This window comes from Symsagittifera roscoffensis, chromosome 3 (assembly GCF_963678635.1).
Source record: "Symsagittifera roscoffensis chromosome 3, txSymRosc1.1, whole genome shotgun sequence".
Lineage (NCBI taxonomy): Eukaryota > Metazoa > Xenacoelomorpha > Acoela > Convolutidae > Symsagittifera > Symsagittifera roscoffensis.
Window position 1 is genome coordinate 60,614,265 of NC_087064.1, and position 72,089 is coordinate 60,686,353.

The 72,089-nt window shown below is 36.5% G+C and overlaps 1 protein-coding gene across 10 annotated transcripts; it reads left to right on the forward strand.

The window, feature by feature from the left end:
- Positions 1-13,333: 13,333 nt before the first annotated feature.
- Positions 13,334-54,353, forward strand: LOC134842232 (serine/threonine-protein kinase MARK2-like). 10 transcript variants are annotated; one of them, XM_063858475.1, is made up of 18 exons: positions 13,334-13,860; positions 27,154-27,207; positions 27,533-27,775; positions 28,187-28,321; positions 29,035-29,136; positions 31,884-32,234; positions 32,772-33,051; positions 35,174-35,357; positions 38,508-38,718; positions 38,829-38,989; positions 39,372-39,533; positions 40,884-41,138; positions 41,402-41,446; positions 46,166-46,477; positions 46,660-46,947; positions 47,480-47,860; positions 52,448-52,643; positions 52,877-54,353. In XM_063858475.1, the coding sequence occupies exons 1-18, from the start codon at positions 13,606-13,608 to the stop codon at positions 53,090-53,092; spliced, it is 3,831 nt and encodes a 1,276-aa protein (XP_063714545.1). In that variant the 5' UTR covers positions 13,334-13,605; the 3' UTR covers positions 53,093-54,353. The 10 variants fall into 10 exon arrangements, with proteins under 10 accessions (XP_063714545.1, XP_063714546.1, XP_063714551.1 ...); XM_063858476.1 differs by having other exon boundaries at positions 52,463-52,643; XM_063858481.1 differs by lacking the exon at positions 47,480-47,860 and adding an exon at positions 49,234-49,368.
- The last annotated feature ends 17,736 nt before the right edge of the window (positions 54,354-72,089 follow it).

Consider the following 72,089-nt stretch of genomic DNA (forward strand, 5'->3'; position numbering starts at 1 on the left):
TGTTTCCATTATTGTATTACTTTGAATTACATGATCTGTTAATGCTATTATCAATGTTGAAAAGCAGCTACAATATCAAGCTACCGATAAAGTCGAATACGAAACCCAAAAACGATCTTTTAACAATAACAAAAAATTCTAACATTGACAAAAAAACTCGAACAAGCAAGGCTGACAAAAAGTTTCGGAAAAAAACAGTTAATTATTGAAAATAATACAAAAAATAAAAAAATATATTGACCTCGAACAAATTGACCGACCATATCTCACAAAATTAAACTGAAATGACTACAAAGAAAGTCAAGTTTGTTCCTGAGCTTTTCTATGCACTTGTGGACGTGGCAACCCGGTGCAGAAAGTCAGCTCAGCCGTCAAGTGATGGGTGAAAACCCTTGTTTAAACATAGAAGCCTGAACAGTCTCTTTCTCACTCTGTCGTTTTGTTTACTGCTTCGTTGGTAATATTTTGATGCTGACATGCTCAATTTCCTGAGAACTCAAACTACACAAGCAGTTACTTAACACCTCTAACAACCGCCTACTTAAGTCACATATGAGGTTAAAGAAAAATAGGCCTTATAACCATTGGCTCAAGAGTCAGGGACACTATCTCTTGTGTTTTTCTACCTCAAGCTGTCGGAGCCAATTCGGTTCACTTGCGACATGAGACTAAAACCCGCGTTACATCCTAAAGGCCACTAACAAGATACCCCCCTCACTCTAAAAAATAAGAAAACCCCCATATTCAGGTCTCAAAATACCCAAAAAACGCGAACGCCTTTAAACATAGGGTCAGAACCTTGTGTGTAGTTACTTTTTATAAAACAGTGGATCTTTGATCCATTTCAGATGGATCAACCTAAGAACTCTCCCTACCTCAACATAACAATAAAAAACACACTCAAGAAAATTAAGTTAGGTACTCACATACCGACACGACCTCTAGAATTGAGTAAATAAACTATAAAGCAACTCTAGAATTGATTGGGTAATTGAGTTTATCTCGAGAAGTTTGAAATAAGTAAGTTTTAACTCAAGAAACAAGTTTTTGGTCTAGACCATTGTGCAGCTTCAGCTGTCCATTTTTCCATCGAAGGTTCATTCTGGTCCACTCTAATTTGCTTCTTCTCCACTCGCGATCGCCTTCTGCCTTATGCCAAGGATAAGACAGCTCTACTCTCGTTCGAATTATGTTTTGGAAATTGCAAATTTTGACTATTTTACCGCAATTAAAGTTTGATTCGTCTGATCTTATTTTTCTGGTATTTTCAGTTGTCGCGAGAAAGTTGAGCATGACATGCTCAATTTGATTTTTTGAAAAATTGCACTTCACCCCAAAATCAAGACTAAACGTTTTCTCAAGGTCAAACTTCCAAATATGACCGACTGGCACATACTTCCCGGACTCAAGATCGATGTCCTCATTGCGTGTCGTCGTCCGTCAAAGAGCCCCAGACTGTTGAGTGCGTCTCACTATACAGTGCCAGTGGTCATTTACAGAAGTTTGCAGCAGATTTAACTTTATGTACACCCCAAAATTCACAACCAAGCAAAATTGTCACATTATCGCTAAACAGCAATCAAAATCTGCATACACCAGCACCCTGATTTTCCGCTTTGTCAGCTAATGATTAAAATTTCTTTTGTTTTACCCATTCAGAAAATTGTCATGCAGCATTTTGATTTATATAGTAGATATAATATACTAGTAACAACATTTTTTTAATTAAAATTAGTTTTGGGTGCCCTCAGATTTCATCTGAGTTGACACTCAAGCTTCTTTTTCTTTCATCCGCTCACGACTCAAGAAGGTGCTTAACTCGGATATTCGCAGTTCGGTGAAGGGTCACTACAGTGCAGCACTGTCGAGTCCCCCACAGATTACTATCTTACTTTTTGTACCAAAAGGGATACAAAACTTGTTAACGATACCCAACAGTCGATTGTTGTTGTCGTTGAGCGCCTTCTTGTTGCTCCCTGTACTGCTTGCCGGATCAGTCTTCTCCCAAGACCCTTCCGAATTGAGCGCAAATCAGCTGACCCTTCCTGATTGAGCGCAATTTATCATTAACGTGCTTAAATGCTCAAATAACCCTACAGTACAAGCCTCACAAACAGGCTACAAAATTGATCGTAACAATCCTGACTGATATAAATGCCTGTAACAACAATATATCTATCAACAACAACGGAGGGGTCGGATCACATCTTGTCTGGGGGGATGATTTCTACTGATTTTTCTACTTCTTTTACTGTTTTTGGTTTTTTGGTTATTTTTTATGTTTTTTGTCTTTCTTGGGTACTATACTACTTTTTGTTTGGTTTTGTATATATCTTTAAGTGTTTTTGGTCACAAACCTCTCAGGGAACGAGGGAATGGCCGATCCCCCCACCCTTCCTGGTTCGTGAATTTTCGGTCTTAACTAAGTTAAAAAGCTATTCACGGTAATCCGGAGGGCCTCCGCGCTCGGAACCACCCCTCCGCCCCGGCGGTTTAGGCCTAATAAGGGCGTTAATGTGAGCATCCGCTCGGCGCGGAGTGCTCGTTAACGGTTCTGCCGGTCATGATATTAAAAAGAATAACACCCAGGAGCGCCATAAAAACATGTATGTAACATTCGCCCGGAAGATACATATCGACGGAAAACAAAACTAAGTCTTAAGACGACTGGCTAACGTCTAAACAGAGCTTTGCATGCTTTTCACCGTCTCTACCAAGCCAGTACTTTTCGGTGGTCTTTTCTAACATCGGGTCGACAAAACGTTACTGCTTTCGGCTTCGGTCAAAACACTCAAATTAACTTAATTACATGCAGAAATAGTGAGCTCATGGCTGGGTCTCAGTATCCCCAGACCACGAGGTCACTCCTAAAAACAGGGCTACTACTTATTATATTACTATTGTTTTTGTTCAGTAGATAAAAATCATCATCTCCATCGAAGATGGATCAACCCTTTCCCCCAACTCCTAGCTTCTCATCCTTATCAAAATGAATCCAGTTGTTAACTAAATTCAAATCAGGACATGACAAGAAGCTAAAAATCTATAAAAAAGAATAAAAGTCCCAGTTCCGAAACCCTTCCGGATTCTTGAATCCACTGAATCAAGCTCGTTAATCTTGATTTCTTCTTAATCCGGAAGGCTGTCCTCCACCCTTCACCGTTGTCTGCAACAGCCTTGCAAATATTGTAGCGACACAATAGTTGCAACTCGGAGTGTTCACTGCTATTCCTGCAATCTGCTATTGTTTTTTCTCACAATTTTCGTACTTATCGTCCGCGCAACTAATGTTGTTCTGTTTTTCTTAGTTCTTTTTGCTAAAATGGCCGTTTCTGACGTTTCTCAGAAATGTTACGTAACCACTTCGAAAAATTAAAAATTAGCAATTCCCGAATCCTTTAACCTTCAAGTTTTGTCCCATCGTTCAAATAACGTCGTTAATTCTTAATAATCACCAATCCGGAAGGCTCGCTGCTAAAATTCGAATTCTGCAGAGATTGCATTTTGGCCATTCTGGTCGAATGTCACAAATCCACACCAATGAATCACGCTCTTTTTAATATAGACTTAGTGTCGCGAATATCCGAGTTCGGACTTGTTTTGTTTTGATATGGTTCTTATTGAAAGGCAAGTTACCAGTGCAGTCACTGATACCTAGCCTGTGTGCTAATAACCTAATACCTCTCACTTTAGTCTTTTTTTCGCCTACCTAAGTCCTTTAATAAAAAAATACCCCTCCAGATTGGCACAAATAGGACCCTTCCGGACTAACAAAATCTAGACCCCTCCGGATTTGGACCCCTCCGAATTAGCAACTATAAGACCCCTCCGGATTCGGACCCCTCCTAACTTGAAAAAAAAAAAATTTTGACCCCTCCGGATTGGTAAAAGTAGCTTTTCGGAGATTTCCTTCTTTCAACCTATGCCCCTCCGGATACGTTCTCCGATGCAATTTTGCTTTTTCAATTAACTAGGAAGGGTATGTACTACTTTCCTAGACCCTTCCGGATTGAAGTTAAGCCTCTTATTTTACAATTCACACTAACGGTGAAGGGTTTTGTCGCTTGCCTAACTTCGGCTCGATTAAGGTTTTGCTGTGCCTTTAGCCTTCACTTTTCGTCTAGAACAGCCTAAAGTTACTTTATTCAACCGCTATTACCTTTTGGTAGGGGTATAAGGGCTTTTCTAAAAAAATTTTATAAAACGTGAAGGGTGTACCCTTCCAAATTGAGGAATTTGCTAAAAACAATCTCAAAAAATTTTCACGCTTACTTTTTTGCAAAAATTTTGTCCCTATCAGTAAGCACAGCTAATTTCTGATCTATTGGTACCAAGGTCAACTCGATATGCCTAGTAGTTCCAAAGTTATTAACCAAAACGTCTTTTTTCTAAAGTCAAAAAATTTCTCTCTTATAGGTTCCGCCTAACTTTTTCCGCAAATCTGGTCCTTTCGACCTAAAAATTATTGATCCGAGCTCAGAAGGCCTATACTTTTCTAGTTCAATGCAAAAGACCCGATCTAAAACGCTTTAGTTGAAAAAATTTGCAAAAAACTATGCTACCTGTACCCCTCCGGATTGATGAATCCACCAAATCAAAAACGTTAAGTTCGATTTCTCTGCAACCGGGAAAGATTTCGGGTAGCGGGTTTTAAAACTTGTAGATTCACTAGTGGACGTTGTCCGAACAACTATTTTTACTGTTCTAACTCAAAAATTTCAAAAAATTTTCTGATTGAGCGCAATTTATCATTAACGTGCTTAAATGCTCAAATAACCCTACAGTACAAGCCTCACAAACAGGCTACAAAATTGATCGTAACAATCCTGACTGATATAAATGCCTGTAACAACAATATGTCTATCAACAACAACGGGGGGGTCGGATCACATCTTGTCTGGGGGGATGATTTCTACTGATTTTTTACTTCTTTTTTTGTTTTTGGTTTTTTCGGTTATTTTTTATGTTTTTTGTCTTTCTTGGGTACTATACTACTTTTTTTTTGGTTTTGTATATATCTTTAAGTGTTTTTGGTCACAAACCTCTCAGGGAACGAGTGAATGGCCGATCCCCCCACCCTTCCTGGTTCGTGAATTTTCGGTCTTAACTAAGTTAAAAAGCTATTCACGGTAATCCGGAGGGCTTCCGCGCTCCGAACCACCCCTCTGCCCCGGCGGTTTAGGCCTAATAAGGGCGTTAATGTGAGCATCCGCTCGGCGCGGAGTGCTCGTTAACGGTTCTGCCGGTCATGATGTTAAAAAGAATAACACCCAGGAGCGCCATAAAAACATGTATGTAACATTCGCCCGGAAGATACATATCAACGGAAAACAAAACTAAGTCTTAAGACGACTGGCTAACGTCTAAACAGAGCTTTGCATGCTTTTCACCGTCTCTACCAAGCCAGTACTTTTCGGTGGTCTTTTCTAACATCGGGTCGACAAAACGTTACTGCTTTCGGCTTCGGTCAAAACACTCAAATTAACTTAATTACATGCAGAAATAGTGAGCTCATGGCTGGGTCTCAGTATCCCCAGACCACGAGGTCACTCCTAAAAACAGGGCTACTACTTATTATATTACTATTGTTTTTGTTCAGTAGATAAAAATCATCATCTCCATCGAAGATGGATCAACCCTTTCCCCCAACTCCTAGCTTCTCATCCTTATCAAAATGAATCCAGTTGTTAACTAAATTCAAATCAGGACATGACAAGAAGCTAAAAGTCTATATAAAAGAATAAAAGTCTCAGTTCCGAAACCCTTCCGGATTCTTGAATCCACTGAATCAAGCTCGTTAATCTTGATTTCTTCTTAATCCGGAAGGCTGTCCTCCACCCTTCACCGTTGTCTGCAACAGCCTTGCAACTATTGTAGCGACAAAATAGTTGCAACTCGGAGTGTTCACTGCTATTCCTGCAATCTGCTATTGTTTTTTCTCACAATTTTCGTACTTATCGTCCGCGCAACTAATGTTGTTCTGTTTTTCTTAGTTCTTTTTGCTAAAATGGCCGTTTCTGACGTTTCTCAGAAATGTTACGTAACCACTTCGAAAATTTAAAAATTAGCAATTCCCGAATCCTTTAACCTTCACGTTTTGTCCCATCGTTCAAATAACGTCGTTAATTCTTAATAATCACCAATCCGGAAGGCTCGCTGCTAAAATTCGAATTCTGCAGAGATTGCATTTTGGCCATTCTGGTCGAATGTCACAAATCCACACCAATGAATCACGCTCTTTTTAATATAGACTTAGTGTCGCGAATATCCGAGTTCGGACCTGTTTTGTTTTGATCTGGTTCTTATTGAAAGGCAAGTTACCAGTGCAGTCACTGATACCTAGCCTGTGTGCTAATAACCTAATACCTCTCACTTTAGTCTTTCTTTCGCCTACCTAAGTCCTTTAATAAAATAATACCCCTCCGGATTGGCACAAATAGGACCCTTCCGGACTAACAAAATCTAGACCCCTCCGCATTGGGACCCCTCAGAGTTAGTTAACACAAGACCCCTCCGGATTTGGACCCCTCCGAATTAGCAACTATAAGACCCCTCCGGATTCGGACCCCTTCTAACTTGAAAAAAAATTTTTTTTGACCCCTCCGGATTGGTAAAAGTAGCTTTTCGGAGTTTTCCTTCTTTCAACCTATGCCCCTCCGGATACGTTCTCCGATGCAATTTTGCTTTTTCAATTAACTAGGAAGGGTATGTACTACTTTCCTAGACCCTTCCGGATTGAAGTTAAGCCTCTTATTTTACAATTCACACTAACGGTGAAGGGTTTTGTCGCTTGCCTAACTTCGGCTCGATTAAGGTTTTGCTGTGCCTTTAGCCTTCACTTTTCGTCTAGAACAGCCTAAAGTTACTTTATTCAACCGCTATTACCTTTTGGTAGGGGTATAAGGGCTTTTCTAAAAAAATTTTATAAAACGTGAAGGGTGTACCCTTCCAAATTGAGGAATTTGCTAAAAACAATCTCAAAAAATTTTCACGCTTACTTTTTTGCAAAACTTTTGTCCCTATCAATAAGCACAGCTAATTTCTGATCTATTGGTACCAAGATCAACTCGATATGCCTAGTAGTTCCAAAGTTATTAACCAAAACGTCTTTTTTCTAAAGTCAAGAAATTTCTCTCTTATAGGTTCCGCCTAACTTTTTCCGCAAATCTGGTCCTTTCGACCTAAAAATTATTGATCCGAGCTCAAAAGGCCTATAGTCTTCTAGTTCAATGCAAAAAACCCGATCTAAAACGCTTTAGTTGAAAAAATTTGCAAAAAAACTATGCTACCTGTACCCCTCCGGATTGATGAATCCACCAAATCAAAGACGTTAAGTTCGATTTCTCTGCAACCGGGAAGGCTTTCGGGTAGCGGATTTTAAAACTTGTAGATTCACTAGTGGACGTTGTCCGAACAACTATTTTTACTGTTCTAACTCAAAAATTTCAAAAAATTTTCTGAATTTTTAGTGTTTCGGTTTCTCAAAAATCACGAAAATTCGGTTTTTTGGTTCCAAAATAGTTCCAACCACTTCCGAACTAAACTTAACTGGTTCTATCTATTATGGTAGTGCAATTACAATGTAACACACTACTTTAGCGCTTTTTTCCGTTTCAAAAATTATCGATATCTCAAAAATCGCGACTTGTGGGGGATCAAAATATCACTATTTTGACCCTAAAAACCGGTCTGTTTTCGTTGTTTTTCACTGAAAAACGATATAAGACTATTAATATAGGCTATATAAGTAATAATATTAGTAATACTATACCCCTCCGGGTTTGTTTAATATCCGAATTAAGGTGCTTAACTCGGATATTCGCAGTTCGGTGAAGGGTCACTACAGTGCAGCACTGTCGAGCCCCCCACAGATTACTATCTTACTTTTTGTACCAAAAGGGATACAAAACTTGTTAACGATACCCAACAGTCGATTGTTGTTGTCGTTGAGCGCCTTCTTGTTGCTCCCTGTACTGCTTGCCGGATCAGTCTTCTCCCAAGACCCTTCCGAATTGAGCGCAAATCAGCTTACCCTTCCTGATTGAGCGCAATTTATCATTAACGTGCTTAAATGCTCAAATAACCTTACAGTAAAAGCCTCACAAACAGGCTACAAAATTGATTGTAACGATCCTGACTGATATAAATGACTGTAACAACAATATATCTATCAACAACAACGGGGGGGTCGGATCACATCTTGTCTGGGGGGATGATTTCTACTGATTTTTTTTCTTCTTTTTTTTTTTTGGTTTTTTCGGTTATTTTTTATGTTTTTTGTTTTTATTGGGTACTATACTACTTTTTGTTTGGTTTTATATATATCTTTAAGTGTTTTTGGTCACAAACCTTTCAGGGAACGAGGGAATGGCCGATCCCCCCACCCTTCCTGGTTCGTGAATTTTCGGTCTTAACTAAGTTAAAAAGCTATTCACGGTAATCCGGAAGGCTTCCGCGTTCCGAACTACCCTTCCGCCCCGGCGGTTTAGGCCTATTAAGGGCGTTAATGTGAGCATCCGCTCGGCGCGGAGTGCTCGTTAACGGTTCTGCCGGTCATGATGTTAAAAAGAATAACACCCAGGAGCGCCATAAAAACATGTATGTAACATTCGCCCGGAAGATACATATCAACGGAAAACAAAACTAAGTCTTAAGACGACTGGCTAACGTCTAAACAGAGCTTTGCATGCTTTTCACCGTCTCTACCAAGCCAGTACTTTTCGGTGGTCTTTTCTAACATCGGGTCGACAAAACGTTACTGCTTTCGGCTTCGGTCAAAACACTCAAATTAACTTAATTACATGCAGAAATAGTGAGCTCATGGCTGGGTCTCAGTATCCCCAGACCACGAGGTCACTCCTAAAAATAGGGCTACTACTTATTATATTACTATTGTTTTTGTTCAGTAGATAAAAATCATCATCTCCATCGAAGATGGATCAACCCTTTCCCCCAACTCCTAGCTTCTCATCCTTATCAAAATGAATCCAGTTGTTAACTAAATTCAAATCAGGACATGACAAGAAGCTAAAAGTCTATATAAAAGAATAAAAGTCTCAGTTCCGAAACCCTTCCGGATTCTTGAATCCACTGAATCAAGCTCGTTAATCTTGATTTCTTCTTAATCCGGAAGGCTGTCCTCCACCCTTCACCGTTGTCTGCAACAGCCTTGCAACTATTGTAGCGACACAATAGTTGCAAATCGGAGTGTTCACTGCTATTCCTGCAATCTGCTATTGTTTTTTCTCACAATTTTCGTACTTATCGTCCGCGCAACTAATGTTGTTCTGTTTTTCTTAGTTCTTTTTGCTGAAATGGCCGTTTCTGACGTTTCTCAGAAATGTTACGTAACCACTTCGAAAATTTAAAAATTAGCAATTCCCGAATCCTTTAACCTTCACGTTTTGTCCCATCGTTCAAATAACGTCGTTAATTCTTAATAATCACCAATCCGGAAGGCTCGCTGTTAAAATTCGAATTCCGCAGAGATTGCATTTTGGCCATTCTGGTCGAATGTCACAATCGAGTAAATAAACTATAAAGCAACTCCAGAATTGATTGGGTAATTGAGTTTAACCCGAGAAGTTTGAAATAAGTAAGTTTTAATTCTAGAAACAAGTTTCTTGTTTGAACCATTGGGCAGTCCACCTTTCCGCCGAAGGTTCACTCTGGTCCTTTCGAATTTACTGCTCACCCACTCGCGATCACCTTCTGCCAAGTATCACCTCTACTCTCGTTCGAATTATGTATTGGTACGAGATTTTTGACTATTTTTGACTTTTTTCCGCTGCTATTTTTGACTTTTTTCCCGCTGCCATTTTTGACTTTTTTCCCGCGATTGTAGTTCGATTCTTCTGATCTTACTTTTCTGGAATTTTCAGTTGTCTCGAGAAACCTGAGCATGGCATGCTCAATTTGAATTTTTGATAAATTGCAATTCACCCTAAAATCAAGACTAAACGTTTTCTCAAGGTCAAACTTCCAAATATGACCGACTGGCACATACTTTCCGGACTCAAGATCGATGTCCTCATTGCGTGTCGTCGTCCGTCAGAGAGCCCCAGACTGTTGAGTGCGTCTCACTATACAGTGCCAGTGGTCATTTACAGAAGTTTGCAGCAGATTTAACTTTATCGACACCCCAAAATTCACAACCAAGCAAAATTGTCACATTATCGCTAAACAGCAATCAAAATCTGCATACACCAGCACCCTGATTTTCCGCTTTGTAAGCTAATGATTAAAATTTTTTTTGTTTTACCCATTTAGAAAATTGTCATGCAGCATTATGATTTATATAGTAGATATAATATACTAGTAACAACATTTTTTTAATTGAAATTTGTTTTGCGTGCCCTCAGATTTCATCTGAGTTGGCACTCAAGCTCCTTTTTCTTTGATCCGCTCACGTCGGATAACGAAAATTTTGTAGTCTAATTTGCATTTGCTGATTATATAGCTTTTGCACATGTTTATCAAGCATGCCATTACTAATCCCTTTTACTTATTTAATACACTCAGAAGCAATTTCGTTTTCGCTTAAAAGTACCACCGTTAGCAGTTGTTTTCGCATTTTTGTCTATTTGGAAAGTAACGCTGATGTTGCGGAGTAAACAACTCTTCTTCTACAATTTCAACTGTAAACCATGTTTCCTCATTACAAACAACATCGTATAACTTCATTTGCAGGAATCTTCTGACTTTGGCAAGTTTATACTGCATGTTGATTTTTAGAGTCACTCGTCATATCTAGAGATCTATTTTCAAATACTTATCAATATTTTTTTTTTCAAACTCTGTTGATCTTTCACTTATTCTTCCTTGTAAAATGATTTTGAAAAGGAAAACTTCAGTTTGCCTTGGTTAGAGTGAAAAACTCCTGCACATTACTGCTTCGGTAGTTTTAGGAAAGCTTGAGTGCCCTTAAAGCGTAACCCGTTTTTTGGACGCGAGAATCCCCTGAACTTAAGCATATCAGTAAGTAGAGGAAAAGAACTCAAACCGAGAATCCCTTAGTAATGGCGAATGAACACGGAAAAGCTCATCGGGAAAGGAGTGGTGACACTCTTCGGTGTCCGGTATAGTTTGCTGCCTGACTTGTTGGCGTGGCTGGGTGTCTATTGGAAAATAGCATCAAAGAGGATAAAATTCCCGTAACATTAGCAGAAGAAAACTTAGTTCCGTGTTCCGTTGGTGTAGACGGCGCTGGAGTGGACAAGACTGACGTCGCTATCTCAATTGTCGCCTTGAGCTCTGTATTTCATTTATGACTCTAGCGGTTGTACTGTTTTTTATGTACTTCTGTCTCCCTGGGGGAGAAACATCACATAAAAAACATCATGTTTTTGCTCTCTTTAGAAATTTGTACTCGCGTTTGTTCTGACATAGCACCTTCGTTGTGTGAGCATTTTTAGAAGCACTAACGCGGAACCCAGTTCTCACCATTTGGCTTGGTGCTATTAGTACAGCATTCGCTCGCTTTGGAATTCAATCTATTCTTCGTCTCAATATGGCATCACGTTATCTGAAAGTATAATACAAGTTGAACTTAAAATTAACTTCAAGTTTTTTATAATAATGTTATAATGATATAATAATAAGAATCAATTACTGAAAATTGACATCGACATTAATGAACAATTATAAGAAATTTAGCAGAGAGAATTTTAACCATAACCCGTATATCAGGCCAGCAGTTATACATATCTATTCTGCAATAAAAAAATAACATTGCTGTTAGAAAACTTTAAAACCAGGAACATTGGGAAATCTCATGACAAACTATAGAAAAAAATTTTGAAACAATATTTTTTCAAATGCTGTAGGTAAATGCTGTGACACGGGGAACAATCTAGTTACATCCGTACTTGCAAATAACCATTGATAAGGAACAAGTCCGGAACTAACACTTTCGAAGAGTCTTAGAAGCAGAGAGCTGACAGCGGAGCTATAATAATAAAAAATCTAATAAAGATTTTAGGAAATGTGCAGGGGGAAGTGACTCCCTTTCAAGTTGTAGATCAAATCAAAAGTTTAGTTTTCTAATGTTTATACAGTTTGTGCAACTGCATTCGATCCTCCATGAGCACGGATTTAAATTTGATTGACAGATGTAATGACGCCGTGTAGTCTGGTTGAAGACATTGTTTTCACGGTTTCTCAGCAAAGTTTTGTTTGTTCTAACCGCTTGCTTTTCGACTCTTCCACTAATATATGTTTATCTTAATTGAATTATTGCATTGTGATCTGGTAAAAGGTCGGTATGGTAAAAAGACCTAGCCCCCCTCCCCCCTATGAAATTATCAGTAAAGTTGGTTGCGATAACTTAATTTTTAATTACGCTGGCGATTAGCAAGCGTTTCAAATCGGAATGTAGTATGTGAGCCTTACTTCAAATTTTTCCCAGGTTTTTTTTGACAAACTTGAAATTTTTTCTGATGTTTTTATTTGACAAAAATCTTTGGCTGAGTTTCAGGTTATTCGATGTCGGATTCTATTCTGTCGGCTTATATACCATTTTTTTTTCTTGAAATATCCGGCAGTACTTTTGAGATCAATAAGACTCTCGCATCAATTTTTGAATGCCGAAATTCAATGCCATTAGGACCTCTTTGAAAAACTTAAATAATTTCTAACACGAAAAAATGCTTTCTCGTTTCTCCCCATCCTTTTTCAATTGTAACTTAGTTCGAAATTCTGTGTGGCATTTTTAAAAGCTTCATGGTACCTTCATCCTATAGTTGCTGTATCGCAAAGGTGCGAAGCTCAGCTTCGCCTCTGTATTACGATAGTTAATATGCCAACTATCATCAAGTTTTCAGCAGAACAACTATCTGAAGAATTAGTAGTTCTTAGAAACGAACAGATTTTAAAAATCAGTCTGTCTATCTTTTTCATCTGTAAATATTTTAAAAAATGTAAACTCGGACAATAAACAAACTGGGCGAAATGTTCGTATAACGTTTAAAAATTTTTATTTCATTATTTCAACTGGCACGAAAAAATTGTATTTACTTGTGGAGCCCTCCTAAGGCCATTGGAAGACATTTAAGTCTACAATGAACACTTACTTTTAGAAAAGGAATTGGTAAAGGCCGTTAAACCATTTTGTGATATTTCTGGAGTGTAGTAACTATATGATTGATATAACTAATTTATTGCCACAGTTGATATAACTAATTTATTTAGATTAGTTTTGTCCACTTCCAAGAAATATTGTTCAAAAGGCTGTGGCATTGTAATTAGGCTTGTTTCATAGAAAATTTATATGCAATATTTCCAGTTCAATAATCTTGAAACCTGCAATGACTTGTGCAACTACTATTTCAGAACAAGAAGAATGGAGAAAAGGGCGTGTTTGTTCCAAGTGATGCTCCAGGATCAAACTATTTGAATCCAAATATCACCATCAAAGATATTCAGATTCCAGATGTGAAATCCAGTCAAAGCCGGCACTACAGAATAACCGAAGCTGTTACTGCGAACAGACCAAAAACGATACTCGTTGAAACCGATTCAAATAGAAAGGTATCGCTGCCCGCGGAAAGACCCGCCAGCGTGGCTACTCAATTGGTTAAGAAAGTTTCAGTTCCAGCCAACAATCCAATGGCTGGACAAGCAGGTGGAGGAACGGCGACGACAGGAGGAACCACATCTGTATCTTCCAGCAGGCGAACTTCAAGACAAGAAGCAATGAGCGGGAATCCAACTTCTGGAACCAGTGAGCGATCAAGCACCCGAGCAGGTGGAGCTAGTCGGTCACACGAAAATATTATTGGCAAATACAAGCTGGGCAAGACCATAGGCAAAGGAAATTTCGCTAAAGTGAAACTGGCGAAACACTTGCCTTCCGACAAAGACGTAAGTTTCAAAATTTAGCTCCGTACTCTGCGAAAAGAATTTTTAAAAAGCCGGTAAGACGAGGCCAGCTCAAATGATGTGGTTGATTTCCCCGGTCTTTGAACAATGATCTTGTAACCAGGTACTCTTCCCGTTAGTGAGTTCAAAGAGTTTCTGCTCGTGAAATCTACGCATATTGTAGCCTATGTGATTTAGATATTTTTTCGACGTTTCTCAGAGTGGGAAGGAGCTATTGCCTATTTTGTTTTTTGAGACTTCAGACCTCAAAGCAAGTAAGATAGTGATAGTGTTTCGCATCATATTGATGTAGCTTCGGTGACGATAATTGGTTGCTTTTTTTGATTGGGTTGGTAGTTTCGTTTTGTCTCTTATCCAGTGTTATTGTTCCCCTACGGGATAGGTAGGGCATGCCACTATCGTGATTTACTTGATCGTTGTTTTAACACTGGATTCGACTGATTTGTTTTTAGGTCAACCTCCTCCTTATGCTATTTAATACTTTCAAGGATATATAGCTCACCGTGCTGTTGAGCTGAAGCTGTACTGCTACACGAAGGGGTCAGGTATAGACTGAGGATATTCAGGTCTGTCGGTCTGCTTGAACAGTTGAATGAATGCGGACTTAATAGCAAACGGACTTTAAATAGCAAAGTGTTCGTTTTTAGCATCCGCATTTGGTAGTTTTTTTGAGAATGTTTTTTCTTGATTTAACTAGTGCGCAAATGTTAAGCGTTTTTATGTAAATCGTACGAAATACTCAGGATGTTTGGGTTTTTATGTTTAGGTCGGTAGACACGAATATTGAATTAGCTTAGGTTTTGACTTCGGCAGACCAAGAAATTACGGTTTTCATGGATTTTTTTTCAAGGGACAGATTCAAGCGCCTGGTTTTGGCCATCCAGTTAATTGATTGAATTAATAGTTGAAATAATAAACTGGATGTAGGCCAGAAATTAGGATCGTTTTGCTGGGTGCCGGACATCAAGCCGACGGGACTTGAAGCCGAATTGTAAAATTAGGGACTTCAAGCCGAAAATTTTCTCATTAATTCATGAAATATGATTAATTTGAATACTTTTTTGAAGAATTTCTCAATTTCATGATCTTTCTCCAGTTGTTATTGGCGTTTTCAAAAATTTAAGCCTCCGAATGATGTTAAGGAAAGTTGAAAAATAAAACATGGCTGAAGGCAATTTTCTTGTTTATAAGCTATGCATTTCAAAAACCGGTTGGTTTTTTTAATGGATGCCAATCCCAAGTGATTCATTGTCATGAATAAAGCTTCTTATGGACTAAATTTGCTTACAATTTTGAAACGCAACGTTTTACAGATGAAAAAATAGTGATCTGAGGTGCTTGTAAAGTTTAAATTTCGGCCTGAAGTCCCTTCGGCTTGAAGTCCCGTCGGCTTGTTGTCCTAGACCCCGTTTTGCTATCAGCGCACAAGAATCGGTTGCCACCTTGTGGTATACTTGTTTGAATTTTTTGATGCCCGATTTAGCATCTGTAAACTCAACGCATGAAGCGTCCTTGCAGGTAGGATAACAGCCATCGTTAATCGTTAATGGCGTTGGTTGTTACGTCTGAATCATATATTTTACTGAGAAGGACGCTGTGATTTACTGTGTCAAGGTAGCAGTGAGATTCAGTGCCACCATAGAATTCTAACACGGTTTTTCAAGATTCAGTCCTTCGGTTATGATTGAAACTTTGAAGTCACGGTAGACCAAGTGATCCTAAAACCATATTGCCATATTAATTTCATGTTTAACTGCATTGCAATTTGAGTAAGAGACTCATTTTCATCAGTTTTGCTATTGTCAGAATAGCATGTATGCCTGAAAAACTTGATAAGTTGAATGAAACAGTTGACTTCTATAGCAAACGGATTTTGAATAGCAAAGTGTTTGCCATCGTTTTTTGTTTGTGTGTGTGTGGACGTGTGTGAGTATATATATATATTCACTTATACACACATATCGCCGTGTTTGAGTTTTTTAAAAGTATTGTTTTACAGGTTTAACGAAAATATTAACGTTTCACTTTTAAACTATATCATATATTGCAATGCGTAAGAAATGTTTTAGATTTTTCAGTTTGAGTTTAGTGTTTATTTCACAAAGTTTGAAATTAGCATCCCAAAAATGGGATGCTGTCAGGGTTTCTGAGGGGTCGCAAATTTTGCCTCAAATATAAAAACCCAAATCCTTAGTTTACGATATACGACGATTCGAAGTTTCAAAAACTTCACTATATCAAGAATTCCCAACCTTATAGTGAGGCGCTTTTAAGGTAATCTCAGGCGATGCAAACGTTTCCACCAAATATGACTGATCAAATCCTTTCAGTTTTCGAGATATGACGTTTTTTATGTTTTTCCCAAATTTTCAAAGATTTGATGTTTGATCATTTTTGTTTAAACATTGTCTCAGAGGAAATAATTCTCTTGTGCAAATTTTGATTTAAAAAGCGTTGTTGGATGCCCACGTCTATTGTTGTGGTTGCATTCATTTAGTTATTTATATTTTGTATATGAACAGTTTTCACGTTCATGAATCTGTTTGAAGATTCGGAGGTGTGTTACATGCTAGTTTATATGTAAATTGGGATGTTTCAAACCATCATTTGTATCGAAAAATGTAGCTATATATTTTTTCAACATCGGCACCTTCTTTCAGTAAAAGAATGTCTGTCGAATTTTATTATTTTTTCTCAAATAGGGTTCGTTTGATAAGAATAAAATTCAGCCATGAAGTTTTTTTGTTCTTCAAAAATTTAATAAACTAAAAAATGCATATAGTTTTTTAGCAAGGGCACTAACTACACTGGTTCTCCACAATCAGCTGAACAACTCATCTGTTGGCCTTTTCCGTTGTGGGTAAACTGAATAGAAGCCAGGTCATGTTATTTGTTCTATGGAACTCGGTAGTTTAACGAAGCTTAAAAACAGTAGCTTTTTTCGTTTTTTTTTCTAGTTCATTAAATCTTTTCCAAACGCCTATATGCTCAACGCTTTAACAATAAGTTTTCTGTTAAAACTTTTCAATTTGATTTAAAAAATTGGTGGTGGTGTCGTTATCTGTTTTTCAGTTTGTTTTTAATGCATCTAGTGTTCACTTTTGACTGATTTTTTATCATACTTTTTGATCTGACCTGTAATGAAGAATATTGCAATTATTTTTGTCATCCGCGTTGGGACTAGAGACATTTGTTGCAAAAGAACAACAAAATGGAAGATTAGATCTCCGGATTGTTTGTGTTGAATTATGAAAAAGCTCTTTGTGAACTCTTTTTTTGTCATTTCATTTAGTTGTTTGCAATTAAGAGATGGATACGTTTTAAGCAAAAAGTTCAATAAAAATACATGTTAAATTTGTACTTATCACAGCGTGAGGTGCCAAAATTTAATCTTCACTCAATGTTAGATTTAAAGCTATCGGGCTCAGGCCTGTCCTGTAGTCTTTCTGAAGTCAAATCAAATCTATTGGAAATTGTTAGATCTGTTTACCGTTAAGTGACTACCCGTTTACATTATTTCAAAGTTAGTCGCTGCCGGTCAAATACTTTGCCAAATCTGTGACTTTGTCGGGTGAAATTCAAATTTTCATGCTGTTACACGTCATGGGAATATTTAGGTGGTCGAGACGCTTTTGGTAGACTTTTGAGGTTTTGGGCTATTTTCCATGTACATTGTGAAGTGGGGAATTGAAGTTGGTTAAACTCAGTTGTCGTCATGGAATAAATTTTTGTTTGGTACACTGTTTTCACCTACCGTATTTTATTCTGCTTCTTAATATCAGTTTCATTCATTCAGTCAAAGTGTTTCATTCGCTTTAGAAACACGAAAAGCGGTTTAATAAGCAAAGTGAACTACTTTCAGGGTTGTTGTGATAACATAATACCATTAAATAATGCCCTGATTGTCAGTTTACAGAATTTTTCTTCTACTCCTCGGTGGAGTGGAAATTTTTGAATACATAGGGCTGGAGTAGTGAGTGATTGAGTGATTATAATTAACTTAGATTATTATTTAATGTTTTTAGCATAGAATTTAATAACAGGTTTTTCAGCGGTCGTTAAAGTTTAATCGATATTGAGTTTTTTTTACAAATTTAATTATCTTAACAAATTTTAAAAACTTGGTTTTATTGAAATTGTAGAAAAATAATTAAATCTGTAAAAGCTAATTTTCCTTTTATAACATTTTCATTTCAACGACGTTGTCAATTGCAAGCAATGCCCAGGAAAGATGGCATCCAACAAAAGCTAAATGTATAGTAAAATTTTTTTTTTCTGGTACTCTTTTTGGTATTTTATGGTATTTAACTAGTCCAGGAAGTGAGTGTAAACTAAGATAGCCGTGCTTAACACTCCACCATAAAAATTCTTGTACGGACTTCTCTTTTCGCACAGTAAAGGTTGTTCAACCTGTCATGTAGTCAAAAAGGAATTAAAGTCAGCGTCATTTTTCCTCATTATCGAGCAATATTACCATCCGTCAGTAGACTGACCAACGCTTAATAGGATGAGCAGAGAAGATTATTCTCTGAAGTGGGAGGCTGTCAAAGTTGGATAATAGAGGAAAATGTCCAATTATTCAATTTTAAAATTCTGTTGCACTTTTTTGTTCATATCCGTCCGTTTTACTGTTTTCGTTCTGAAAAATCTTGCGGAAAATTGTTTGATACTTTTTTTTAGTAAATCACAAATCTGTTTTTTTCATGCAAAACCAGCGTTGTGTATTTATACCATTTTGTATTCACAACGATTAATGTTTTTGAGATAAAATAAAATCGTCCTTTTCTTCAGCATAATACCTATTCTTGTTCTTTTTCCATTCCTTCTGCACTCCTAAGTTCACTTTCATATATTTATTTCATAGGGGATTAAATTGGTAACCGTGCTACTGAAATGTTAAAGGGTAAAATGAAATGAATGCAAGCTTTGACTTGAATGCCTAAGGCCATGATCCTGTATTTCGCACCAAGTAATTCCGACTATGCGCTGTTTGCAATTGTGGTCCTCTTATAAACTTGGAAATTACTAACCCAGTAAGTCGAAATGAGCAGATGGCAGAAAATGGTTATCGTTTTTAGTGAAATTGATTTTGAAAGGACGAATTTCACGCTCAAGTTGATTGTATTCCGGATGTCACGCAACGTGATTAAATGAAGTCTTTTTTATACAGTGCGCTAACAAAGCGCTTTTTAGGCTTAAAACTGGCAAATGGCAAGTGAAAGTAAGTCTTCCCTGTTAGAGGTACCTTCCCGTTTTCCAAATTCCAAATGTTCTCTGGATTAATCGCTATCCAATAGCCGAATCAGCTAGACATTTACATGCTCTTCAGGGTATTGAATAGTTCGCTGAGGATTGAACACTGTGAATACAGTGGAACAATAAATTTTTTATACCAATTTCACTGCTGAGGATAAAGACAGAAGAGGTTAGGTTATGGTAACAGCAAGGTGTACTGGAGTTACACTGATATAGATGGAAAGCGACAACACTTTTTGAACGGAGTTGAAGTGGCTCAAGCATGAAAGAATAGACTATGTAAAAATAGATGATTTTCGTTAATATTTTCTAGCGGATAATTGCAATCGAAAATATATAAATGTGTCAAATATTTTCATTTCATCCTAGTTTTTTTTCAAAATAATTAGTTGTTTTTCCATATTTAAGTTTATTAAGCTTAAAAAGAACAAAAAAATTTTACCTCACAGGTCTTGCTGGTTTTTTTTGAGTTTTTTTCAGGAGAAAGTCTTGAAATTTGTTCACGCTCAAATTTGGTTTTGCGCAGTTGACTTTTAATTTCTTTTCAAGTTCACTTCATTTCCTTTGTTAAATGAAGGCAAGCTCCACTATCGAACAGCAAAATTGTAAAGGTCACAAAAAACGAACGACTTCTAGTTTCAATAATGAACATATATTTTCTGAAGTCCCAGCAGAAAAAAACTTATCTGTTGATCCAGTTTTCTCACAATAAAGGTAACTTAACGAAGAATTCTATATATATTGTTTTATATTGTTTTATTCGAAAGATGAAAAATGTTTTAAAATTTTCATTGAAATATATATTTTTTTGGTTTTCTTGTTCTTTTACCTTTTCCAATTACCTGTTGGCTATGTTTCCACTTGCGAAAGCAAGTGTACTCACACAGTAGCGGATTTAGGGGGGAGGGTTGGGATTCGACCCCCTTCCGACCCAAAGGGAGATATTTTGAGATATCCATTTTTGGCTGACTGACCTTAAAATTTTTCTAAAGGCGCCTTGGGCGCGCATTTTTACGATTTTTAAGGGGAGAGCGCGCGCCGAAGTTTCCCAAAAAGTGATTCCTGGATCCGCGCCTGTACTCACACTTTCAATCTGCTGCAATTGTTTGTTAAATCGATGCTCGACTTTTTCCTGTAACCAGATAGTAATAAAAAATCACTTACTGGTTCAGGTTCAGTCTTATTTTATGCGCTAGTAGAGTGCCACATCGCCACATTTCTTATTTTTTATAGATATTATTATATGATCGTTTTTATGGTTGGTTTGTTACACGAGCGAAGCGAAGTGTATTTTTACGAACATACTTTTTTCGAACCTAAGTCGCAAATAAAAGTGCTCATTAGTGGCACTTTTGGTATATTTCAATTACATCATATTTCAGCGTAATAAAGCATAGGTAATTTGATAGCATATACTGCTGGTTTACTTTGGCTAGTGTTAGGTTCTGTTTGAAAACAACAGGTGTTATGAAATTGTATGGGATTTGTTAATTTTTTTTGCGACCCTTTCGAAAATTTTTGAACTTTTCGCAAAATTTTCATTTTTTCTCAAAAAGTACTTAACCAATTTTCAAAACAATGGTGACAGTGGAAAAAGTGGCTGCTATTCTATGTGCATGCAAATTTTGCTAGTCTCTTTTCAGTTTACACCATGTTCCACGTTCTACGGCACGGCTTTCGAAAGTTTCAGTAGGGGATTTTTGACTTATTTGGTTTTGAATTTGTTTATTTTCTCAAATAATAAATGATTAAATCTGACATGAACGTTTAAACTAAAGAAACAATCATTGGGATCTCTCCTTCTCAAGCGGCTAACCCCTAAATTTGAAAGAAAAAAGTTATGGCCTCAAACAAGCCCATTTTTGACATTTTGGTAATATTTTAAATTTTTTTGACTTTTCTCAAAAACTACCCTGCCAAATCAGAATAAGAGTACCACCGGAAAAAACGTGGTATGCTAATCTTCCCTTCGCAAGTGGCTATGGTTGCGTTTGAAAAAATATGGCCTTAGAAAATGTACAATTTTTGAAACTTTGCCCGTTTTTTAGAAACTTCTTTTTTCTTCAAAAATTAACCTGCTGATTCTGAGGTTGATAATTCGTTCAAACTAACATTGTGCTTAAACTTTTTCTGTGTAATCTGTTTTGCCTTATTTTTTGTGGAAAAGCGGATATGGACATCGGAAAAATCCATTTTTTGAAGTTTTTACCGTTTTTCTTAAAGAAATTTCATGACTGTTCTCGAAAGCTACTAGCTAAAGCCGATATTAAGGATTCAATCTAAAAATCAGGGTGTGGAAATCTTCCCTGCATACGAGATTATTCCCATGCTTTAGTAGAGAAAATTTTGTTTCGATTTTTGATCGTTTTTTGGAATCTTTTTTAATTTTTTTTTCGAAAACTAACCAGCCAAATCTGAGATAATGAATTTAGTTAAAAGATCAATTAGTAGTTTTTTCTTTAAATATGCAGCTAATCCACTACTTAAGCCGAAAAATCACTAGGGTTTTGCGTTAAGTTCATTTTTGTGTGAATCTAGCATAAGCTGGGCAACTAGTTTTTCTTCCAAGCGTCCGTGGCGCGATTGCGAGGAAGTGGAAATCCCAATCAACCGGTAGGAGATCCAAATCCGGAACATTGAAATAGTTAGTTTTTTTGGTCCAGTTTTTCCTGCATCGCATTGGCAATTTGATAGAAACTGCAGCTGCTTTATTGGTGGCTAGTGTTAGTAAAATTACAAGCGGTCATGAAGCAGATGTGAGAACGTGTTACTCCCAAGCCTTGCAAAAAAGTTTCTCAAGTTGTCTTCTTAACATTTTCCTGATTTCACTTTGTTTTGCCTGTTTATAGATCTTTTTTGCACTTTTCTCGCTTGTGTTTGCGAAGCGCAGCTTCGCCTCCTTGTTAATACAAAGAGTAGTAATTTCGTTTCAAGAGGGTGATATATTGCAGTGGACTTTGTTTCAGCCTTAAAGTTTAGACTTTCTATCTAACCGGGCTAGCTTCTGGCAATTAGCAAGCGTTATCAAATCGACATATTGTCTTTTTTAGATAAACAACTTGGATAGCAATATCGCTAAAATATTTAAACTCAAATTCTATGCCAAATGCGTTTTGCGTTGGTTTGACATTATTATCTGATTCCTGTAGCATGGCCAAGTTAATACCCTCCCACTAGCTTAAAAAACGAAATAGCAAAAAAAGGCTTAGTCGGAACATTCTGCGCGTCTTGCACAGCAACTGGTTATTTTTGTTTTTGTTTGGATAAAGCGATTATTTAAAAAATTGATAATTTTGGACGAATAAATAAATTTGAAATATTTAGTTTTACTTGCACTGTAAGCGGCTACATTGTTTTTATTCAAGCGCGGCTGCAACAATAGCTTACGGTCGGATCACGTTGTTCAACTAAATTTACTTTTTTAGAGCAAAATTAATCAAAATAGTAGTGTTTGACGGAAATTTTCATTAACTTTTGAAGATATCAACCCCCTGAGCTCCTAACGTGTTGGAGGTTTGAATATTGTAGACTGAAAGTTTTTTAAAAAAATTCGGAGGTACGGCTTTCCCAACTCGCTGGACTAAATTATATTTAAATTAATGCACTTGTCTATGATGCTCGTAGAAATATTTGTTAGTTTTTGAAAAAGTCAAGTATTTGAGAGCTGCGAACAAATCCACTATTTTACGCGCTCAAGTAATCTTTCCTAACTTAATTGAGGCGAGCTAATTGGTCCTTACTTAGCTCAGTTTACATTTTAAATCTCCAATTTGTTTGAAATTGATTTTGTTTCAAAGATTGAGCTACTCTATGCTGGTTTTGCGCTTCTGTTTGCGAAGTGCAGCTTGTATAGGTGTCGATGATTGACAAAGTTGAAAAAATTTAAATAGCTGTTCAATACGGTAATTGTTGCGTGAATTACACGCGGGAAATTTTGAAAGTTTTTCTGGCAGTTTTTAAACTGTTTCTGTGTACGTGCATATTTTGACTAAAATAACTGAGTTGAATAGGTTTTCAGTGCTTGCAGCATAATTGAAAAGCTAAGTGAGTGATTAATGAAAAAAGTGCGTCGTCAGTTTTTTTTATCGTTTTCTAGAACAAAGAGTCTTCATTTTTCTAATACACACATTTACTGTTCACTTTTCTCATTTTTAGGCTATCTACTACCGTTTTGTCGGGATATAAAATTGCTTATTATTAGAACTTTGTTAAGAGTTGATGAAAATAGTTCAGACTCTTATATAGGTCGCGATGATTTTTTTCTTTCGTTTTCAGGTTCTTAAAATCCAATTTATTCTTTCGCGGTTTGACTTTTGATTTCCTTTCATGTTCAGTTAAAAGGAAGGCAAACTCCACTATCGAACAGTAAAAGTGTAAAGGTCACGAAAACGTGATCGACTTCTAGTTTCAAAATTGGAATTTAAATTTCAGATTTCCGTCGAAGTATAAATTTTTTTTAATGATCCAGTTTTCTCAACGTTTTTCTGGCAGTTTTTAAACGGTTTCTGTGTACGTGCATATTTTGACTAAAATAACTGTGTTGAATAGGTTTTCAGTGCTTGCAGCATAATTGAAAAGCTAAGTGAGTGATTAATGAAAAAAGTGCGTCGTCAGTTTTTTTTAATCGTTTTCTAGAACAAAGAGTCTTCATTTTTCTAATACACACATTTACTGTTCACTTTTCTCATTTTTAGGCTATCTACTACCATTTTGTCGGGATATAAAATTGCTTATTATTAGAACTTTGTTAAGAGTTGATGAAAATAGTTCAGACTCTTATATAGGTCGCGATGATTTTTTTCTTTCGTTTTCAGGTTCTTAAAATCCAATTTATTCTTTCGCGGTTTGACTTTTGATTTCCTTTTATGTTCAGTTAAAAGGAAGGCAAACTCCACTATCGAACAGTAAAAGTGTAAAGGTCACGAAAACGTGATCGACTTCTAGTTTCAAAATTGGAATTTAAATTTCAGATTTCCGTCGAAGTATAAATTTTTTTTAATGATCCAGTTTTCTCAACGTATGTTTGTTTTATCAAAATTTAACTCAAAAATCAAAGAGTGTATTTTTTTTAATTCGATGTTTTTTTTCGCCCATTTTGTGATCTTTTTAAATTAAGATCAACTCTCGAGGGGAGGGGTGTTTGTCGCTATACAAGAAAAATCAGTTTTTTTTGGTTGCGTCGATAAGAAATGAATATTAAATGATTTCAGACACTTATACACGCAAGAAATTTCTAATTGTGCAGATCCAATAACAAAACTGATCTGTGTGAACTCAGTCCACCTCAACTAAAATTAATCGCTCTCCTAAATTAAACTTAAAATGCAGCGTAAAAATAGCGTGACTTAGTTTTTAAGTAGCTTAAAATGTTCAAGATTACCAAAAAACAACAAAAGTTGCCTGCTAATTGCGTTTCGATACGTTAATTGCGTGCTAATTGCGTTTGATTTTTGGTCAATTTTATCTAATAAGATTCGATCACAATTTTCGTGAAATTTAATCAGCTGTAATATGCTATTTTTTTATTTGAGCAAACAACTAATATAGTTTCAGTTCACTATTTTTTAAACCTGATTAGCCTTAATTAGTTTTCAAACATAAGCTTTTTTGCTGCATAGCACTATAGGGTTTTAGCAATTGCAATTTAATAGTATGTGTTTTCATTCGTTTTTTTTGGCGACTAGTGTTTGAAGAGCAATGCTCTACGGTGCAATTGTGCTAAGAGACGGGTCTTTAGACGCTGGTTTCTTTAACGCTGGGTCTTTCTTGATTTCGTATTTTAAGAGTCGATGAACGTAGTTCAGACTCTTATATAGGTGCTGATGATTTTTTTCCTGCAAAAGTTTAAATATTTGTACAGGTTTAAATTTTACTTTTTCGCGGATTGACTCATGATTTTTTTTAAAGTTCAGTTCATTTACTTTGTTTGAAAAAGCAAACTCCATTATCGAACAGCAAAAGTGTATAGGTCACGAAAAACGTGATCGGCTTCTAGTTTTGAAATTTGAATATAACTTTCAGATTTCTCATTGAAATCAAACTTTTCCTTATTTATCCAGTTTTCCCGAATTGGGTTAACTCTATCACAAAAACGCCAGTCATAAATTGTTCCAGAAATTCAAAAATAGCTTGACTTTTAGTTTTTAAGTAGCTTAAAAGACTAGCAGAAGAACCAAAAATTGCCTGCTAATTGCGTTTTGATACTTTGATCAATTTTATCTCAGAAATTTGGATCAAACTTTTCATGAAATTTAATCAGCTGTAAAATGATATTTATAAGGGCTTCTATTTTTCTTGGAAATTTTAAAGTTGAGATTTTTTTTTCAAAAAGTAGTTCATTATTTTTTTGATTTTGTTTTCGTTGACTCTTTTCCAACTGCCTGTTTTAAAACCTCCGTTTGTCATTTTTGCTTGTGTTTGCCGAAGTACAGATTGTCTGTGGAAAAAAAAACAAAATTGAAAAAAAAAAACTTCTTTAAAGTTTGAGTTATCTAGAGTTGATTTTTTGTTTATGAAGGCTATGCTTAGCTCTAGTGGCGCTCAAATAAAACAACCCATATGAGTTTAACCTGTTCAATTCAATTGAAAATTGCTTAAAAATCGAGAAAAATGCGTAACGTTTAGTTTTTAGATATATAAGTATTGAAGACTACTTTAGGACAAAAAATTATTGATTCCATTTCTGTAAATTGGACTTAGTTTATCAAAAGTTCTTAGAATTTAATCAATTTTGATATTTGTTATTACATTGCGAGAGCAAGTGTCTTGTAATCGGTAACTATACTTTTTTCCTGTAAACAAATTTTCTTACGCATTTTCAATCTGCTTTTTTGTTAAAGCTGAACAATTTCCAGGTTCCTTCCCTCGTGGCCTTAAGGTAGCGCCGTCGCAATTGCACCCTAGGGCATGGAGTTTGTTTCCCGTCCGGATTTTTTCAGTATGCTGTATGCAATTAAAAATTGCTTTCCGATAAAAATTAACTTGTTCGACCTTCGTTAGTCTACTAAGTTTTGTCGGCTTAGTTCACGGATTTTTCTTGTGCTGTAAACATTTTTCATTGTAGTTGCAGGAGGGACTTAAAACTTGAAATGTTTTTTTTCGGCTCAACTTGTATCTGCTCAAAGAGTATCGGCTTTTTTCATCTTCGTAACTTTTGTTCCGTTCCTAATTTAAAACTTAAATATCTAGCATGTTTCCCTAGAACGAACTTCTATCGAAACTTGCGAAATTATAAATTTTGATAGACCTATTTTTTCAACTTTTTCTTCGACCATGTTTTCTGATGTTTGTTGTATCGCTAGTGATGTTAGTCATACAACTGAAAAAGTATGTGATTTTTTTGAATGCCCTGAGATATATGATTTTTTGACTGCTAGTTTGAGTCCTTATTTCGAGTATACAACAACTTGAGAAAGAACAATAGTATGAATTCAATTCAAATTCATTTTCTCGAAGAAAGGCAACTCTCCATAACAAAAAGGCAAATTGAGTAAAAACCTGAATTACTTCTGGTTTCAAACTTTTCAATTTTCGAATTTCTAGCAGAATAAAAAATTATATTTCGACCCAGGTGGAACGAATTAATTTTTTTACCAGAGAGTGACCTTCATACAAGCTTCTTTAAATTTTATGAGTTTAAAGATGAAACAATTTCTTCTTCGAATCTCGAAGTTTTTTCGAAAGAAATTTTTTTTTTCGGATAGACCATGAGTTCATTGAACTTTTCCAACTGTATGTTGGGTATTTTTCAAACATCAGCTCTACTTCGGTTGCAAAAGGCTGACCGCACAATCAATCAATTGAACGAATATAAATCTAGACTTGAACCAAGCTCAAACTCAGTTTGATGTTTGATTTAGAGGGATTAAACTCGTATTAATCAAATGGCTTAAGATATAAAAAGGCGGAGCTCATTGCATCAATGCACACGAGTTTAAATTTTTAAAACGTGTGCTTTCCATGTTTAAGGAATGTCATATTTAGTTTCCAGGTATTGAAGTATGTTTGCGTTTATTTTAGGTTGCAGTGAAGATTGTGGACAAAAACAAACTGAATGCTTCCAGTTTGACCAAGGTCTGTATCAATCATAATAGTAACAAGACTTCGAAAACTTCTTGGACTAAAGGGCAAAATTCTTAATAATTTAGAAATCTTGGACGTCCTTTTTTCATTCAAACTATTTTCATTCAAATGCCTCAACGCATGATTAGGAAAAATTGTTCCATGTTGATACTTAGACGATTTTAATATCTGGTGTCAATCAGAATTTAACATAAATTGTCTTCGTATAGATCATCAAGTATGATGTGGCGTATCTCAAGTTTTCATTTAAAACAGGACATATGAATGCCCTGTCGTGTTATTTTGTGGAGTGTTGACTTTGTTTGGGGTGTTTCAGTTGCACAGAGAAGTTAAAATAATGAAAATGGTGGAGCACCCTAACATAGTGAGACTGTACGAGGTGATAGAGGAGAGGAACTTCATGTACCTCATAATGGAGTATGCTAGTGGGGGAGAGGTGTTCGACTACCTGGTGGCCCATGGCCGGATGAAGGAGAAGGAGGCCAGAGTTAAGTTCAGACAGATCGTATCCGCCATCCAGTACTGCCACGCAAAGAACATCATACACAGAGATCTCAAGGTACTCCCTATTAATTAACAATTAATGTCAGTTTATAAAACTAAAAAAAACTCTTTTTGACTCAATTTCTCACTCATTTCAACTCGTAGACATGATATCAAACAATTTTAATCAGCCCAAAAAAATACCTAATACCTCTTTTGAACGACTTTGCCAACCATTTGCCATCAACTAGACAAATATACCTGAATAACAATTTAGTTTTTAATAGTTATGTGAAGTTCTCAAGCAAGTCGCAAAGTTAATTAGTGACGGATTGCTGAGTGGTGTGGATCTGAGGTGTAAAAGAACTCCTTGTTCCAATTTCTTCTGCAGAATAACCGCAAACATAGTTCATGGGTTTCCAACTTAGAAATATCAACTTTTATTTGGACTGATTGATATTAAATAAGCATTAACGTCATGTTATAGGCTGAAAATTTGCTACTGGACCATGAAATGAATATCAAGATAGCAGATTTTGGATTCAGTAACGAGTTCTCCATTGGCACAAAATTGGACACGTTCTGTGGATCCCCTCCATATGCAGCACCAGAACTGTTTCAGGTAACTAATCGGATACATGTAAAATATGACGTCTCATGTAGTACACATCTTTTTTGCATACTCCCGCTAGTTACTATTTTTGTTATTCAGCTAAATTTTTTTTTTGTTTCTCTTGCTTGTCGCGTAAATCGTACCAGGGGAGGATCTAAGATTTTCTCGAGGGGGGGGGGGGGGGTTCGGATTTTCAAAAAAAAATTTTGTGGACCGTTTTTTTTTTAGGTTTGACCAAATTGATTTTTCGAGCTCCCCCAGAGCACAAAAAACCAGAGCACAAAAAAGACTCTGCTTTAGCCAAATTTTCTGCGCCGGAGGCAACATTTTGAAAAAACACGCTAAAAAAGACGTTTTTAGTTACATTTTTGAAAATTTTGACCAAAAAAATTGCGTTTTTTCGACGCGCGCTCCCCCCCCCCCCCCCCTCAAAATGGATATCTGAAGATAGTACAAAGAGGGACTCTTTGGGTCAGCAGGGGGTCGAATCCCTGAGAAAGGGGGCGTCCCCCCAAATCCGACCCTGAACTGTACTATTAATCAAAACCGAAGCGAAAAACTCAAAAAGCATACATAATAGTGCAACAGCGAAAGGGGTGCCTTAAGATAAACAAGTGTTTTTATCTGAATCAAAAGACATTAAAGTCATACCTCGAAAGAAGTATTTTGTGAACTTATGTTGAACATGGTGACATGTAATTAAGTTGATGTTTTCTGTTCAGGGCAAGAAGTACGATGGTCCAGAAGTGGACGTGTGGAGTCTTGGAGTGATCCTCTACACTCTAGTCTCCGGCTCCCTGCCCTTCGATGGAGGCACCCTAAAGGTATCGACTACGGATGCACTTCCTTATAGAAACATTATATGATTTTTTTCACTGAAATTGAAATTTAACTGGTACTTGAGTTGAATTGTCTGTTTAAGAGTAATGAACGTATTGAAGACTGTTATATAGAACTTAGTGCTTTTTTTCTTCAATTTGTTAGCGCTCAATTTTGATTTTTCGTAGTTCGACTTTTGATACGTTCCGTTTCTTTTTAAGTTTTATTGATTTTCATTGTTAAAAGCAAGGAAAACTACTTTATCGAACGGCTAGTGGAGAGGTCACAAAAAACGTGATCGGCTTCTACTTTCAAAAGTGGGTTTTAATAATCAGTTTTCCCACTGGAATTAAAAAATTACCTAGTGTTACAGATTTTCACAGAACTTGAATGACTTTTTTTCTTTAAAGCTCGAAGGTTGAAGTTTTTTTTTTCAAAATAGGTCAGTTTTTTCTGTTTCCTTGAGTTGATTACTCTTTTCCAACTGTCAGTTGGCTATGTTTTATTTCTTGCTACTTTAGTAGTAATTGTAACACTTGCGAAACAAAGTGCCTTGTAGTCAGGAATTAGACTTTTTCCCGTAAACAACTCTTACAAATTTTCGATTTGCTTTATTAGGGAATCTTAACAACTTCCAGGTTTCTTCGCACTTGGCCTTGTGTTAACTTCGTCGCCGTTGCACCATAAGATCCTGCTGCTTGTATTAATTCTGACTCTGCCTTGTATTATTTCGCGCATAAAAAATTCGGTATAAATCGATTTGTCGGACTTTCGTTTATCTGGTTTTGTCGGACTTTGGTTAACTAAATTTTGTCGGCTTAGTTGCTACATCACATTTTTTTTGTGCTGTAAGCGAGTATCATGGTACTTGCAAGTGTTGTTCTTTGTAGTCTCAGGGGTACTTGAAACTTTCAAAATTTCTTTTATCAAATCTTTTTCTACTCAACTTCTGTTTATAGTCTAAAATGCAAATATCCTGATTGGTTTTATGAAAATGTATGGGATTGGGTTTTTTTTGTTTTCTTTGGGAAATTTTTTCACTTGCATGAATCAATAAAAAACTGCTTACTCCTCAGTGTGCCTGCATACTCCCCTAGTCTCTTTTTACTTCCCTTTTTACTTTACCCCTCTGTCTGCAGGCTACGAAACAGTCTGTGGGGAATATTTGACCCATATTTATAATTTTTTGTTTCCCAAACTGTCATTTCAAGTCTAAGATTTTGATTTCATCGAATAAAACGGGTTTTGGAAAGCTCCCTTTCATACTGGCTGCCTTTAAATTTTTATACAAAAAGTTATGGCCCTCTAGAATAGCCAAAAATTTGATTTGTTGACCGTTTTCTTAATGTTTTTGTTTCTTTTTTCGAAAAGTAACACCTCAAACCTGAAATTGTGGGTGCAATAGAGATAAAGAGTAGTAGAAGCTGCCCTGCATAAGCGGCCAGTGACGATTTCTTTACTTAAAAAGTTATCGCCCTCGGAAAATTTCAATTTTTTTTATGTTGATCATTTTTTAAACTTTTTTAACTTTTTCAAAAATATCTGAGTTTATGGATTGAATCGAAATTACAGGTTGCGTGAATCTCTTCTGCATGAGCAGCTACATCTACTTTTTTTGCACAACAAGCTGTGATTCTCGAATTTTTTGATTTGTTGACCTTTTTTGGGCTTTTCTCTATAACTATCCTACCAAATCTGACATCAAAAGCTTAAACAAAACAAAAAGTTGTTGGATAGCCTACCTTTATAGTTGGCTACGCTATTTGTTTCTGACGAACGTCATGGCTTTCAAACAAGTATAAGCTTTGAAAACTTGAGCGTTCTTGGAAACTTTTGACTTAACTCGGAAACTACCGTGACAATTCTCAGGCCAAGTATTTAATCAAGAAATCCGGTTTTGGGAATCTGATCTTTTTAAGCGGTCACGACCTGCTTTTTGCAGAAAAATTTATGGATTTTGGAAATTTTTTGAACTTTTTGAATTTTTTTAACAACTGTCCTATCAAATCTGAGAGTAAACGTTCTGTCGAAAGAACCGTTTGCGACAATTTTTGCTGTAGACGCCGTTGCGCCTTATTTTTCTGGTAAGAGAATTGTTATAGGCTTGGGAAGTTTCCAATAGCTCAAAAACTTTCACTCCAATATCTCAATTTCTTTTCAATATCTCAGAGAAACAGTGAGTTTTTAGGCAAAGTCCAATTTTTCAAAAAAAATTTATTTCGTTGTGCCTCAGTATAAGAAATTCAGAAATATCAAACACTTTCCTGCTGCTTTAGCTGGGCACCTACTTGTCTTTTATCGAGACAACGAAATTTTTGGTTCGCCTAGTTTTTTTCATTTTCGACTTGTGTTTGTGTTGTATCGCAAGTGGTGCGAAGCTCCGCTGCGCCTGTGTTAAAAATGACAATGCATTTTTTGGCTTAAGAAAACCTACAAAGAGGCTGTTATGCATATAGTTGTCCGGTATATTGACTTTTTCTAGAAAAAAAACTGCATAAATGTATCGTGATATAAGTTATGAGATGGTTAGGCGACAATTCGAAACAAGGAACTGCCAAGAAGTCAGTATCTCCGCATGTCCAGTTGTGCTAAAATTTGAGCAGAGTGGTAATGCGCGCCTGAATCAGTTTTTTGGCTCAATCTATTGTTACGAGTTGTGGCTTCACTTATTTCGATGGCCTGGTATAATTGACGCGACCCTGAAACTTTGTTAATTCGTAACCTAATCATATGTTTGTTAAATTCATTTTAGGAATTGAGAGAACGTGTCCTACGTGGTAAGTATCGAATCCCTTTCTACATGTCAACCGACTGCGAGAACCTCCTGAAGCGTTTCCTGGTGCTGAACCCAGTCAAGAGATCCACGTTAGAACAGATAATGCAAGACAGATGGATGAACATGGGCTACGAAGACGAGACAATGAGGCCATACAATGGCCAGTCTCCCCTTCCCTTTTCCACAGAACAAATAGATCATGTCCGAGCAGAGGCCATAGCGAGTAAATTGCAGACTAATGTCACTACTGTGGAAATCAGTGTGCGAGACAGGAAGTTTGACGAGAACTATGCGTTCTACCACATACTGGGTAGAAGACCGAACGATGTAAGTCGCATTTTTTATGAGATGTTTGCGAGGCAAGATTGTAGCGGGAATATTTTAAAAATTTTCAGAGCAGAGTTTAAAGTTAAAACGCTAATTACTGATCTAGGGCTTAATAGGGCTGACAATAAAGTCAATGTAACCAGAGGAAAAACTCGCAGCATTCAAGTTTTAGACGTTTTAATTGTAGAATGCCATTGCCGTTTCATGTGCAGTCGAGCCAATCCATTTATATGTTTGTTTTGCGTTTCATGTTGGCTAGTTCCTTTTAAATTAAAAAAAATTAATTTGGCTTTGATGTTCCTGGGAGTAATTCTGTAATCGATACAAACATCATGGCACTATATAATCCTTTAGGTAAATCATATATTACATAGTCTGCATGAACTTCGTTTCATGTCTAGTTCTGTAAAATGAATTAATGGATAAAATTAAACTCGGTTTCTGTCGAACGAGATTGTCCCCGGTGTTTTGTTCTTCGCATTTGTACCCTCATTGCGTTTTCGCTATTCGCATTGTATTGTTTTGTCTATTGACTAGTTGGATACATCTGTCGACTACATGTCGCACGGAGTTGTGTCGAGTGGTATTGCCGGCACCAACACCGCCACGTCAATGCTGGGCGGGACGACCTCGGCATCAATGAAGTCTACCACTAAAACTATGCAACATCATCATCACCACCTCACGCCTCAGCCTAATTCGACCTCGGCTACGTCTAGTCACCAGCAAAACAACAGTGGAACTGCTTCAACGGCCGTGAGCCGATCGTACACAATGACTTCATCGGGCTCAGCTAAGCAACGTCGGCAAAGTGAAGGTTACAATCATCCGAAAATGACTTCACTCGTCTGTTACGTCATAGTCAATGACGTAATAAGTCGTTTTTTTGTGAGAGAAAATGAAACGTCAGTGGTCATAAAAAGGGTTGAACCGAAAGTCATAAAATATCACCTGCAGAAATGATGGGAAACGTGAAGAGCTTATTTGTTGTTCATGTTTATGTTAATGTGGACTTAATTGGTTTCATGCTTTAGTCGCAAAATGTTTCGATTGTTGCACCAGGTTGTCATTTCTGTTTCGTCGTGTCCGTTTCACCGTTGCATGTTGCTTTTTGTTTTGTATTCTTACTGTGTTGTAATGTATGTCCGGGTTTTCTTTCAGTTATTTCACATAAAAATCATCATGATATCACCTTTACTGATTTCACATTCACACTAAAGTTTATGCTTTTTGCATGAATTAAATGTGCTACTACTCCCGCGCTTTAATGACCGACTGAGATCTTGGCTTACTTGGCAATATTATGCGCAAATAGCCCCTATGTTGATAAAATCATACTTGTCAGCCAGATCAGTTAACTTTTAGACTTGGCTACCCTAAACTAATAAACACGCAGTGACTGGTCACCAATCAAAACCAGCCTAAGTTGCGAACATCCAACTCTTTTCCAGTCTTCTTTTGATTATTTTTGGTTGAAAGTTTTCTGTTGATTAAGTTAAATTGAAGACTTCGGTATCAGGATGTAAAAATAATATTAACTTGTAGGGAACTAGTTTTGATACCGTAGCACTCAAGTTTGTTGGTAATTGATAGGCGGCTCTCTTGCTCACTCCAATGGGCGGAGCACAGCCGTCATCCACATCTCTCTCCGCCTCCCACTCGAGACCGGGAGCAGCTGCTCTGAGCAGAAGGTACAGTACGGGTGGGGAGAGACCCTCCCACAGGGATAGAGATCACAGAGGACAGGTGGCCGAGGGCTCCCATGGTGCACCAAGCGCCACTGGGACCACAATCACGTCGACAAGTAACACTCTTTTCGTGTTTGATTGTTACAAGGGTAAGAGTCTGTAAGTCACCAGATTGATGGTTTTTCGATGCTTTTTACTAGCCTGCAAAAAAATATGTATTTCCCGAGTAGGAATTATGTGGACACATTAAATTGATACAAAAAACTGTTTAAAAATCTAAGTATTGAGTAAATATTGAGCGAGATAATTAGTTAAATTGGTTTTTTTCCGCGATGCCCCCCTCCCGACACGCATTTCAAATTCACCATTTTTCTAGTTGTCTTACGTGTCATTACAGCTGAATGCGTGATGTTACGATGTAACGTATGAAGAACGAATGTTCTCACAATAAATAAGTGGTCACCATGAAAATTTCATTACATTGTGACAATGCAAATATAGTTTTTCAAAAGTGAAGTTCGTGGGGGGGAGTGGAAAATTTTGTAAGTGGAAAATGGGTAATAACAGAGGCGGATTAAGAGGATGCCCCCTTCACAGGGATTCGACCCCCTCACCAATTAAAGGGCCCCCCTTGCGTATTATTTTATGATATCCATTTTCGGAGACAAACCCTTCAGTTTTCCTAAAGGAGCCTTGGGCGCCAAAATATAATAATGAATGAAAGTGCGCGCCGAAAAAAAAACTTTCCAAAAAGTGTACAAAACGCCAATTGTGAACAGTTTTTTTCTCAGAAATTTGCCTGCGACACAGAAAACTTTGTCAAAATAGGGTTTTTACAATGTTCTGGGAGCGCTCGGAAAATCAATTTGGTTGATCTACGAAAACGTTTGACAAATTTCCGAATTTTTTGAAAATCCCCCGCCCTCGAAAAAATCCTGGATCCGCCCCTGGCTATTAACCTGAGTTTTTTTGGGATTGATAACATCTATCCGAGTGGCTTGAATTTCACTGCTTCTGACTTTCTCTGTTAAATAATCATCGATTCGCTTTTTCAATTCAGCTTGAGTCATAGTATGGTAAGTGCATTCACAGTCCTTAAAATGTTTCTCTTCCTTTCTAGGTTCAAAAGTAAAAATAAGAAATTAAATGGCCAATAATGACGTTTCTTTTCTCTCTCAAATCTGCAGAAATATACTTTTTGCCCGTCTCTTAAATTCAACGAAGGGTGATATTTGATCGTATTGTGTGAAGGTACGTACGCAACACCGCGTCGACCAACTACAGCGGACACTATGGGAGGACATAGACCGACCAATCAGGAGGCAGCGTCCCACCTGGTGGCCACCACATCCACCTCATCTAAGAGGGCAGGAGGGGCCAGTGGACACATGAACACTTTGAACGAACATGGCTCGACCACCAGCTCAACAAGCAGGTATGTGTTTTATCTGTCTTAAAGAAAAAAAGATCCGTTCTCTTCTGCCAACAATATTCAAGACAGCAGTTAAGATTGCCCGTGGTAATTTTGATCTTTTTTATGAATATTTCAACTATCTAACAAAAGATACATGCTGCTAGAAAATAAATTTTTCAGATGTTGTGAGAGATATGTCACAATGACCAATGGTTCACATCAAAAAAATTACTAACAGAAAAAATTAAAATGAACCGTTAAAAAACTTGAGAAAATTGGATAAATACGATATTTACACTTGCGATGAGCTCTAACCTAACTCGCAAACAAAAGTCTTCACTTATTTGGAAATTTCACTAGCAGCTGCAGAGCATCTGTTCTCTGCTTTATTTTTGGCTAGTGTTTGGTGCATATTAAATTCCGTGGCTGAGTGGCTAGAGTGTGAGACTCTCAATATGTGGGTCGCAGATTAGAATCTCAGAATTTGCCCAATTTTTACTACTTCGAGGCTTATTTCTAATTTTTTTATTGTTCTTCTTTTATTTGGAAATTTCACTAGCAGCTGCAGAGCATCTGTTCTCTGCTTTATTTTTGGCTAGTGTTTGGTGCATATTAAATTCCGTGGCTGAGTGGCTAGAGTGTGAGACTCTCAATATGTAGGTCGCAGATTCAAATCTCAGAATTTGCCCAATTTTTACTACTTCGAGGTTTATTTCTAATTTTTTTTATTGCAATTTATAGAGCTGTTTTTTGTCGTATTCTCGCTAGTGTTGGCGAAGCTTCGCCTCTGTGTTTAAATTTTACGGCTGAATTTTTCTCCTAATTTTTTCATCGATCTATAGATCTTTCTCTGATTGAAATTTCTGTTCATAATTATTTTCGACTTTTGAAACTTGAGGATGTGCTGTCTGTCTCTTTTTTCGCTCCCATCTAATAATTTTGAAAGCTTTGCTTATACTGGTGATCCGCTTACTGTATTATTAAGAAAATTCTTTTTTTTTCTAACCTAACTCGCAAAATAAGTGTTCATTAAAAGTGTTGATTTATTGGAATTTTCACTGTAGCATTGGAAGTTGCATAGCATCTGTTCTCTGCTTTACTTATAGCTTGTGTTTGATGCCTATTAAGCATCCGTGGCTGAGTGGTTAGTGTGTAAAATTCTTAATCTCTAGGGCGCAGGTTCGAATCTCAGACGTATCTAATTCGAGGCTTTTTTCTTATTTTTGTTACTGTATTGCATAGATCTGTTTTTTGTCGTTATTCTCGCTAGTGTTTGCGAAGCCAAGCTTCGCCTCTGTGTTATAAATAAGCCAGTTTTTTTTCACTTTATTTTTGTTCTGTGCAATTATTGGTTTTTCCTTTTGCAGCAGAAGGAGCCCAATATCTTTAATGCAAAATCGCAATTCTTACTACTTTATTTTTTCTTCACTTTAACATGCTATATAATAACTTCACTATTGAGGCACTTTAATGAATCTTGGAAACCTATAAATGCTTATGTGAAATGTAATAATGGGACATGTAATTTACCATAAATTGTCTTGTATCCAGTTTTTTTAGTTCATTTTATTCGGATCGGTGAAGCGTGTTCTACAATTCAAGACACAGCAATTGAAAAAGAAGAATCGCAAAAAAAATTATGTTTTATTAAGTTTGTGAATGATATAATTTTTTCGAATAAGTCGTACTTCAGTTTTTTCGTTTTTGCTTTCATATTACACTCGTGTTAGATTTTTGGTCTTTGTTTTTTGCGAAAATTTTTAGACATTAACTTATTGGTAGTAATATTCTTCGATGGGATGTTTTTTTGTTCTGAAGTTTCGGGAAAAAGTTTCAAAAAAATTTGGTCTGGATATTTTCGTTTTTGGAGAAATGAGGTTAAGTTGCAATAAAGAATCGAAAAGCAAAAGTGTAAAAGTCACGAAAAACGTGATCGGCTTCTTATTTCACATTTGGATTTAAATTTTCATATTTCTTAGCCAAACAAAAAAGTTTACCTATTGATCCAGTTTTTCAAATTGAGTGATCATAATTTGTTCTTGAAATTCAAAGACCTTTAAGGTCATTTTTGTTTTTAACTTTGAAAATTTTTTGTTTTCTTGCGTTTATTGATTCTTCTCCAACTGTCTGTTGGCTATGTTCAAGAGTCTTGATTGTAGGGAATACACTTATATAGTTCTTGGCGATTTTTTCTGTAAAAAGTTCTATTTTTTGTTCACGCACAAATTTGATTTTTCGCAGTTTGACTTCTGATTTCTTTCTAAGTTCAGATCAATTTCCTTGTAAAAAATGAAGGCAAACTGCACTATTGAAAAGCAAAAGTGTAAATGTCTCGAAAAACCCAGAGGAATAATTCCCAGCGGAATAAGAAAATTTACCTATTGATCTAGTTTTCTCAAATCGGGTTACATTTATCAAATAATAAATTGCTCTTGGAATTCGGAGAGCTTTAAGGCCATATTTTTAAGGCCATATTCTACGTTGATGAACGTAGCTCAGTCTCTTATCTAGGTCGTGATGATTTTTTTTCAGGAAAAGTCTTAAGATTTGTTTCAGGCTCAAATTGGGTTAATTTTAAATTAGTGTCAATCATGAATTATTCTAGAAATTCGAAACTGAAATTTTTTCAAATAATTAAGTTTTTTTTCTGTTTTCTTGCGTTCATTGACTCTTTTTCAACTTTCTGTTTGTTTTTTCTTTGACTGCCACAATTTTTTTGTTCTTCTTTGCGTTCATTTGTTCTTTTCCTGCTGTCTGTTGACTATGTTTTTTTTGTGCCATCACATTATGTCTGTTTTGTAAGCCTGGGCTAATTGTTTATTTTGGCAGGCGCTTAGTGTGCTGGAAATATTTCCATGTCAGTTTCAAAAGTAATTTTTTACGATTATTCTTTTTCTGTAACCCAAGTAGTGCTAAGCTCCGCTTCTTCTGTGTCGAAAAAACGTCCTAAACTTCAAAGAACTGTAAGGTCGTATTTTTCTGTAAAAATTGTTAGTACAAATCTGTAATTTTTCTGATTTTCAGCGTTAATGTATACTTTTTCAACTGCCTGTTGGCTATAATTGAGACCTTCGAATCAGCAGTGAAAGCCGTTGTAGATAATTCGTGGTGGTTTGAGCTTGTCTTCGACTTCTGTGTAACTATTGAGATGTGTGTTTTTTCCTGTGTTAGGTACATGCAGAGTGGGGTGGACGGGGTAAACAGCAGTGCAAACAGTGCTAGCAGCAATCGACATGAAGCTACCAACAACCAGTCCAACACCACCAGCAGAAGCATCGCCTCCTCCGGCTACGGATCATCCGGCATCCGCGAGAGGGGAGTCAACAACAGTTCGGGTGGAGCTAATACGCCTCACAATCAGAGTCAGAACGCACCACATCAGGTGAGAGCGTATTGCTAGCAGATGATTTTCACCTTAGTAAAGTTTAGGGAAAGGTTTTTTTAATTGTTGACTTAGAATTTTAAGCAACAATTAGGATATGGTGTTATTAGGATGTGCGAGTGTCGTCTACACTGACTCGAAGACAGACAGTGGGTCCCAGTCCTTCCCCCCACGCGGCCATCCAGTCTAGTGGGGTCAGTCCAGCCACAGGCACCACCAACCTCACCCCCATCGTCAACGGCACTCAACACATGAACATACACGAACACAGGTCAGCATAACACATCACAGCTGTTAATATCGTTTCCTTGATTTGAGATTGCAAATGTATGCAATGAGAGTATAATACCTTCATTTGAGGCCGTAGCTTCGGAGTATTGATAATGTTACTAGAGAGACTTCTGATAAAAGCTCAAATGAAGTGAAACATGGAGGTTTTTAGCTTTTGATTTCGATGTGATGGTTAGATAGGAGTTTTAGTAGTTAACTGCTCCTTTTCGATTATGAAAATAATTCACCATGAAGCAGTTTTTCCTTAGATCGTTTCTTTAGCCATCCAAGCTAAGCTCTCTTCTCTCTGCATCTGAAGTTTGGCCAAATAAAACTTGTTAAGTCATGTAAACACCTGCTGATAAGCTCTCGTTTTTGAGCAGAAGGGTCCGTGTGTACCGGAAACCACCAGTAACGCAAACGCAAGTACCGGTTACTGTAACTGCAACAGCCAAAGCAACAACCTCTAGATCATCAGTGGTCAAAACTGTATGGCCACGCAAAGCCAACTTTTCAAACAGCTCAGTGTATCATGGTCGAACTAGGTTTGTTCACGTGTTTTTAACGGTCATCGATCAACCTCTGAAAGCTCATCAGATCCAATCGCAACTCATAACTGCCCGGATAAAACCGAAGTAATTTAAACGCATATTTGAATGAACTATTTCCAACGATAAATAACAAATTGAACTATACTTGTTCGCCCAAACTTAAGGTTTTGCAAGGGCGAATTTTTGATGAAAAAGGCAAATGTAAAGGTTCTGACAATGATTTTGAAGATTTATGTTATTTGCAATGGAGTAACTTTTATGCTATTTGAGCAGTCGGTGGTGTCAGATATGCTTGATTTTATCCCTACTGCCAGAAGACTAAAGAAAAATGCTGTCTTCATAAAGGACAATTTAAACGGATTTAAGTGTGCTTCATTTTTATATGGAAGTTTGCAAGTTTCAAGCTCTTTCGGTCATTTGAAGGTCTTTTATTTTGAGCTTGAGTCTAATTAAATCAAAGGAATTGTTTTTAAATTCATGATTGTATTCATAAGAGCATTCGCAGAGGCCAGATATACAATATCCATGTCGCTTTTTGTCATTTTAATTGGAAATATATAACACTACTTCGCTGAACAAAAATGAGCATATTTAACGGGTGCCGGACATCAAGCCGACGGGACTTCAAGCCGAATCGTAAAATTAGGGACTTCAAGCCGAAAATTTTCTCTCCAAGTCATGAAATAAGATTAATTTGAAAATTTTTTCGAACAGTTTCTCAATTTCATGATCTTTATTCGGTAATTATTAGCGTTTTCATTAAATTTAAGCCTCCAAATGATGTTTTGGAAAGTTGAAAAATAAAACACGGTTGAAGGTAATTTTCTTGTCTATAATTTATGCATTTCAAAAACCGGCTGATATTATTAACGGATGCCAATCCCAAGTGATTCATTGTCATAAATAACGCTAATTATGGAGTAAAATAGCCTATGCTTTTGACAAGCAACGTTTTACAGATGAGAAAATAATTATTTGAGGTGCTTGTAAAGTTTAATTTTCGGCCTGAAGTCCCTTCGGCTTGAAGTCCCGTCGGCTTGTTGTCCTAGACCCATATTTAACACCTTACAATCATGCATATGAATTTCAATACCACTGGGATCAAGAAATCATGCAAACTTTCTATGTGATTAAGTAAAAAACATAATCAAAATTAAAGTTTGAGGAACGCCGGGTCGGCAATTGTTATCAGTGAACACAATCTCAGTTCAAGTGTCCTAAAACTAGCCAGAGGTACTCAATTTTTTAAAAGTATATATAAATATGAGAGTAACCTTTTTCTTGGTCATAATTGGATCAAATTACCTGCGACCTAGAAGAATGTTAACGTGAATCTGATTGCAGCTCGGTGGGAGGTCATAACTCAGTGACTGTGACCAGTAGTGGTGCTCCGCCCGGCAGATCATCTGTGATGGTGACGTCATCAACATCCTCCTCGGGCGACCCACACTCAGGCTACTCGAAGATCACGACCCCACGGCACGGAGAGCGAGTGGCCGCAACCACGAACAACGGCGGTGCAGGCATCGGAGGACCAAACTCGCCCGCTGGGGGATTGCAGCCGTCGAGGATTCCGACCAGCTCCAATATGAACAACCAGTGAGTATTGTTTCATTTAAACTGATTTCGGTTTTATCTCAATTCTTTTAAGTTACAGACAAAGTTGACTTAAAAATACGCTGATAATTTAGCTGGAGCTCTCAAGATTTAGACAAGTGAATTACAAGGACCTGTTTTTATTTATATAACTAGCTCAGATGCTGATAGCATTGTTTTCGAACAAAATTGGTAATCTGATTAATATTTTTTGATTAAAAGTTTTTGGAAATTAGATTAACAGTTGTTGTTGTTCTTATTACTAGCGGCTTCGAAGAGTGGATGGCAACATTGCCTTTGCCTATTAGAGGGTAAATTTATTCACCAGAGCCGAAAAGCAGCAATAATGGACGTAGACCCCAGAGCCAAATTTTAAATGTGAAAAATGGGCAAGCATGGCAATAATTTAATTGGGACTTATTTGTTTGCAAACATGTATGGCTATATTCAAATCGGAATGAAATAATGGCAGTCAAGAATGGTATGTACACAAAGCAATCATGCACGTTTTGGGGTATGGTATGGTAACATCATCTGATGCCTGCAATGTAAAAGAAAAATCTGGTTTTGCATATGTTTGATGAATGTTCATTTTTGTCTCTGGGGTCTCATCAAATCAGGAACAGTTGAGAGTCTTTTACAGCCTGGCCAAGTCATGCTGTGCTGCTTTGAATGAAATAAAGTGTCGTCCATTTTATTTCACTACATGTGACGCTTCAATCTGTTTGATTCAATTTAGAGTCTATCTCATTTATAGTTTTAATACATGCTGCAATATACATGTATTCGGCCGTTGCGATGTGTTTTGATTTCATTTTTGATGCGCTGCTTGTATGTGTGATTGTGTGGCCACGATAATAAGAATATCGGTAAGGCTTGATTTTTGAAAGAAAAATGTGGGCCCTGTCAGTAGGAAAATGACACTATTTTCAAGTGTTGTTGAACGAAATTAATTAGTTAAGATTTTTCTAGTAAGTATTATTGATCTGTCAATAAAAAAGTGTCAATCTATTTAGGTTTTTTGCACTTTTTCAGGAAAGTCCTAAGTTTGATCGAGCTCAAATTCGGTTCGGTTTTATGAAAAAGTGCAATATTTAAATATTCACACTTAATAGTTTTTCAAGTTGAAAACTGCAAATTTTTCAAAACAAGCAATAATTTTTCTTTGTTTTCATCAATTTTATTGTCTGTTGGCTATAGGTTTTTCAAGTGATAGTAAAATTTTTGAAACTTGTTCAGGCTCAAACTTACTTTTTTTGCGGTTTGACTTCTGATTTTTTTTCAAAATTTCAGTTCACTTCCTTTGTTTACTCTTGCGAAGCGAGTGTATTAGTATGAACCTTCTTTTTGTTCCAATCTAAGTCAAAAATATTGGTGCCACTTTTGGGGCACCTTAACAGCTTTTTCATAGTACGGGCTTTGATGTTCGAATAGTAATAAATTAATACAGTTGATGCATTTTAAATTCATCAAATGAACCGAAAAAAAAGTGATTTGTTTCAAACAACATAACAATAATGAAAACTCAAATTCAGAAATTTTCGGTTTTATGTTTTGCGGTTTGTTACATGTAAAGCTAGTGTGGATGCCCTCAGTGTGTTATAATCCAAATTATTACTTGCAAAATAGAGTCTATTTGTATTTGGTGCCACTTTTTCTGAATGAGATTGGCAATTTATTAGCATATGTAGGCGTTTTATTCGCTACTAGTGTTTGTCGGTTGTTAAGCTTGAGTGGCTGAGTGGATAGTGCGTGAGACTCAAAATATCTTGATTGCAGTAGGTCGCAGATCGAATCGTAGACTTAGCCGAGCTTTTGCTAATTCAAGGCTTTTTTCTTTTTGCACTTTCTAGAGCTGCTTTTTGGCCGTATTCTGGCAAGTGTTTGCGAAGCGCAGCGTCGCTTCTGTTTAAAAGGAAGGCAAACTTCAGTATCTATCAGCAAAAGTGTAAAGGTCACGAAAAGCTTGGTCGACTTTTAATTTCGACAATGGATTGTAGTTTTCCGATTTCCCAGCGAATTAAAGTATTTGCTCATTTTTCTAGTTTTGTCAAATTGGGTTGATCTTGTGAACAAAAGCCAATTATAATTTTTTTTAGAATTTCAAAGAGCTTTAAGGGCATCTTTTTCTTTGAATTTTTAAGTTGAAAATTTTTATTTCAATTTGGAAATTTAGAGAAAACAAGTCAGTATTTTTTCCTGTTTACTTGCGTTCATTGACTCTTGTCTAACTGTCTGATGTCTATGCTTCTCAGTTATGTTTGTTCCAAAAAGCTTGTAAGATTTCAAGTGTGATGTTATACTAAAGTCCTACTTATCACGAGTCTAAGTTCAAAAAATATCTAAAAGTTTTCTCAATTACGAGAGCAACTGGTCTGATTTTTTCCGTTGTTCAAAATAAATGACACCAAATTTTTCTGACTGACAAGATGAGAGATTGAAATGTCAGTTTATGCAGCTTTTATTTCAGTTAAGATATTTTCACTTCTTTTGTGGCAGAATCTGAACTCAATTCCCGTATCCTGGAAAGTAGGACAATCTCTGTTTTGCCTTTTATCTAATAGTGTTGTAGTTCTAACCTATCTTTTCTCTTATCGTGTATGCGTTGTAAGTGTGCAGATTTGTTAGAGATTTATCAAATTTAACAGTACCGTTTTGTTTGAGTTTTCCAGTTTTCAGTTGTATTTTATCGTATTTAGCGAGTTGAATTACTTAAGACTAGCAAATAGTTGTCTTCATATATTTTTGTGCCGTAAAACTCATTACACGAGCGCAGTATATTGTGATAGTACGATGCAACTTTTTTCCGACCTAATTCGCAAAAAAAAGCTTGATTTAGTAGAATGCATTAGCACTCTAATAATGTGCTTCGAAATTTGATTAGTATTAAGTTAACTAAATTGCTTTCTAAATTCGTCAGTTCCAAATTATTTCATGGAAGATTTGAGTTTTTGTGCATTTAAAAGCTCCCGAATCTTTGCTGCTCTCTTGCTGCGTTTGCGAAGTTCTAATGTCGCTTCTCTGTGAATTTTTGCGTAAAAAGTAGCGCGAATCTTGACTTTTTAAATTTTGCTGTCGCTCTATTTTCGCGTTTTAAATTTTAGTGAGCTAAATGATTTGTTGAAACTCATTTTGCGATCACGCCACGAATTTAAGAGAGGAAACAACTATGTTGTTGGCTGTTTTTTCGCTCTGTTTTAGGTACCTCAAGGAAAGTTAAAGGAGTTAAGTCTGATACCATTATAAAGGCTTATTAGCCGTAAAGTGATTTCTAAAAAAGTTGTTTCAGTGCTGAGAAAAATTGGATAACGTTTTTGCCGATTTTCAGTCCTATTTATACTGAAAGTTGAACTTGTTTTTTATTCTAAAGAATATTTAAGGCTGTTTTGACTATAATCACTTCATTTTTTCCAAATTGTTTTTTTAGCATTCTTTTTTGAAAAAAGACTTCCTTATTTTTTTCTCTCAATACCTTGTAATGCAATCTTTGAAATGTATCGCTAGTCGTTTTATGCTGCGCAATTTAGCTCCGAAATATTTTGTAGCTTGAATATATTTTATGTCTACAGTTTCGCTTTCAGCGTAACGAGGGTCTACCTAAGATGTTTCGCCTTAGATACCGCTTGGTCATTGATTCTCAATGCTTGTTATGGCTGTTTACGAACATAGTCCGAGACAAAGGTATGAATTTTTTGTAGATGAGTTTATTTTCGATTTTTCAAGGTATTTTTTCAGCTTAATCGTATTGAATCTTTCCTTGAATACTGGTAATGCAATGTTTTAATTGCATCGCAATTGTTTCGAAGCTCCGCGTCGATTTTGTGTGCAGATTTATAACCAGCTGAATCCTCCACCAGCGCCAGGAAAAATATAGAAATAATTTGAGGCGCTCAACTAGATCGTCATATCTTGTTATCGATCCCCTGCTATGGCAATTATGTGTGTGAAGGCGAGCTCTCACTTGAACTCGAGCTTCAGCTCTACCTCAAACTGACCAATTTCAGCTGCAATAGTGGTACCTGAAAATTCTAGACGCAAAGAACGGCCTTGAATCGAAAAACAAAACAGATCTTCGCTCAACAAAATATATCAGTCTAGAATGTGGGCAAATAAGAGAAACTGACTATGCTTAGACATGCTGGATAGCCTTCCATAGATCCTCTGCCTGGAATGGCAGAAATCACAACTAAAATTTTTGATAAGTTTCTTTTATTTTTAATTGCTGTACTTAAATTGTGGTCTGACATTCTGTGCTCTCTCTCCAGCAAGAGGCTGTGCTTGTTTCGGAGTGGTTTTTGATGTTTTTTTTCTCAGCTCGTTTTTCAAAGAGGAGCCAATAATGAACTCAATGAGATCTTGAGTGGAAATTTTCGGAGAAAAACTATCTAGTTTTTGCATTTCGAAAATGAATTCCTCGAAAAAATCAATCCCATTGGAGTACAAATTTCTGGTTTGCTATTCTCGATGAGCGACGTGTCAATGAATGAAGTGATTATTCACTGATTTAGATGGTGTTTTTATAAATTTAATATTTGACTTAAGTTGCGGTTTTTTTATCGAGTTTTGGTAATTTTTGCAAAGGCTAGCGAGGAGATAATTCGTTTTTGTTTTCAAAACAACCCGATGTCGTATCTTATGAACACTAGGAGCAAATTGTACTCTGTGTATTAATGCATCACGCAATGAACATTGAGAATTAACAATTGTCAGTTTTCTTGCTCCAACTCTGATTCTGTCCGAAGCAAATTCTGCGCGCACATGAAAACTTAATTCACCATCACGCTTTTCTAAAACATGTCCATTTCAGCTTACCTGTGAACTTGTTTAAATGTTTCTGCTGCTCAAGAAGGAGAGTATAATTAGTAGGGTAGGAATAGAAGGTTCTGGTTTTCATCTTATGTGACAAAATGCGCTAGTCGAAGTATAAACTACTGTTTGAGTGTAAAGTTTTCTGAAGGACTCAACAAGTAGATACCATTAGATGTCGATTGCTAAGTCGTTGTTAAGTATTATTAGCAAATGTTTTGCAGGAGGCCGGGCTCAATAGCAGCACCAACTGCTGCTGGAACAGGTGCTATGGGTGGTCATGGACACGCAGCTAGCAACCACTCCAACACATCTGTCAACAGCACAAGCGGTGGAGGAGGATCGGGAGCGACCGCCACCTCCAATCTCAGATGGCAGACTACAGCCTCCCCTCACCTGTCTAGGAACACACCCGGCAGATCGACAATCAGCGGGGCCTCTTTGAGGTCCACAGAGCACAGGATGATGGTGAACACTCCACATCAGCACCAAAATGTAGACATGTCTAGCTCCACGTTAGGACAGCCCCATCACAGGTAGACAAATCATAAATAAAGTTTCTCGAATCAGAGCGTGATTTAATTTTATGATATTTGGGATATTCTACTGTCATGTTTTTATTATTGATTGTTGAGCGGAATTTTTTGAAATTTCAACTGTGACGCTATCATATTTGAAATGAAAGATAATATATCTATGTATTGTGTGGGGTATTTAGGTCAACAGCTGGGGGTCCAGGATACAACAGTGCAACCTCGGCCACCAACAGTCCCCTCACCCGATCGGCCACTCAGCAGAGCAACCTGCTACACACCTCCTCATCCCCCAGTGCCTCCCCCTCCACTGGCAACAACATCAACCAACACCCCCACCAACTACAACAACAGCAGCACAGTCCCCATCACGAACACCACTCCCACACACCAGGCAGTCAGACTGGATTCAATCGCAACCACCCCACCCAACAGTCACTCATCGGCCGTATCTCCACCACCTTCAAGCGCAGGTAAACAGAACAGTAGTTTTTGAATGATTAAACAATCGACACCACAGTAGATAACACCAAACAATCACATCTAACAATCAAACACCTGTGCGTTTGTCTTTTAATTGTATGGTTTTGAATTTAATTGGAAACGAATTTGAACTAATTATATGAAAATTCATCCTGGTTAAATTTCGTAATTTTAAAAGCAAGTTCTTCGTTTTTGGGTTTGATAAACGTGTTAATATTGAAATTTGAATTTGAAATGAAAAGCAGGGAATGGTATGAAACCCATATCCACTAATAAGTGACCTGATCTCACAATATTCTAAACAGATTTAGATTAGGACCAACCTAGTGTGTCGACAAAACCTAATGTTAGCTCAAATATTATCATAACTATATGTTACTAAGTCAATCATGAACGGCTTTGTGTCAAATTACCAGTTTAACTAGTGTAATGTTTTTGCTCGGAGTGGCGATCAGTTGGTTTTATTTTATATACGGGGCTGTGTTTGCGCAGTTCTGAGTTGTAGCGTGTTCTTGTTTGTAGTGCATCGGAAGGCAAAGGTGCACGTAGAATAAATTACTCGGCCACTCTCAAGACCGCTGCTGTCTACGGAGGTGGCGCGGGAGGCGCTCCGGCAGGGTCCAGAGAGTCAAACATTTTTAACCCCTATCTGTCCCCCATAGGCTCAAACGCAGCCTTTCCCACTAATAACAACCCGACAAGTAGTAATAGTAACAATACCGCCCATGCTGCAAATTATCCAATTCATCCTCCCGTCTCCTTGAATACGACAAACATAGCTCATAACGAGATCGTCGGAAAGCGAAGATTGTCGAAGGATGTCGTCGATGAAAGTGATAGTGTAGTGCCTAGTCATAACCAATCAGCAGTCATGCCGCCCGCCAATTCGAACAACAGTATTTTGTAAGTAGAATGAAAAGAATAGAGGAGAGGGCTAACAACAGAACTGCTAACATGAGATTGATTTGAACCAGGAGTCCTGTCATATGGATGGAATCTCGGGACTTGTTTTCTACTTTCATTTTTCTCTATCTCAACTTCGACTCATATGTATCTGTCTGTCATATTATCTGCTCGGAGGAGGCTTTTGTTGTTGTGTTTTTTTAAGTAACCTATTTGAAACAGCTGTCAATTTGATTCGATAATGAGGAAACGATAATCTGAATAAAACTTCGAAATTGATATGAAACGAAGGTAAACAGTAGGTAAACATATTGGATACCACGAATAAAGTTTCATTAGTTCATATGAGGCCAAAGTTGATCATGATTTCATCCTATGTACCGAAATCGAAAATGTTTTTAGACTTATGAACCCCGTCTGATTGACGTTTTAGCATGAACATGTTCACGCCTACTATATATGTCCATGCTGAAAAACCGCAAGGATCGGCCGTGAACAAAAGCACTATGAGTGCAGTCAATGGTTCCAACAATTTTGCGCATAGAGACGCAAGCATTTCATCACTAAGTAGTTGTTACAGTACGCCACCTGTTCCAAGTAAAAACCACCAGAGCATCAACACAATACAAAGCTTTAACATGAATCATCGCAATAGTTTGAACTACGAGCGTTCAGCCAACTACAATTTCTGCTATTACGGGTACTCGCCGTGCCCATCGAGTCTAGCTAGTGCTGCCACAGGTATCGAAGAGTCAATCAGTGAGTAAGTGCACTCACCTACCGCTGTTAGGTGACGGATCACAAACACCACTCGAGAATCATCTCAAATATCATTTCAAGTACATTGAAAAAATGAATCATAAGTTCCATTGCGAATCAATTAATCACTGAATATGTACAAATTATGTAGATAGAGGGAATACATCACTTGTTAGCATTCAGGTCACTGAGGCGCGCTTAAGTTGTGCGATATCTCAGAGCGAAATCGATTTTGTGTGACAAGTGTAATAGTTCTATCCGAGCATCATACTGGTAACTAGTTATGTCTCACATTTGGTGAGCTAGTTAAATTTAACATACTAGGGCGTGGTTTTTTAAGTACCTGTTCAAGTTTTTCGTTGTCGGATCAACATTTCCTTGTCGGACGATTAAGCTTGAGTTAGGGCTGAGACTCTTGGGTTGATATTTTGCTGCAATCGAACCCCTCTCGAAACGAAAAAATTAGAGTTCCACCGGGTATTGATTTTCGAATAGGCGGAGCTGTCGGAGCAATAATTTGAATTAGCCGAAAAGTGTTTACATGATTTTCAATGAAACCAAGATGTCTGTGAATTGTTTTCTTTGTGTGCTCACTAAATACTGACTTCACGCAGCACTTCAACTTCGCGGCTTTCGTCTCGCTTCAAGTTTTCCTCCGGCGGGGGAGGAGGGGATAAACATTCCCGACACCACCCCGCTTCCGACCAGATATCTCTGGGAGGGGGTGATGAGAACATCCCCATAAACAGGTACTAAGCACCTACCGCCACGAACCGTTTTTGTTGCGTATGTAAATTATTAGTATTAGAAACGTGAATTTGGAATTAAAGCTACGGTTGGCGATTCGCAATTTGTTAGCAATAGATTAGGTTGATGTTAGATTGAAACTAAAGTGAAAGTGGGTATTTTTCACTTTGATTGTGTTGTTCGCTTGGTCTGATCGAGATAATGAGACACTTGAGGCTGGCGAAAAATTCTGAATGAAGGGCGATGTGCATGTTAGATGTTACCCACCTGTGATATTTTAAGTTACCGCTAAAAATAGAATCATTCTCTTGCTCAACTCACGTACCTGCGTTTCAATATTTCATTTCAGATATCCTTACCATTTAGTTTGCATTTCGTTGTGTTTTCATGATTAACATTAATATATCTTTCATTCCGATTAACATTATTACAATTGATGCACTGCAACCCGCAACTTTAATTTGAATAACCCAAATTCTCCTGTTAGAACTAATTGCTCAGCAATATAAAAGCTAGAGTAGTAGGCTAAAGAAATTCAAAAAGCTAGATGCATTTGTGCACAAGCGAAGCGTAGTGTATTATTACGAAGATTTTTTTCTAACCTAAGTCGCAATTAGAAGTGCTCATTTGGTGGCACGTTTGATATAGCAAGTATCATCATGGTAGTTGCAAGTGTTGCTCATTTAGTTTCAGGGGGATTTTTAAAGTTTTTCATAGAAATTTTTATCGGCTCAACTGGTGTCTGCTCAAAGATTGTGCTTTAATTCCGCTTCATAAGTTTTGTTCCGTTGTGAAATTAAAATTCAATTGTCTTGTTCGGGGTTTTTGCTAGAATTCTGGTTTGATAAAAACAGGTGTTATGAAAATGTTTGGGATTGGGTTTTTATATTTCATTTTTATACGCCTACTCCCTTGTCTGCTCACATACTCTCCTAATCTCTTTTTACCATGCCCCTCGGTCGACAGCCTTCGAAAAACTCAAAGGGGATTATTTGACCCATTGTTTTTTTCAATTTTCTAAAAAAATTCTTGAGTTTTTGGGTTCAATGAATAGAACGGATTTGAAAAGCTCCCCTGCATAAACTGCTACACCCCAATTTTTAAACACAAAAAGTTATGACCCTCGAAGGAGTCAAATTTTTGGCCGTTTATTCTTAACTTTTCTCGAAAACCAACCTCTCAAATCTGTTTTTAGGTGCAACCGAAGTTACAGGTTGCCTGAATATTTTGCTACGCCCAATTTTTTTTTGAAAAAAAAACCTATGATTGTCAAACTTTTGATTTGTTGACCGCTTTGTAGATTTTTCTCTAATTATCCTGCCAAATCTGACATCATAGGTTTAATTAAAACTAAAGGTTGTTGAAAGCCTTCATTTATAATTAGCTACGTCCAATTTCTTTCTGTCAAACGTTATGGCTTTCCAACAAGTCGAAGTTTCTAACCTTGACCATTTTTTGGAAATTTTTGATTTTACTCGAAAGCTACCTTTTATCCGGCCAATTCTCACTTTAATTTTGATTTTAGAAACCCGGTTTTAAAAATCTTGGTTAATTTAGCGGCCACGACCTACTTTTTGCAGAAAAAGCTTATAGATTTCGGAAAGTCAAGTTTTTGAATTTGACCGTTTTTTAGAAACTTTTTGAATTTTCTTGTAAACAACCTTATCAAATCTGAGATGAAAAGTTCAATCGAAAGAACTATTTGCGAGAACTTTTCCTGCGGAAGCTCCTATATTTTTTGGAAGAGAAATTTAATGTCCACGGGAAAATTCCCGTTTCTCAAAAATTTTCGAAATTACGCATTGTGTCCAGCATCAGTATAACAAATTCAAAAAGCAAACAGGTACCTCCCGCTTCAGCTGTGCCCCTAGTTCTCTTTCGTCGAAACATAGAAAATATTGGTTCGCCCATTTTTTTCAAAATTTTTTATGTTTTTATGTTTGGGCAAATTTTTCGCACGTAGTGCAAGCTCCACATCGCCTCTGTGCTCGGAATTAAGTTTTAAGAAACTTTTGTCTCTGTATGCGAAGCGCAAACCTGGCCTTTTTTGTAATATGGGTTAAATCAATGAGGATGGGAATTTGATTTCTGATAGAACTTATCCAGTTTCTTTTGGTTTTTGTTTGAAATAGTTTTTTTGCCATAATTTAAGCAGCAGGTTGAGGCTGATTCATTTTATTTAATTAATATACAAATCTAGCGTTTTTATATTAAGAGTCGATGACCGTAATTCAGATTCTTATATAGGTCGTGATGGTTTTTTTTCTGGAAAAGTCTCAGGCTCAAATTTGACAGCTCGTAGTTTGACTCTTGATATCTTTTTAAGTTCGGTTCACTTCTCTCGTTAAAAGGAAGGCAAACTCCGATATCGCACAGCAAAAGTGTAAAGGTCACAAAAAATGTGATCGACTTTCATTATCAAAAATGGAATTTTTAAATTTCAGATTTCCCAGCGATATATAAAATTGATATATTGATCATGTTTTCTCAAATTGGGTTGATTTTATCTAAAAAGTGTCAATCTGAAATTGTTTTAGAAAATCGAAGAGCTTTAATGCGATCTATATTTTTTTCGATAGTTGAAATTTTTCCGAATAAATAAGCCATCATTTTTTGTGGTTACTTACGTTCATTGACTCTTCTCCAACAATTTGTTGCTTTTTTCCCTTTTTAATTTTCGACACTTGTTTCAAATTTCTGTTAGTTAGATTTGTTTTCATTGAAAATTTTTGTTGAGTTTCCTTTTTTTTGAAAGATGATTTTTAATAAGTTTTTTTTTCTGTTTACTCGCGTTCATTGACTCTTTTCCAACAGTCTGTTGGCTATAATCTTGAAGTATAAACGGTGGAATCGGGAAGCTTTTGTGGGCAGACTCTTTGTTGATTTAATGCCATTTTTAAGCATCTTATTAAATGCTTTATGACAAGTGGTGAGAAACTCAGCTTCGCCTTTCTGAGACCACTTTTTTCTGTCATATAGGGTTGCAGGCTTCTTCAAACTATGTACCAATGTCTATTCAACCTGTTGTCTTCAAATTCGTTCTCCTGATGATGTTTTGCTGTAATGTGTTGTTGTTTCAAGTGATTCTCATTGCAGAGACGAGACCGCATCCCTCACTGGGGGAGGCGACAGGGGCCAAGGAGGGGCCCCTGGAACTGTGAATAACCTGAAGCCCAGGTCACTACGCTTCACATGGAGCATGAAAACTACATCGGCCATGGAGCCGACACAGATGATGCAGGAGATATACAAGGTGTTGATTGCACACAATGTACAGGTGAGTTCAATCTGTGTCATTTTGTACTCTGAAAGCCGTATATGGTCGATTTCTTTTTGAATGATAGGGTATAATTATTGAGGGTCCGATTGAGGCAATCAAATCAAAATAATATTGGAGACATTCAGTTGACCTGGAGTTAAATTGTTTCTATTGAAATCGAACATCTAAAATTTATCAACTTTTGTGAGGGAAGTCGTTTTTTTTTCTCAATAAATTGTGTGTACTTACAGGTCGAGTGCAGAGAGAGGTTCCTCTACTATTGCACATACGCAGGAGGATGCAATGCAGATGGCAGTGACTCAGACGAGAGCAAAATCACGTGGGAAATGGAGGTGTGCAAACTACCCCGACTCTCCCTCAACGGAGTCCGATTCAAACGCATCTCGGGTACCTCAATAGGATTCAAAAACATCGCCTCCAAAATTGCAAACGAACTCAGACTATGAGACGTGCAGGAACGCGAAAACCAATACAAGCAGTGAACTAAATACAGAGAAACCGTTCATGTCTCGGTGCGATGTACCTGCTCCTTCACTTTACACCCTTACAGAATTCGCGGGTTTCTATTGCAAAGCAATCACCAAGTCACCCTAAGAACCTTAAAAGTATCCCCTTCGCAGCAGAAAGAATCCAGGGTTGGATGGCCAATATCACATTGTGATGTCATCAAATTAAATCAATCGTAACTCCTCATGATCAATTTGCTCACCTTTCGAGTCTGAGGAGCATTTTTTGTCCTGTTTTCCGGCTCCCTTAGAAGACGTTTTGGTACTTGGATATCATAATTTGGCATTTTTACTCTCCTCTCTTTTTCGATTCGACTTGAATCGATTTCGACTATCTATCATCTTCACACAGTCTTTAGTTAGCGCATTTCCGATTGTCACGACACCAAAGCTTTGCCTTTATTGTTCGACACTTAAACTGAAATCTGAGTGTTTACAAACATAAATACAGGTGAGAACTCTCTCTTCTCTTTTCCTGCTTTATTATTTATCGTCCATGCAAAACTCATTAAATTCGACATATTCTCCATGTGTGACCCATTTGCTCAATCGATAAGTTTGGATGTTTCGAATTGTGAAAAAAACTGGTGCTCAACTCTTCTATCTGGGAGCAAATTACATTACCGTTACGCAATTGTGCAACGTTTGTTCATAGTGCTTAAACTATTGCTGATGCACTCCAGGAATCCGTTTGTGGTTTAATATTTCAAATAATTTCCGAAGGCAGTTCTAGTTATAGTGCATTTTCGAGACTGATTTGAGTAAACTTTTTTGAAAGCTGGAAGGTCTTCATCATTATCATGGAAAAATCGTTATTCGATGCAATCTAAATCTTTGTAATTAAAAGCGTTGTTAAAACTCCCTAAGCTAATCGGATAATCAATATAATTGTCAAATACTTTGCAACATGATTGATCAGTCTATTGTCGCTCCCCTTCAATGTTTTACATGTCTTGGGTGTTTCAAATTAATAATTTAAACCAAAGCTATTTCAATAAGTCGACATATATTTGAAATAAAAAAACTATCTTAAATTAGATTTATACTACTGCAAATGGAGATCAAATGATATTTCTATTGGAGAACGATGATGCTTGTTTTGTTATGAATTGATTCATTGGATTTATTGTCTATTTTCGACACATGAAAAGGTTTAATTATGACAATTATATCTAGCGAAAATTTAAATACTACCTTCTAACTTTTAATGAGTAGCAGATGGTAAAACTCGACAAAAATCAAATGAGCTCAGACAAAGGTAATTATATGACAAATATTGTCGAAAAAAAAACTTAAAACGGAATTTTGCTGAGGAGTTGGTCTCCAAATGCAAGTAGAACGGGTGACCAACTGAGTAAGCTGGGAATACATTTCACGTGTGCGAGTAAAGAACAAGCACGGAGAAATGACCTAACTGAAAATGATTCGAATAATAAAAAAACATCCGAAAGCACTTTAAAATCACCTTTCATCTTCGGATCAATTATCAAATAAGCAATCTCCACCCCCCTAATGTCCAGTTGAGCTATCTCGCCTCCCCACAAGCAAAAAGGGTAAGACGCTTTAAGAACGACGTCAACAAACGCAAATAGATGGCTGATGAGTTCATAGCGCGCAATCAATTGAGCGACTGAAATTCATTTAATGAGTATCGAGAAATTTGCGATAATTAATTCCGCAAATTTTAGTTTGGGCAACCATTTCCTCATCGGGGAAAACGAGTTACCAGAGTTGGTGCTCTAGCCTAATAAATGAAAACCAGAAACTGTTCTCTGAAGGACCTTAATAATGTACGCAATAGCCTTTTTCCATTTAGGGAAGAAAAAATAGCTTTGTGCCTCAGTTTTGATGATTTTTTTTTCACTCTGAATGCAATTCTTGAGCTTTGATATTGTAAATTTTGGCGTTCCACATTCGTTGGGAGAATCTGGTCCATGATTTCATATCATTAAAACTATTTTCACGTGGTTATAAACATGTCTCAAGTACCTATCGAGGTATCCCCCCCCCCCTCCTCCTACTCGAGAATGAGTGGGGGGAGATTGCTCAATTGATCCCAATCTTCTCTTTTTTTGTTGAAATTAAGAGATGATTGAAGTGGATTTGTAAGTGTCAGTTATAATGGTCATGGCACTTATAAAGTCACGTTGGCTTTGTCAGTAGGTCTTAAAAGTTGTTCACGCTCTTAATTGTATTTTTTGTCGTTCGACTTTGGTTTTCTTCAGCTCAATTTAATTTCATTCGCTTGAAGAAAAAAAATTGCACTCTTAAATGACATTTTTATGTTGCAAAAAACATGAAATGTCTTAGTTTTGACTGAGGAATTGAAACTAAAATTAGTTATTGTGTAATTTTTATCAAAAAAGTATCAATCATTAAAGATTCTGGAGCTTGAGAGAGCTGGAAATTGATATATTTTTTCTCTGAAATTGCAAAGCTGATATTTTTTACAATACGAATATTTCTTTCATTCCCGATGAGTGTCTTGACATTTTTCCGACTCTATTTTGGCTATGTGTTTGATGATTTTTGTCGTTTGTATGGAACTGATTTTGACAAAAAAAAACATTTTCCCACTATGATTTTTAATATATCCTTTTTCTGCCGACCAACCTTAAATTTTTCTAACGGCGCCTTCGGTACCAGAATAAAGTAATTTTGAAGTGGAGCGTGCCAAAAAAAACCCGAACTTTGGGTCGAAGTTTTCCAAAAAGTGCCAAAAAACGATATTTTGACCTGTTTTTTTTCAAAAATTTGCCTGGCGAACAAAACTTGTTAATCAAGAGTATTTATAGTGTTCTGGGAGCGCTCGGAAAATGGTCGGCGAAAAAAAAAGTGGACAAACTTGCTGAAAAAAAATTTAGATGCGACCTTGTCTTGATGTAACTATTTTAATTTTTATTCTAAAAAATTTAATTGCACAAGCGAAAACTCGTGTTATATTACAAGCGCGTTTTCCCGACAAAACTTGTATTTTTTTTTCAATAAAAATGAATATTTTGAGTGTCTTGGCACTGCTGGAATTCTAACTCAATCACCTGTTTTGGTGTTGGCGAATGTTTACAAGACAGTTTAGAATATTGCAAGACAGGTTATGGCGCATGAATGAAAACAAAAACCTAACACGAATACTGGAGATCGAATACTGGATGATTTCTTATCGCAGTCAGGCAACATTCTGGTAACCTGAAATGAGTACTAGTCAGTTATTGGCACTGTTTAAAATGGAATGTGAAGATGAATTTGTTCCAACATAATTACAATTGCTATGTAATCCGAGCCCCGGAGGCGTGTTCATATATTTTTTTTTGAATATCAGAATTCGCGTAAGTTTAATTCCCTTTGCAAGTCCCCATCATATCTCAACGGAATCAGACCAAGTGTTTTTTGATACTTCTGTTGCTACCAAGATTTTTGTCATTAATAATTAGTAGTTCCCATTCCCATAATTTTATCATATATGGGAATTTCTGGTAAAATTCAAGTAAAATGCCATTCGCATTCTGATTCTATTCAGACGAAAATGGGAATGCGCATTCCTTCTCCTAAGACAGTTTTGCCCTCTCCCTTGCATTCTGGACAATTTTTTTAAATCTTAAAATTACTGCAAAGCGACTCAGTTTCGACGATTTGAGCAAGTTTTGATTTGAGCAACTATTTTCACGTGGTAATAAACATGTCTCAAGTACCTATTGAGCTATCCCCCCTTCCTACTCGAGAATGGGTGGGAGGAAATTGCTCAATTGATCCCAATCTTTTCTTTTTTTGTTGAAATTAAGAGAGGAATCAAGTAGATTTGTACGTTTCAATTATAGTGGTCATGGCACTTACAAAGTCATGTTGGTTTCTTCAGTTGGTCTTAAAAGTTGTTCACGCTCTTAATTGTATTTTTTGTCGTTCGACTTTGGTTTTCTTCAGCTCAATTTAATTTCATTCGCTTGAAGAAAAAAAATTGCACTCTTAAATGACATTTTTATGTTGCAAAAAACATGAAATGTCTTAGTTTTGACTGAGGAATTGAAACTAAAATTAGTTATTGTGTAATTTTTATCAAAAAAGTATCAATCATTAAAGATTCTGGAGCTTGAGAGAGCTGGAAATTGATATATTTTTTCTCTGAAATTGCAAAGCTGATATTTTTTACAATACGAATTTTTCTTTCATTCCCGATGAGTGTCTTGACATTTTTCCGACTCTATTTTGGCTATGTGTTTGATGATTTTTGTCGTTTGTGTGGAACTGATTTTGACAAAAAAAAACATTTTCCCCCTTTGATTTTTAATATATCATCCTTTTTCTGCCAACCAGCCCTAAAATTTTTCTAATGGCGCCTTCGGCACCAGTATAAAATAATTTTGAAGTGGAGCGTGCCAAAAAAAAACGCGAACTTTGAGTCGAAGTTTTCCAAAAAGTGCCAAAAACGACATTTCAATAAAAATGACTATTTTGAGTGTCTTGGCACTGCTGGAATTCTAACTCACTTGCCTGCTTTGTTGTTGGCGAGTGTTTACAAGACAGTTTAGAACCTTGCAAGACATATTATGGCGCATGAATGAAAACAAAAATCAACACGAATACTGGAGGTCGAATACTGGAGGATTTTTTATCGCATTCAGGCAATATTCTGCTAACCTGAAATAAGTACTAGTTATTTATTGGCACTGTTTAAAATGGAATGTGAAGATAAATTTGTTCCAACATAATTACAATTGCTATGTAATCCGAGCCCCAGAGACGTGTTCATATTATTTTTATAAGTTTATTTCCCTTTTCAAGTCCCCATCACATCTCAACGGAATCAGACCAAGTATTTTTTTAATACTTCTGTTGCTACCAAGATTTTTGTCATTAATAATTAATAGTTTCCATCCCCATAATTTTCTCATAAATAGGAATTTCTGGTAAAATTCAAGTAAAATGCCATTCGCTATCTGATTCTATTCAGACGAAAATGGGAATGCGCATTCCTTCTCCTAAGACAGTTTTGCCCTCTCCCTTGCATTCTGGACAATTTTTTTAAATCTTAAAATTACTGCAAAGCGACTCAATTTCGACGATTTGAGCAAGTTTTGATTTGAGCAACTATTTTCACGTGGTTATAAACATGTCTCAAGTACCTATCGAGCTATCACCCCCTTCCTACTCGAGAATGGGTAGGAGGAGATTGCTCAATTGATCCCAATCTTTTCTTTTTTTGTTGAAATTAAGAGAGGAATGAAGTAGATTTGCACGTTTCAATTATAGTGGTCATGGCACTTACAAAGTCATGTTGGTTTTTTCAGTTGGTCTTAAAAATTGTTCACGCTCTTAATTGTATTTTTTGTCGTTTGACTTTGGTTTTCTTAAGCTCAATTCAATTTCATTCGCTTGAAGAAAGAAAAATCCACTCTCAAATGACAATTTTATGTTGCAAAAAACATGAATTGTCTTAGTTTTGACTGAGGAATTGAAATTAAAACTAATTATTGTCTAATTTCTATCAAAAAAGTATCTATCATTAAAGATTCTGGAGGTTGAGAGAGCTGGAAGTTGATATATTTTTTTTCTGAATTTGCAAAGCTTAAGTTTTTTACAAGACGAATATTTTTATCATTCCCGATGAGTTTCTTGACATTTTTCTGACTCTATTTTGGCTGTGTTCGATGTTTTTTGTCATTTGTATGGAACTGATTTTGACAAAAAAAAACATTTTCCCCCTTTGATTTTTAATATATCATCCTTTTTCTGCCGACCAACCCTAAAATTTTTCTAACGGCGCCTTCGGCACCAGTATAAAGAGTATAAAGTAATTTTGAAGTGGAGCGTACCAAAAAAACGCGAACTTTGAGTCGAAGTTTTCCAAAAAGTGCCAAACACGACATTTCAATAAAAATGACTATTTTGAGTGTCTTGGCACTGCTGGATTTCTAACTCACTCACCTGTTTTGGTGTTGGCGAGTGTTTACAAGACAGTTTAGAATCTTGCAAGACATATTATGGCGCATGAATGAAAACAAGTCTAACACGAATACTGGAGGATTTTTTATCGCATTCAGGCAACATTCTGGTAACCTGAAATAAGTACTAGTCATTTATTGGCACTGTTTAAAATGGAATGTGAAGATAAATTTCTTCCAACATAATTACAATTGCTATGTAACCCGAGCCCCAGAGACGTGTTCATATTATTTTTTTGTGAAGATCAGAATTCACGGAAGTTTTTTCCCTTTTCAAGTCCCCATCACATCTCAACGGAATCAGACCAAGTATTTTTTAATACTTCTGTTGCTACCAAGATTTTTGTCTTTAATAATTAATAGTTTCCATTCCCATAATTTTTCTCAATGGGAATTTCTGGTAAAATTCAAGTAAAATGCCATTCGCATTCTGATTCTATTCAGACGAAAATGGGAATGCAAATTCCTGCTCCAACGACAGTTTTGCGCTCTTCCTTACATTCTGGACAATTTTTTAAACCTTAAAATTACTGCAAGGCGACTCAATTTCGACGATTTGAACAAGTTTCGATAAAGCAGTGATTGTCTGGAGCACAGATATTTTGATAATTATTGAATCAAAATTCTACCAGACCCCCGAAAATCATAAGTCATATATTATGATGAGACTAAGCTCAAATCAAAATCAATAGCAGTTGAATTAAAGAGTAAATTGTGATAAATATGACAGCTATCAATTTCTGGATTTTTAAAAATTTTTGTTGTATGATGATCAAAATATCCCATTGCTTTTTCAAAATTTTGCTCAAAGCATAAAATTTGAGTCGATACCTATTCTAATTTATGGATAAATTATAACTTACCATGCTAAAAATGAGAGGAGGTGCAGCATCTAGAACCAGACTAGAAATGCCAGTAGACAAACCAGACAAGAAGCTCACGAGGCTCATTCCAATTTTTTTTAAATTGAGTTCTATCAGCGGTTGAAATAAGCTATGCGAGTTCAAGTGGGATGGTTTATTTTGTTGTATGAGTAGTATTGGGGTCCGCCAGGAATCCTTAGATCCTTAGGGGTGGGGGGCTTTTTGAGGGGGGAGGCTTCTCGTCGGCGCCTAAGATCCTTACTTTTGGCTCCTCGGATCCAAGGGTAAGGATTTTGCATTTTTACCAGCGCTTTGCGCACTATCACCGAAAAGTGCTGGGATCCTAGTTTTAGGATTCAAAACTTTTTTTCGGCATCCCAACTAGGATTTTACCAAACATAGTCGCAAAATGCTGTTTCCCTGGCGGAAATTAATTTTTTGGATCTTGAAAGTTTTTCGTTTGTCTCGAAAAATTTTCTGCCGTCACTGTAAATGTACGTAATAGAATCGAAATGCATGTTCATTCTCAATCACTGCCGTCATTAACAACCTTCTTTTTTAACATCAGATACTGAAGTGTTGAATAATAAAATAGATAAATTGAGTTTAATAGGAAATTGGCACACTGAGGATATTGATCAAGAAAATTTAACTTTCTCAGTTTTTTCAACTGGTGTCAGATCAAAAAGTAGTAATATTCACAATCATCATAAATTTCTCACCACGAGATTTGTTGAAATAGCAAAAAAAGAATTTGCTCAAAGTTGTAAACAGCTGTTTCATTTGAATGAGCTCTTACAAATAACATGGTGCGTTTATGCAAAACAGAAAAATAGTAAGGCTACTGAACTAACCATTGCTACTTATGAAAACCGATTTAGTTACTCAATCGGTTTTGACTCTATGATGATTGAGAAAGGGGTGTAGCGAATGATTCGACTTTGTTTTGATAAACTTTCAAAATATCAAAAACTTCCAGTGATCTATCTCAATATCTACCACCGAGATATAGGACTGAGTAAGTGGTATCTGCAAGGTCAATTTCACTTCCACTGGCTTGAAATTCAGCAGGTCCGCGAGGTTTTGGAAAAAATACAAAATGAAATTGGAAAAACTAGAGTCCGTTATTTCAACGGACTTTAAAATCATTCACGAGATTTATTTGACTGTGAAAAAAACCTACCCGGAAATTATTTTCTTATTACATGTTCTCTAATTTTCTTTTCTAGTAAAATTGATATGAACTATGATATTTCCATTAAACTTGGACCATATGGAGGTCTTATTGGCAAAGACAAGTCTTCAATGGACAAATAGTTGAAAGATTCAAAAATATTACGACTGCATGTAACTTTACACGACCGACGCCGCGGGATTTGTCCACGAAGCTTAAAAAATTGGTCCCACCTACTGTTATATGCTACCCTGGAAATGTAACAACAGCCTGGTTGGTCACTTGAGTGGTATTACGTTCTGTTTTTATGTTAAACTGACAAAACCAGTTCTCTACCAATTGTTAGAATGTTGAAAGAAAGATCAGCCTTGCTCGACTTGGAAAGATTCCGTTGTAGGAAAAATAATTTTATATTAAAGAACTAGCCACTACAATTTCTAATTACAGTGGTTTTCTTATTTTTCTACCTCCAGCCAGTTTCAATTCACTTCTTAAATCTGAACATAAAGCATACAGTTGGTTGACAAATAACTTGCACGGAATTCACTGGGAAAGCAGTGATTCTTTATATTTAAACCTCAATCAGATTATTCAAAGTTTTATTTTGAGAAACCCTTACGCCATATTTAAGCTAAAGGAAAAGAAAAAGCTGATCTTCTGGCAAAGAATTTGGATCGAAAACATGTGAACCTTGATGAATTGGGTTGCCCGAAAAATGAAATTTTACTTTTCCAAAATTATCCAGCTTGCAATAGACATTCACATCATAACTCCAGAAATTACTGCGCCGTGAGGAAAAGCAAAGCGTTTTTTGATTGGCTGAAGAATGGGCAACAGCGAGAGACTAGCGAAGTTGGAGACATACCTATCTCCAAATTCAGTGTTATGTGCTTGGATGAATCCAGAGAGTGACATCAAACTATTATTAACAAGAGTAGAACGAATCGATTGCCGAGGTCAGGTGGTGCAGCAAAAGGAACAAATTTTTTATCCGAACAAGAATTAATTACTTTGAGAAGGTTTTTCCCGGTGATTAACCAATGCATCCACTTTCAACGACTTCAACGACTCAAGTTTATTCTATATGTTAGCCAGAAAATGAAGAGTGAATCTTCACAAGCTAGTATTAGTACCCAAACATCAGCCCGGAATTCAAATGAACCTCAGAAGCAGTGATTTACCTGAAGAAGTTCAGAAATTAGTAAAAAAAACTCAATGAGAAAACCATATTTCAAATAAAAAGTAAGAATGTCCCAGCCAATTATGCAGTGGAAATGTATGACAATGAAAATGAAACTACTAATAGTTACACTGGTTATACTCGATACGAGACTGTTCAGAAAAATAAATGATAAATTTCATAACCAAGTTTTTTTCCTTGAAAAGAAAGGCTTGATATAGATAGATAGTCATAGAGAGAAAAAAAAATTGAAAATATGAATGTCTGAAATGGCAGACGATGAGCCTGATGCAAATATAGTTGCTGATTTTGGTTATGATTGAAATGAAACCGCACAGACATCTTGGAAATTTCGTTTTTATACCAATGTTACCAGATCAGAAGTAGTTTTTATGTCTCAATTGATTGTAGTTTTAAGTTTACTAAGTTTCTGTATCTATAAACTTTATTTGACGCAACTAAGCTGTGAAAAAACATCAGTTTGGTTTTCCATATTATCTGGTTTAGTTGGGTACGTGCTACCAAACCCGAGAATATGAATAAATTTTTTGATACGTTGACAAGACTGTTTATGGCAATTTTAGAACCTTCGGCATCGGGAAAAACAGAATTAATTTTCAAATTATTGAAAGGGAGAACTTTTTATCCCAAAGTTGGAAAAGTGTATATTTTTTATAAACATATTCAACCTATAGTTAAGGACGATTTAAACGCTCGCAGAATTCAAATAGAATTTGTAAAATTTGATGGATTCGATCGTTTGAGAAACACTAAAAACATTCTGTTAGTGTTTGATGACTCATGCGAAGAAATATAGTTAAATTTACAGAATTTTAAACTTTAAACTTTTAATAGTTAAAGAATTCGTTAAACTAGCAACAGAAGGAAGACAGAAGGGCCTAGCTGTTATTTATGTCAAACATAGTTTATTCCAACAAAGTCGATGATCACGAACTATTGATTTGAACCCATCTCGTGATATTCAGCAGCTTGATCTCCTCAAAAGGCAACCTAATGCACCTAAATTCGTAGAATAATCGTATGAACTGGCTACGAAGGACAACTTTGGACATCTATTAATAGATTTAGATCCCTGAACATTAGACTGTCTCAGATACTGTTCAAATACAATACCACCTGGTCCGTCAATTTCCTATTTACCATTAGATAAGGCAGAAGTGACACCCATCACAAACGAACGCGAAAAAGTTATCTAATCTACAGCACATGAAACAATTGAATCCAAGTCAACTACTGAGCTTTATTAGAAAATCATCAAATACTCAAGTTGTATCAGTCGTTTGCGAATGCTTGCTCAATGTAATCAACGGTAATGTGCCTGTTAGTATTCCCAATCTTAATAATGTCGAAGAAGCATATAAGATTCTAATCAATCCGAAAACGAATCTCGAAAACATATCAGCTGTAATATTGAGTAAACAAGGATTTTATCTAATCAGACTTTTAATTTATTTTTGCTACAAGTATTTGACAGCATAAAAATGACAGCACAACAGTTTGTTCTGATTCCGAAGCATATTTATATTAGTGAACAACCCCATGCAGCGCAAACTTTGCTTGACAACTCAATCAAACATAAAAAAACCGCAACTATCATGTTTTAATTGATTAAGACCCCTAAATACAACAACAACTAATCTTCCAGTCATACCAACCCCCGAAACACTTATCAATGCCACAGAAGACAACAATCAACCAGAACAAGTTCTCCTTCTCTCTAAAGATAAGGGAAATGAACTGGAAACAAGTACTGAAGCTAATGACGCTTTATCCACTGAACGTATTAAGTTACAATTAGAAAGCCTGAATGAAAATAGAAATAAGCGAGCAGAAAAAATTCTGGAAATTATTAAAAAGTCAGCGAGTCACAATAAACAATGAAAATGAAGAGCTTAACGTTGATAAAGTTCCAACCGGTCTTAAGGCATCAGTTTTTCTGTATGATATACAACAACAAACTAAAAATAATTGTACAGCCATGCTTTCATACTGATTTTGAGGTCTCTCAAAATTAACGAACAGTTGGTTAAGAACAAGTATGCCAAAGTCGCGGTTCAGTCAACGACTATGGAACAAGCTCCACAACAGCAAGAAATTCGAGGTCCCACATTATCCCCATCAACAGCTAGAGCTAAACTTTCTCCAAAAAAACCATCGACAAGTTCTGGCTCAAAAAGCATTAAAAGACGCTAAACCAGAAGGACTGTTGCAAACTGTGAAAGAGAACGGCCAGCGCAAAAAACCAAACGACAAGAAGGCGCAGAAGAAGAAGACTCTGAATTGTAAAGAACGCCCGAAAACGATTCAGATTCTGCAATGACAGAGAAGACAAAGACGAAAACAAAAAAATGGCGAGATTACACCAGCTGAAGAAAAACTAATGAAAACTAAATTTACAAGTAAAGGTACAGAATTATTTGGCAATGTACAGAATTTAAAAGAAGAATAAAAAAATTCACGACGTAAAGTGAAAAAGTTTTTACATAAAGAGCCTGCATATACAAAAAATTGAACAGTTTGTCGCAAAACACCACGCCTCAAAGTGATAGTTTATGACATAGACGAAATATGGTCAATAGACCTAGCGTATATTGATAAGCTTGCAGATTAAAACAAAATTATTAAATATCTTATGGGTGCAGTGAATTGCATGTCCCCCTATCTGCAGTAGATTGCATGTCCCGTGTACAGCCATTGAAATCAAAGTATGCTACCTCAACTGCGGAAGCATTCAAACAAATGATAAAAACAAAAAAGCAGCAAAAAGTCTGGGTAGATAAAGGCACAGTGTTCAAGGGATCATTCAAAACCTTATGTGAGAAAAATGGAATCAAAACATATACAACAGAGAGTGAAAAATAGTCCGCTTTCGCCGAGAGGAACATTCGATCACTAAAGAAACTGGTTTAGAAGTTTTTGAGGACAAATAAACTACTCTTACATCGATAAACTTCAAGACTTTGTCAACAGAGTAAGTTCGAGAACAAACCGCGTCATCAAATTAGCCCCTAATAAAGTGACAAAAAACGACGTTCTACATCTAACTTCTTTATGAGCGGAACAATCATTGAAACTACTTCGCCGACCAAAGCTCTACGTTAGCGATTTTGTGAGAATGGCAAAAATTGACATCCCTTTTCGAAAAGTTTATGAACAATCCTTCACTGACGAATTTTTTTTCTGAAATAATTGACATACCAACAAGGAACCCACCGACATATAATCTTATCGACACTGATAAAAAACCAATAGAGGTTAAATTTTATGAGCCCGAACTAATCAGAGTATTGGAAAAGGAAGGGTCAAGCTAAACAAAGTCTAGCAACTTTTGAGATAAGAAAGATTTCTTTAGTATTACATTGGTGTCATCAGCTTCAATGAATATCTTCATTGACAACTCATTAGCAAGTTTTAAAAATCTGCTGACTGACGATATCGATCTGCAAGGCGAATGGAGAGTTGCATTGACAGAAATAACGTTTCCCCTTCCACTTAAAAATGTAACAGATTCTAAAATAGTTTTCTAGAGAAAAGACAAAGTTAAAGCAAGTCTTTATGGTAGCAAAAGATAAAATATCTAGACCATATGATGGAGAAAAAACTGAAATAGCAAAGGGTGAATATGACGAAATCGAGAAATTATTCAACGAAATCAATCGGAAAGTTGATCTTGATAATTTCAGTTATAGCATCGACCCCAATTATCAAACATCTTTCAATGTGGATGCATTTTTGAGAAAGCATTACCTTTGAGAGCCCAAAAATTCCTAGTATTTTAAGTTTCAAAGGTATAAGTGATGGAACGAGCTACCATATCGACTATAAAGAATCTAGTCATATCCATAGCACTCTCATATCGCAAAAACCCATTTTCGACTACCCTGTTGATCATATTTCAGCGACCATGCCACACTTCTCAGGACAATACAGAGAGCGGGGTAGTGGCTTCGGTGCTCTGGCTATAGGCATTGGACGAATAGCACTTCCGTTAGCTCGAAAATTTATAATACCAGGAGCAAAATGTATTGGAAAAGAATTACTTGTTCAAGCAGCACCCGAATTAATACATGTAGCAACTAGGGAGAAAACGCGAAACAAGGCCTGAAAAACTCAGTAAAAAGCAGAATCAAAAAAACAAGTTGGACCTGGACGCAGCAAGTCTTGTATGAGCAGAAAACGGAAGACAGCAGCAATAACAACAACAACAACAACAACAACAACAACAAGAAAAAAAATATATATATAATTCCAAAAAAAACAAACTCTTCACCAAGAAGTCGCTTCAATTTTTTCACTCAAGTACGAAATGACTTCTAATTTATTACTTACTGAAGCAACTCGCAGCTAGTTTGGTTCATTTGAAAAGCCTCCTCTACTCGTTACATTTGAAAATGCCTTCACTCGAAAAATTGGTCCTTCTTATTCACCTGATGGTTCAATGCTCGAGTTTGAAGTTTTAGGAGATAGAAACAACTTTATCGATCTTCAACGAACGCGCTTGGAGATTGTAGCACGCGTTGTTCAAATTAATGGTAATGTACTGCACCTCATGCTACAGAGGCAGCACAACGAGACACCCCATATTTGGTTAATAATCCATTTTCATCTTTCTTTTCCGAATGCACAAAGTCCTTGAATGGAGAAAAAACTCAACAACTAATGCCAATTTTGCCCATAAGAGTTTCATTGAGACCGATTTTTCCCAAAGTAATGATGCAAAGAAAACATATCTGGCTTATCAAGGTTATTATTTTGAAGATAATCCGTCAGGTATTGATGGTGCTAATGGGCGAGGTGAAGATGTCACGGAGCGTAAGCGAATCGTAGCAGCATCAAGCGAGTTCTGTTTATTTGGTAAAATTACTTGTGATTTTTTATCAAGTGACAAACATATTATCAGTGGTCTTACAATATAATTAACACTGAGACGATCCTAATGACTTTGTTACTATGTCCGAGCAACCAAATAAAAACATTACCAAATTCAAATCACTGAGGCTAACCTATATGTGCGCAAATTGAGAGTAAAAGATTTTGTACTAGCATCGATAGAAAAAACTCAGTTGAAAACACTCGCCATAGACAATTATATTGAAATTTAACCAAGAACTTTTTTGGCCCTACTGGTGTGCAAATTTGGCAACAACAAGAGATTTTGCCAGAAGAGCCAGTTCGTCGAATGATTTTGGCAATGAACCTGATTACAGCAGACCTGGTAACTAACCGAACATACCCGTTTCATTATCAAAAGTTTCAGCTGAATGAAATCATTGCTTACCGAAACGGTCTACCCATTGCAGGTTCTCCTGTGACAACGACTGATAACAAAAGAATATACTATAACACATTGGAAGCTCTAGACATTGTTTTCAACAATAGTCATGGAATTAGTTTGGCTAATTATCACAATCATTATATTATGGCATTTGATCTCACATCTACTCAGGAGGCTGCACAATACTTTATTTATCCTGAATTGACCAATTGCAACATTTCAGTAGAACTGAGGTTTGATGCACCGTTGAGGGAAAATGTGGAGTGATTTTTCATGGAAGAGCGTGCATCAACGTTTTACGTGCGTTCCGATAGAAAAATAGCTAAAAACACTCTCATGAATTGAATCGGAAAAAAATGGACAATCAACAGTTTACTGAGCTAATTAACCGATGCAAGCGTTTGAAACATCGCTTTAGAGGTATTTTTCCAGCAAAGTTAGCATATAGATCAATATTGAAACGCGATAAAACTTTTATGATAGTGAACGCATCCAACTCAGACCTGCCTGGAACTCACTGGCTACTATTCGCTCAAGCTGGTGGTCATTTTTCTTTGCATATCCTTATGAACAAGGACTACACAATTATCTACATGTTTACAAAAACATGAGATATTCTATTCATGAAGAAAACCAAATACTGATGAACAATCAATCCAATCATCATTTTGGTCCTGTGTGGACTTTATTGTCTTTATATTGCTCATATTATAATTTCATCCAAATTTTCTATAGGTTTCAAAGTAAACGACCATGACACGATGCGTTTCGCTAACCATATGATGTTATAAACTTGTGACATTAATGATTTATAATTGACTTTGTTTCCAAACTTTTTGTTGGCTAGAACAGTTGCCTCTGGCGTTATCGCAGGCTCTAAAAATCGTTTTTAGAATTCAAAATTCCTTTCAATTTTAAATTTAACAAACAAAGTAATTGAATCAACCTCTAAACGACCATACCCACTCAAAAATATCAATAATTTCAGAAAACTTGGCGGCATTATCACCATTCAAAATATTAATGAAGCGTTCAATTGTTACATTAGTGATTAAATCAGTTTGAGTTTGAATGGATCAAGTTGTTAAAGCAAAGCAAACTTGTGGCAATCGTCTTCGTAGAGGAGCACCACCAATGTCAGTTGAGTTGTTAGAAGAATTATTGTACTTGACAGCAATTTTTTATTTTTCCATCACTAAAGAAATTGGTTTATAAGTATTTGGAGGACAAATGGACCTACTCTTACATCGATAAACTTTAAGACTTTGTCAACAGAGTAAGTTCGAGAACAAACCGCGTCATCAAATTAGCGCCTAATAAAGTGACAAAAAACGACGTTCTACATCTAACTTTTTTAAGAGCGGAACAATTATTGAAACTAGTTCGCCAACCAAAGCTCCACTTTGGCGATTTTGTGAGAATGGCAAAAATTGACATCCCTTTTCGAAAAGGCTATGAACAATCCCTCACTGACGATTTTTTATTGAAATATTTGACATACCAATGAGGAACCCACCGACATATAATCTTATCGACGCTGATAAAGAACCAATAGAGGGTAAGTTTCATGAGCCCGAACTAGTCAGAGTATTGGAAAAGGAAGGGTCAAGCTAAACAATGTCTAGCAACTTTTGAGGTAACAAAGATTACTATATTTTAAATTGATGTCATCAGCTACAAAAAATATCTTCAATGACAACTCATTAGCGTGTTTTAAAAATCTGCTGAGTTACGATATCGATCTGCAAGGCGAATGGAGAGTTGCATTGACAAAAAAGACGTTTTCCATTCCACTTAAAAATGTAACAGATTCTAAAATAGTGTTCTCGAACGAAAAAAGACAAAGTTAAAGCAAGTCTTTAAGGTGGCAAAAGATAAAATATCTAGACCATATGATGGAGAAAAAAAACGAAATAGCAAAGGGTGAATATGACGAAATCGAGAAAATATTCAACGAAATCAATCGGAAGGTTGATCTTGCTAATTTCAAGTATAGCATCGACCCCAATTACCAAACATCTTTCAATGTGGGTGCATTATTGAGAAAGCATTACCTTTGAGAGACCACAAATTCCTAGTGTTTTAGGTTTCAAAGGTATAAGTGATGGAACGAGCTACCATATCGACTATAAAGAATCCAGTCATATCCATAGCACTCTCACATCGCAAAACCTCATTTTCGACTACCCTGTTGATCATAATTCATCGACCATGCCTCACTTCTCAGGATAATATAGAGAGCGGGGTAGTGGCTCCGGTGCTCTGGCCTATAGTACGAGGAGCAAAATGTATTGGAAAAGAATTACTTGTTCAAGCAGCACCCGAATATATAGATATAGCAACCAGGGAGAAAACGCCGAAACAAGCCCTGAAAAACACAGTAAAAAACAGAATAAAAAAAACAGGTTGGAGCTGGACGCAGCAAGTCTTGTATGAGCAGAAAACGGAAGACATCAACAACAACAAAAACAACAGCAACAACAACAACAACAACAACAACAACAACAACAACAACAACATCAACAACAAGAAAAAAAAGTTATCATTCCAAAAAACAAACTCTTCACCAAGAAGTCGCTCCACTTTTTTCACCAAAGTACGAAAAAGTTTCTAATTTATTACTTACTGAAGCAACTCACAGCTCGTTAGGTTTTTTTCAAAAGCCTCCTCTACTCGTTACATTCGAAAATGGATTCACTCGAAAAATTGGTCCTTCTTATTCATCTGATGATTCTGTGCTCGAATTTAAAATTTTAGGAGATAGAAACAACTTTATCGATCTTCAACGAACGCGCTTGGAGATTGTAGCGCGCGTTGTTCAATTTAATGGTAATGTACTGCAACTTGCAACTCATGCTACAGAGGCAGCACAACGAGACACCCCATATTTGGTTAATAAACCATTTTCATCTTCAGTTTCCGAATGCACAAGGTCCTTGAATGGAAAAAAAATCATAAACTAATGCCAATTTTGCCCATACGAGTTTCATTAAGACCGAATTTTCACAAAGTAATGATGCAAAGAAAACATGGCTGGTTTATCAAGGTTTTTATTTTGAAGATAATCTATCAGGTATTGATGGTGCTGGGGGCGAGGTGAAGATGTCACGGAACGTAAGCGAATCATAGCAGCATCAAGCGAATTCTGCTTATTTGGTAAAATTACTTGTGATTTTTTATCAAGTGACAAACATATTATCAGTGGTGTTACAATATAATTAACTCTTAGACGATCCTACTTTGTTACTTGTCCGAGCAACCTAATAAACATTATCAAATTCAAATCACTGAGGCTAACCTATATGTGCGCAAATTGAGAGTAACAGATTTCGTACTAACAACGATAGAAAAAACTCAGTTGAAAACACTCGCAATAAACAATTTTATTGAAATGTTACCAAGAACTTTTTTGGCCCCTACTGGTGTGCAAATTTGGCAACAAGAAGACATTTTGCCAAAGAGCCATTTCGTCGAATGATTTTGGCAATGAGCTTGAATGAGCATACCTGGGAACTAACCGAACAAACCCGTTTCCTTATCAAAAATTTCAGCTGAATGAAATCATTGCTTACCGAAAGGGTCTACCCATTGCAGGTTCTCCTGTGTCAACGACTGATAACAAAACAATATACTATAAAATGTTGGAAGCTCTAGACATTGTTTTCAACAATAGTCGTGGAATTAGTTTGGCTAATTATCACAATCATTATATTATGGCATTTGATCTCACATCTACTCAGGAGGCTGCACATGACTTTCTACATCCTGAATTGACTAATTGCACCATTACAGTAGAACTGAGGTTTGATGCACCGTTGAAGGAAAATGTGGAGTGGTTTTTCATGGAAGAGCGTGCATCAACAGTTTACGTGCGTTCCGATAGAAAAATAGCTAAGAGCACTCTCATGAATTGAATCGGAAAAAATTGACAATCAACAGTTTACTGAGCTAATTAACCGATGCAGGCGTTTGAAACATCGCAATAGAGGTATTTTTCCCGCTAAGTTAGCATATAGATCAATATTGAAACGCGATAAAACTTTCATGATAGTGAACCTATCCAACTCAGACCAGCCTGGAACTCACTGGCTACTATTCGCTCAAGCTGGTGGTCAATTTTTCTTTGCATATCCTTATGAACAAGGACTACACAATTATCTACATGTTTACAAATACATGATGTATTCTATTCATGAAGGAAACCAAATACTGATGAACAAGCCAATCCAAACACCAAGTCGGTCCTGAGTGGTTTTTATTGTCTTTATGTTGCTCATGTTATAATTTCATCCAAATTTTCTATAGGTTTCAAACTAAACGACCATGACACGATGCGTTTCGCTAAACATATGATGTTATAAACTTGTGATACCGATGATTTTCTATAATGATTTATAATTGACTTTTATTCCAAACTTTTTGTTTGCTAGAAAACTTGCCTCTGGCGTTATCGCAGGCTCTAAAAATGGTTTTTAGAATTAAAAATTT

Bases quoted from the DNA above. Each gene is read 5' to 3' on its own strand.
- LOC134842232 (XM_063858475.1), top strand. From the start codon at position 13,606: ATGGCTGGACAAGCAGGTGGAGGAACGGCGACGACAGGAGGAACCACA. The intron at 27,776-28,186 runs GTACTCCCTATT...GTCATGTTATAG, and splicing joins TCATACACAGAGATCTCAAG to GCTGAAAATTTGCTACTGGA. The intron at 28,322-29,034 runs GTAACTAATCGG...TTTTCTGTTCAG, and splicing joins CAGCACCAGAACTGTTTCAG to GGCAAGAAGTACGATGGTCC.